The following is a 72089-nucleotide window of genomic DNA, read 5'->3' as shown; positions in this document are numbered from 1 at the left end:
CTTAGAAACAAATATGTTTCAGACTTCAGAAATGTTGAGATTTTTAAAAGTTAACACCTGTATATTGAATATAATACATAAACCAACTCTATCCTACAACATCCTCCAGCAGGGTCTGGGGTGGGACTCCAAGCACTTTATTTATTTTTATTTTATTTTATTTTATTTTTTAATTTATTTTTTAATATTTATTTATTTTTTTGAGACAGAGAGAGACATAGCATGAATGGGGGAGGGCCAGAGAGTGGGAGACACAGAATCTGAAGCAGGCTCCAGGCTCTGCGCTGTCAGCACAGAGCCCGACGCGGGGCTTGAACTCACTGACTGCGAGATCATGACCCGAGCCAAAGTGGGCCACCTAACCGACTGAGCCACCCAGGTGCCCCTCCAAGCACTTTAATATTCTGTAGTCAAACCTATGGATTGTCTTATCAAGTGGGATAAAGAAAGACTATGCGTAGCTTCATGTAGGTTCATGCCAGATCAGATTTTGCCATCAAATGAGTTACCAATAAGATCTCAGCTTTCAGAGCTTTGGACTTCAGACTTGTCTTTGTCTTGATATATAGTATGAGAGATTTGGGTTCAGGAAAGTTTTTAAGTGTTGAAAACTTTAAGAAGGTTTATTTGTACTTGTAAATGGAGTAGTTTGAGAGAGAGAGAGAGAAAGAGAGAGAAGTTCTTTATTTAAAGTGCTTCTTCAATTCAACATTAAATAAACTTAGCAAAGAGGAACTATCAACTCCCAAGATCTTTTCATCTTCTCACAATTGCCTTGCGTTTTCCTTATATAACACCGTTTCTTCTCCACTCTTTTCTAGAATGGTTTTTCTACTCCTCTCTGCCCAATGATGCCTCAGCCTTTTTGAAAATTCTCCCAATGACTCACCTTCTTCATAAAACCACCCCAAATCAACACCTGAGGATCTATGAAGTGTAAACCATTAGAGTCTGCTTTGTTCTTTCTCTTTCATCTAGGTCTCAACCTGGACTCAGTTATGTTGTATCTCCACTTACATACAGCAGCTCCTTCAAAGAGATAATGAAACCGTGAATGTTAACTCATGGGCATGGGGGAAAAGGGGGTTTTGAAGATATGGGGTGTTAGGGGTTTGGGTCAATACAAAACAAAATTCTGGTGCTGGGCAGAAGGTTGTTTACAGCAGATGAGAGGGGCCACCTCCGTTTACCTAAACTAGCCTAGGGGACAAGAAAGACAGAGCATGCTACCTCAGGGTCAACAAGGCACATTTCTTTTGCTAATTAGCTCCCCTCTGGGCAACTTCACCCTGCAGCAGTCTATAGCCCTATTTACCTGTTTACCTAATTTGGTCCTTCCTTCCTGTGAAAACAGTTTTCTGCTATTGTACTAAGTTGGGGGGCACTTCTTCCTGAATACCTAGTCTTGCTTACCTCATTTTTGATGCTTTCATCACGAGGCTTTTCTATTCCTATATCTTTGTCCTTATACTGGGGGCCTTTGCTGGGTTTACCTAATCTTATTTACCTAATCTTGTTTACCCAAACTTGGGTGTGTAAGTCCTTTGGCTTTCTAATTCTTTATGCCTTGTTAACCCATCCGTGCTCAGGGAATTCCTAAGCTTATTCCCCATGAATGTGTATTTATTTTTGAGAGAGAGAGAGAGAAAAAGTGAGAGTGAGGTAGGGGCAGAGAGAGGGAGAAAGAATTCAAAGCAGACTCCAGGCTCTGAGCTGTCAGCACGGAGCCTGACACAAGGCTTTAACTCACAGACCGGGAGATCATGACCTGAGCCCAAGTTGGATGCTCAACCGACTGAGCCAACCGGTGTCTCTTGAGCAGGCTTTCAAATCACAAGTCACAGTTCATCTCAAAAACTAAATTTCCTTTTACTTCACATTCAAAAACAGCTTTCTGAGATTCTAAACAATCAAACAAATCAACAAATTAGTCATGATTTTCCTGCAACCCATAAAATATAGCTGTTAGAATGTTATATTCTACATTTTGCATATGTATCTATATATAATGTATATACATAGTGTCTACAATAACAGCTGCAACCATTGTTTTGGCCATATTTCTTTATATAAAAATGCAAGTGTTAATTTTTTTAATCTAGTCAAAACAGACATTTTGTTAGTGTTTTATTATTGCATAGATTTCTTACTTTGTATCAACCATGGATTTTTAAAACATCAGAAGAAATTTGCTTAATCTACTAAATATTCCATTTCTTTTGTTTAACTTCTTTCATAATATGTTTCATTCTTTACATTATATCACAAATATTTTAGAACTTAGCATCTAGCATACATAGTGTGAAAATTTACCCACCATTCTTCTTTATCTCTTTCTTCTTTCTCCCTTGCCATAGCAGCTTTCGTTTTCCTGCTCCACAGGAAAAATTAAAATGTTGATGATAGGAAGCAGTGTTTTGCCTCTCTCTTACAAAAATAAAAAGTAAAAAAAAAAAATTAAAGTCTTCTAACATTTCCCTCAGAAATCAGATTTGTTGTGCTGTTATTTTCAAACATATCTTTTGGTTTCTTTGATTTTTGCTACAAATAATATTGCATTATTTATTAAGTATTTGAAACCATTATTTTGCAAACAGAGGGATGATAAGATTCTTAAATGTGCCAAATTAGAGGAAGACAATCCAAGCCCAGGGCTGAAAAGGCATATTGATGTTAATTTGTGTAACAGAAAACAACAGATGTTTTCCCAAAGGATATATAGGGAGCTCACAGAATGAGCTTTTAATTGTGTTAATGAAAGAATCAGGAAGTGGAGGCTATATGGACACTCTTATTCTTGTATGTCTTAAAAATCACTTTTTCATTAGAAAACCAATAATCGTGTTTGGTTATTTTGTGAAAGCAGTATGCATCAGTATAATGTATATGTGAAAATAACTGACAACAATGTGAAATTCAAAATGCGTCTCTAGGATGCAGAGCACTGTGTGGTTTTTTGTGAAATTTCTGCCAAGAAGTCATGAGGCCAAATGATTATTTTACTTAGATTTTTCCCAACAACAGGAAGTTTAAAATTTCATTCATTTTCTAGCACAGTCTTATACTCAGAAATCCATTTGACTTTTGAATAGATCTAAGTAGATTCCACAATTCTCACTGTTTTCTAATATTGTGGTAAGCATTAAAATAGGGTAGTCACTCATATTCAAACAACCCAATCACCTGTTGTAGAAAATGGACATTTCCTCCTCTTTAATTGACCTATTCAAATATAGTATTGGAAAAATCCAGAGTTTTAGGAATCTTTGAAGTCTTATCCTGTGACCATGATACTGGTTGTGGCAGAAGAAAATGTTTTATTTGAAATTTATTTGGAGTGGGGAGTTCTAAGACTGGGAGGATCAGTTTCTGATTGGTAATTATCTGTAGACAATAGGAGATAAATGGGAGTGGTGGTAACAGAATTGTAAATGAGCCATGTATATCAATATAATTAATTGGTAAAACCTCTAGGGCATAAGAAATATTGGATGCAAAGTATTGATAAAAAATGAAGAGTTAAAGACAATGTTTAAATAAGTCCTGGTCTGAATTTAACCTTTGTTACTTTCCGCTTGCTCACTCAGCCCCAGTCATATCAACCTGCTTGCCATTATACAAAATCATCAGATACACTCTTGTATCAGTTTCTTTGAATTTGCTATTCCTTCTTCTCTTCTTCCAGACATTTCCATAGCTTATTCTTTTTGTCAGGTGTTTTTTCAAAGGTTATCTTCTCAGTGATGATTTGCTTAATATTGCTTAATATTGTTTAATTATGAAACAATATTAATAATTATTACATATTCTTATTAAATATCATTAATTATTGCAATTTTGTTTAATATTGCAACTATCCCTAACCCCCAACATGATGGTGATCAGGAATCTGATGCAATTATTATAATAATGGGAAAATAGAAGGATTAGTTCTATTTTGAACACATTAAAATTAAAAAAAAATTGTGTTGAAGGCAGTTAGAAAAATTAATCTGTAGCATAGGAAAGATATAAAATTTAATTGCATACTCTTAGAAGTTCTCTAAATAAAGGTAATATGGCTTTTAGGACTGTTGCTTCAGGGCAGGATGAAATATTCACGGCAACTAGAAAATCTAGGCAAATTATAAAAATGCTTTTTTTAAGGTGTCAGAGAGCTGCTGAAGTAAAAAGCCTTAGAACTGAAAATCCAGAAAAAACAGGTAATTTCAGAGTTAGACTGAAGATCTGTAGTTTCCTTTTTCTCTGAGGACATTTGCTGATTCTGGGTATAAACAAAAGCCTTAGAATATGAGTGTGGAGACAGAGAGCTGCTGCTAAGACACAGATAAACAATCACAGTTTTTGAACTTATGTGGGTTAGAGTGACGAAATTAGAGACCCAAGACACCTCAAACACACAGCCAATCCCCATCTCAAGACTTTGCCATGTTCTGAAGATATGTAGAGCAAAAACTTAAAAACCTAATTCAAATAACTCTGAAGAGTGGAAATGCCAGTTTCTTAGTACTAAAAAGACAAAGACGCTAAATTCTCAATTAAGGGCCTATTGAAGGCCATACCACAGGAACAGATACAAATCGTAAGTAGACTGAATCTTACCAAAATGATATCTCAACTGCCAACTCCCAGAGCTTAGTCCCTCATAATTAGATGAAAGTGATCAGTTCTCCACTCTATTTTTTAATTTTTTTATTATTAAGACTTAATTATTTTTAGAGAAGATCAGGTTCACAGCAACACTGAAGGGAAGGAAAGAAAAGAGATTTCCATTCTTGGTATTGTACATTCTATGGGATTGGACAAATTTATACTGACATGTATCCATCATCATGTTATTGGACAGAGTATTTTCACTGTCCTAAAAATCCTCTGTGTTGCATCTGTTCATCTACCCCCTGTGCTCACTCCCAACCATAGGTAATCACTGATCTCTTTCCTGTCTCCATAGTTTGATTTTTTGGGGGGAATGGCATATAATTGGAATCATACAGTATATAGCATTTTCAGATTGGCTTCTTTCACTTAGTAATATACATTTAGGTTTTCTCCATGTTTTTTTCATGGCTTGATAGCTCATTTCTTTTTAGCACTGAATAATATTCCATTGCCTAGATATACCAGTTTATTTTTCCATTTATTTATTCTAATGAAAAACCTCTTGGTTATTTCCAAGCTTGACAATTATGAATAAACCTGCTATAAACATCCACATCCAGCTTTTTGTGTAAACATAAGTTTTTAGTCCCTCTGGGTAAATACCAAGGAGCATGACTGAGATATTTGTGCTAAAAAATGGAAGAATTCATTCCCGGTAAGCTTGCTTTAAAAGAAATGTAAAAGAAACTTTTTTGGCAGAAGGAAATTGAAACAAGTGTACATAGAAAAGAATTAAGAGTATCAGAAAGGATGAATATGTGGATAAATATAAATGAATGTAGACTATACAGAAATGATTCTAGTAATGCCTTGGGAAGTTTAAAATATATGTAGAATTGAATTTGAAGACAATCATTACTCAAAAAGTAGGCAGTGAGATATGAAGCTAAAGTCTTCTGAGGTTCTAACATTAATGTGGAAGTGGTAAAAGTAATATCTTGTATTAGACAAGTATCAAGGATACATCCTAAAATCCCAGAGTGTCAAACATACAAAGAATAGCAAAACAGTGTATAACTAATAAAGAATACAATATGGGAGAATAAAAAAGTTATCTAAGAGATGGCAAGAAATTAAAAAAAACCCATAGAGTAGATTAGCTAAATAAAAAACAAGTTATAAAATAATAGATATGGGCCCAACACTATAAACAACAATATTAAATATAAATGGGCCACATATTACAAGTAAAAGGCTAAGATTATCAGATTGGATTTAAAAAGGCTTACATGCTGTTTATAAGAAACACGTTTTTTAAATAAAAAACACATCTTAGGTACAAAACTCAGTAAAAGGACTGAAAAATATATTTCATACAAACTCTAAGCAAAAGAAAACTGACATATTAATTTCAGACTTAGTGAAGCTCTCCTTGGTGTCTTCAAAATTCAAAGTCTTTCTTCACACTGTCCCTTAGCCTGTAAGAGTCCTCTCCTCAAAGGCTCAATCCAGTTATCACTTCATTCTTTCAGTGTCCTAATCTTCAAGTCATTTCTTCTCTCTCTCTGTTCTCATAGGACTTCACATTTATTTTTATATTAATTTGTTGATGTTTTGCTTTACATTTTACAGTTAGTTGTTTGAGGCTTATAATCTTCTTTGGACTGAATATTTTGATGATAATGAGGGTGCCTGATGTCGAAGTTTTTATATGGCAATATTCAATATTTTTGTTAGATGCCCTCCACTTACAAAAAGAACTTTTAAACAAGCACTCTACTAATTGGTGGGTTTGTTTAGTCATGGTAAGGTAATGAGAACTTCATTTATTGATTTATTAGCTATACACTGAATGTCTACCAAGAATGGAAAAACTGTTAGAATCTGGGGACACAATTTTGAGCAAGTTAGATAAGATCACTACAATGATAACACATGTAGATCAGCAATCATGAATCATTAACTTACATTTATAATTAAACATAACTGACTTGGGATGAGCACTGGGTGTTGTATGTAAATGATGAATCACGGGAATCTACCACCAAAACCAAGAGCACACTGTATACATTGTATGTTAGCCATACATACAATGGCAATAAATTATATTTTAAAAAACTAATAGAATTAAACAATTATAAAAAAATATAACCACTCATTTGATAAAGGTATCTAAAGAATGGATACTTAGTACCATAATTAAGGAAATGCAGGAATCATTTTTTTTTCTTTCTCCTCTCTCTCTCCTTTCTAGAGCATGCTACTTATGCCTTCTGTTTCCTAAGGCTGTTGGCCCCCTCAAGATGGGGTAGTAAGGAGGGAGAAGGGTAAACAACCTTAGCAATCATTTCTAAGGAATTAAAAAAATGATAGTCAAGATAGACATAATCATGCTTCTGAGTTATGCTAAAAGTGGCAGACCAAATCAGGATTTTTTTAAAATTATCTCATAGACCAATAGTTTTCAATGGGAAAGGAGGCAGTTTTACAACCCTCCCCCTGCCCAGGGTACATTTGGCAATGTTTGTAAATATTTTTCATTGTCAACACTGGGTGGGAGAAAGGGAGTGCGTGCTACTACCATCCAGTGAGTAGATGCCAGGGATCCTGCTAAACATCCTATAATGCATGGGACAGCTACCTGCAACAGAGAATTATCTGGCCTAAAATATCAACAGTGCCAATATTGAGAATCCCTGCCCTAGATAATGTTTCTTAAAATGTGAAATCTGATTATCATAAATTGGCAAATTAAGCCCTGCAGCTCTTAATAATACTGCTTTATCTAATAAACTTATCTTTATGGGCATGATCTACTTTGGTATTGAAGTCAAAATATTGAAGCAGATTAAATAAACATACAAATCTGAAACTACATCATCATAAAATTAAATATGAGATTAAACCCAAGGTCACAATGCAAATAAAAAATAAAGGTACATCTGGAATACATATTAAAGTTTTTGGACTGTAGAGAGCTAATGCCAATTTCATATAAACCACGATAATCATTTGTGTTATACTGTGCAGTCTCTCCATGCAGGGGAACTAAATTATAATTAGAAGCAACTTTGTGTGTATGGAATCCAACAAAATATTGTATTAAGTATGTGAATGATTAATATGCATGTTGCTATAAATACCAGTTAAGTAAACCATTTTATTCACCATTAAATCATAATTGTTTTAGTTGTTAACATAGATATTAAACAGATTCCCATCATGTAAATGTCAACTAGCAATTACAAAAGGAAACACTAAAATAATATACACACCTAAACATTCTGTGTTACTTAGGATGATCTTTTTGCAAGTAAAAGAAAAGAAAAAGAGTAATCTCAAAAAGTCATGGACAAGAAGTAGGTTTGCTATTTCACATAAAAAGAAGTCAGGAGGTGGTTTGGGTTTGATACTTAACTAAGTTGTCAAAGATCCAGTGTCCTTCAATCTTTCTGTTTTGTTACTTTCTACCTGTTGGCTCTTGTCCTCATGCTTGTCCTCTCATGGTCATTAAATGACTGCCACAGCACCAAGCACACATACTCATACAATAGTATAAAGTATCAAAAGGACAATTCACTTTCTTATATCCCTTTCAAAGAGAAATAAAATCTCTCCCAGGTATTTTCCCTTCCCTACTTGCATTCTATCTCTCTAAAAAATAAATAAACATTAAAAAAATTTTTTAAAAAATTTACCAGTATTAGAAATTGAAACTGGTAAATTTTTGAAGTGTCTGTTTACTAACTGATTTAAAAATAACAATAAACCCATGATATGGTAACATAAATGACATATTTTTATATAAAAGACTATTTTCATAAATATTTAATGAGAACAGTGGCATATTTTCCATTTTTGTAAGTCTCTAACATTTAGCATAGAAGAAAATTTTAAATCCTCATGTTTCTTTATTCTATCTGTTGTGATATGTTGTTGATTGAATTATATTGAAGAAAATCCAGCCTTACAGAGATACATAGTTAGAAAGGGAGGATTATTTTAATAGCCTTCCAGATAATTGTAGCAATTCATCCTAGATACTACAACAAAACTTGCTAAGTTTTAGTATATTAGAGGTTAGTTGTAATGTGGAATCTGAAGCAACTTCAAGAAATGTTTTTCACTCTGTTACATTAAAATTTATCGGTCTGTTCTCCACTTTGAATGGATCTTTTGTCCATGTATGATTTGGTAATATTTTGAATTGGTCATTTACAAAATATTTGTTCTCTGATTATACACATCTCCCAAGTGTTGACACATTTTCTTATATAATATCAAAATATGACATCGTCACATTTTTAGTATCATCACTGATCTCATCAGAAGAGCCCTTAAGTTTTGGAACCTGTGTGTGCTCACAGGAGGGGATATGCTTTCTAAAATTTGAATTTTCACTTGAAAGTTCAAATGTAATGGCCACAAATGTTAACAACTGATTTCCTTGAAGTCAGTGGCCCAGTTGGTTTATTATTGAGAAAATTTCTACTCAACACTGAAGCCTGATAACACTAGTTTGTGAGTCATCTTTCAGATAAAAATGCTGTCCCATGAAAACATGGCTAATTCAGCTCTCAGCTCAATCACATAAATACTTTTCCTTGAACCAATTATTGCACTTTGGAATGTAGTAGATGGGCTTTATGTGTGTAGCAAAAAACCCATTACATATTAGTTGGTTTATTTTGTCACAAAGAATGTTAAAATGACAGGTATTCAAGAATCAAGATTTAATAACATCAATTGTTATTACCTCATGAAGGAAATTCTTAAGTGAAAAGGCATTTTCTTTTCATTTTTTACTTGACTGTGTGGTGGTGAACAATACAATGACTTCTAATATAGTTGGGCCATTGCCTTGCTTTGTACTGAATTGCTAGCTGTTTTATCCACCAATGCATCATCAGTTCAAATGTCAACACAGTGAAAAAGGTAATTAGTGCATTCATATTTTTATGAAAATGACTTTGCTATTTCTAAAATATTGTCATGTTTTTGATATTTATTTTGATAACATTGAATATTATCTGTTGACATTAGTTGGAGAACCATTGCTTAAGTTATTGAAATTTCATCCATTGGTGCTAGAGAGGAACTAAACCCTCTGAAACCATATGTCTATCCACCTGAATAAACCTGTGGTTCTAATAGTAAGAAGTTTGGCAGAATTGATGAGTGGAAAACTAATGCAGTGTGCTATATGACTTTGTAGTACATTCAAGATGAACTTAGTTTATCAAGTGAAACCGTTCCTGTCAGGTGAACAACAACAAAAAAACCTTTGCATATATGTATGCAAAAATGTGTGATAAAATAGGTAAGAATTAAAATGAAATTTGAGAGGGGAAAATATACATAATATAAAATGTGTCTTACATTTTGTTATATATTTAATAATAATAACCTTATTCCCTTACTGGTTAGACTCATTATAGTATTATTCCTTGCTTTACTTCATAAAGCAATAACTGACTTTACATAAGTTGTTTAGCCTCTTTAGGTCTCAGTTTCACACCTTATAAACTGTTTTACTAGATGGTTTTGGATAAACATAGGTTTTTTTTTTCTTTTCCTAGCAAGGAAATGACTTGGTGCATAAATTATGGTTAAGCCAAAGATTGGAAGAACTATTTCTCTAATCCAGATGGGAAGTCTAATGGGGGCCACAAATAGTTATGTCCACTTATGTGGACATAAGTTCTCTTTGAATTGTACAAAGCATACCTTCTATTTGTATGCTTCTTTTGTACTTACCTATGAGAGTTAAGGATACATTTAACTCCTGGTTAACTTGTGTAATGACTTCCTTTGTAAAGTGGCAGGTTGTGCAGGGAAAGACTTCCATCTTTACTTTGATTTGAAACAGGTGTTTCAGTTTGATTTTTACTGGGAAGAGACAGTTTTTCTTCAAGAGAACAAGAGATGACCTTTAAAATATGATGACAGAAGGACTATGTGTACTTGATGAAATTTCCATAATTTAATATTCAGAGATTAATTCAAGGAAGAATTCTGAAGTTTTTAAACCTTCTTAGTTTGCCTTCGAGAACCCAGGGGTGGATTATTGGGAAGTATATCCCAAGCAAAATACTAAGAGATTTTTATTTATTAACCTTTACAGAATCTAGTAAATTGCCCAAGCTCTTCTATATTCCTTTTATCTGTTCATATCTGTTTCATCCTTTAAAATACCAACTTGAATCTTTTATCTTCTAACTTCTCCAGGCTTCAGGAATTTAATTCCTCTCTGGGTACCTACAGTCTGCACCAAACATTTTAACTTTTAATTCCATTGATTTTTATTGTTTTATGACTTTAATCTTCTCACCTGAATTAGATAAAAAAGCAAAGTCATAATGTATAGTTATTTTATTGTTCAACATTACTTAACATGATGATGAGTACACAGTTGGTTAATATGTGTTGCTTATTTTTTAACTCTTTATTATGGAAAATTTCAAAATAATATAAGGATGCTATGAATCAATCCTTTGCCAGTTTCAACAATTGTAAACTCATTACCAATTTTGTTTCATCATTAACTCTCCACATTTTCTATCTCTAGATCATTTTGCAGTGCATGTATAACAACTTATTATTTTATCTATAAATATTTCATTGTATATCTGTAAACATAAGAATACTTTTGAAAAGAATGACCACTGTAAGATTATTATATCTAAAAATAATTAAATATAATTACACAATGATATACATTTTATCAGTGTTAAAAATTTCCTTGATTGTCTCACTTTATTTTATAGGTTGCTAAAATCAGGATCTATAGAAGATCCATTGATATAGGTCTTTTAAGCCTTTAATAATCTCTAGGTTATCTTCTCCCCATCTGTTTTCTTTTACTTCTTGATTTATTCTTTAAGAAAGGGAATGATTCTTCCCTGCTCATGGATTGGAAGAATAAATATTGTCAAAATGTCAATACTACCTAAAGCTATCTACACATTCAATGCAATCCCAATCAAAATTGCATCAGCATTCTTCTCAAACTAGAACAAGCAATCCTAAAATTCATATGGAACCACAAAAGGCCCCGAATAGCCAAAGTAATTTTGAAGAAGAAGACCAAAGCAGGAGGCATCACAATCCCAGACTTTAGCTTCTACTACAAAGCTGTAATCATCAAGACAGCATGGTATTGGCATAAAAACAGACACATAGACCAATGGAATAGAATAGAAACCCCAGAACTAGACCCACAAACGTATGGCCAACTAATCTTTGACAAAGCAGGAAAGAACATCCAATGGAAAAAAGACAGTCTCTTTAACAAATGGTGCTGGGAGAACTGGACAGCAACATGCAGAAGATTGAAACTAGACCACTTTCTCACACCATTCACAAAAATAAACTCAAAATGGATAAAGGACCTGAATGTGAGACAGGAAACCATCAAAACCTTAGAGGAGAAAGCAGGAAAAGACCTCTCTGACCTCAGCCATAGCAATCTCTTACTCGGCACATCGCCAAAGGCAAGGGAATTAAAAGCAAAAATGAATTACTGGGACCTTATGAAGATAAAAAGCTTCTGCACAGCAAAGGAAACAACCAACAAAACTAAAAGGCAACCAACGGAATGGGAAAAGATATTTGCAAATGACATATAGGACAAAGGGCTAGTATCCAAAATCTATAAAGAGCTCACCAAACTCCACACCCGAAAAACAAATAACCCAGTGAAGAAATGGGCAGAAAACATGAATAGACACTTCCCTAAAGAAGACATCCGGATGGCCAACAGACACATGAAAAGATGTTCAACGTCGCTCCTTATCAGGAGAATACAAATCAAAACCACACTCAGATATCACCCCATGCCAGTCAGAGTGGCCAAAATGAAGAAATCAGGAGACTATAGATGCTGGCAAGGATGTAGAGAAACGGGAACCCTCTTGCACTGTTGGTGGGAATGCAAATTGGTGCAGCCGCTCTGGAAAGCAGTGTGGAGGTTCCTCAGAAAATTAAAAATAGACCTACCCTATGACCCAGCAATAGCACTGCTAGGAATTTATCCAAGGGATACAGGAGTACTGATGCATAGGGGCACCTGTACCCCAATGTTTATAGCGGCACTCTCAACAATAGCCAAATTATGGAAAGAGCCTAAATGTCCATCAACTGATGAATGGATAAAGAAATTGTGGTTTATATACACAATGGAATACTACGTGGCAATGAGAAAAAATGAAATATGGCCCTTTGTAGCAACGTGGATGGAGCTGGAGAGTGTGATGCTAAGTGAAATAAGCCATACAGAGAAAGACAGATACCATATGTGTTCACTCTTATGGGGATCCTGAGAAACGTAACAGAAACCCATGGGGGAGGGGAAGAAAAAAAAAAAAAAAGAGGTTAGAGTGGGAGAGAGCCAAAGCATAAGAGACTGTTAAAAACTGAGAACAAACTGAGGGTTGATGGGGGGTGGGAGGGAGGGGAGGGTGGGTGATGGGTATTGAGGAGGGCACCTTTTGGGATGAGCACTGGGTGTTGTATGGAAACCAATTTGACAGTAAATTTCATATATTAAAAAAATAAATAAGTTAAAAAAATAAAAAAAAATTAAAAAAAGAATATAAAAAAAAAGAAAAAAAAAAAAAAGAAAGGGAATGATTCATCCTGTGGCACTGCCAACATTTGGATTTTGTTCAATGTATTCTTGTGGTGTCATTTAACAAGTTTTTCTTTATATATCCCAAAACATCATAGTTAGATCCAGAAGCTTAATAAGACTTTTTTCCCACTTTCACAAGAATACTTCAAAGATGAAAGATGTATTCTTCAACTTGGAGATAAAAATTAACTAGTTGACAGTTTTGATGATTTTAGCAACATTTGACATTCATTGTGTAAATCCACTCATTCATTAGAGTGGTAACATTCTATATCTATCATTTATCTGTTGAAATACTTCTACAAAATGAACTTCCTGACAACAACCTGCCCCTGCCAAGGAGCCTAATTTCAACTGGGGGAGACCATGTAAATTTTATTTAACAATTATTTTTAAAATACAATAATTACATAGCAATTAAGGGAAGTTAAGGGTGCCATGTGATACCAATAAAGCAAGACCAATCAGAAACTTAATGGGGAGCTCAGGGAAAGAGATAGTCAAGGAAAGCAAGTTAAAACCTTACTCATTTCCTGGTGCTCAGGAAGGCTGTATGTAGTCCCCAGGTTGCACTGCAATAAGAGTGATGTCAGAGACTGCATACTCTGGAGAAAATAAACTTCATCAAATTAGTCAAGTCACTAAAAAATAAACAACCAAACAATATCAACAAACATGGGGGATGGGAATCAGTATTCAGAGTGGCTATAGGATAAACATATTATCAAAAATTTCCAGTTTTTGGCACAAGATTGTAAGATGTGAAAAGAAACAGGGAAGTGTGACCCATATTAAAAACAAAAGCAGGTAATAGAAACTACCTATGAAGGGGTCTAAATATTGGACTTATCAGACAAAGACTTTAAAGAAGCTATAGAAATATGTTTAAAAACTGAAGGGAAACCATGTTTGAAGAATTAAAGAGAGATATAATGACAATGTCACAGCAAATGTAGAAATTATTTTAAAAAGAACCGAATGAAAATTCTAGATTTGGAAAACACAATAACTGAAATTAAAAGATCACTAGAGCTCAAGAGTAGATTTGAACTTATAGAGTGGATTTGAACTTGAGTATAGACTAATAAAGATTATGCATTCTAAAGAACAGAGAGGAAAAATAAAGAGAACCTCAGAGGCTGCCTTTAAGTGCATCAAAATGTGTAACTGGAATACCAGAAGAAGAGAAAGAAAAGGGGGAAGAAAAAGTATTTGAGGAAATAATAGCTACAAACTTCCCAATTTGATATAAAACATCAATCTATATATCCAAAAGGTTCAACAAACCCAATAAACACAAAGACAGGATAAACACAAAGAGATCCAGACCCAGGCACATTATAGTCAAATGTTGGAAACAAATACAAAGAAAAAAATATTTAAAATTACAAGAGAAAATGTCCTATCACATACAAGGGAACACTTGTACGATTAATGGCTAACTTCTTTCCAAAATTATGGTCTGAATTGAGGGGAAGATGGCAAAGTAGGAGAACCCCAAGTTCACTTCATCCCATGGATACAACAGGATAACACCCACATCAGTGTAAATAATCCAGAAAATGACCCCAAAACTGGGAGAACAGACTCTCCACAGTTAAATGTAGAGGAGAGGGAACATCAAGGAGGGTAGGAAGGGCAAAGACCTAATAAGGAACTAAATGGACCCACAAGACTGTCCAGCAGAGCAATAGAGGCCATACACGTGGAGAGGGGAGAAAAATAGACTCTTAGACTATGAAGCCTGCATGGGGAAGTTAAATCCCCATAACATATAGCTTTGAAAACCAGAAGGGCATAATTTCATGACTTCTTACAATCAGTGGGGTTTACCACCTAGAACTTTAAAAATTAGTGGGCTCAGCTCTGAGAGAGCCAGGAGAGTGAAAGAAAACAGAGTCCCTACCCTTAATGGGACAGCACAAAAAAACAGCCCCTCAGAAATACAGCATAGAAGCAGCAGTTAGAAAAATCCCTGGGATATACAGGAGGGAGATTTGCTTAATAATATGTGTGCTGGAGGGACAGAGATCATTTGGTGAATTCTCTAGGAACAAAGGAGCTGGCAGGTGCCATTTCTCTCCCCTTCCCACCCCCCCCCCCCAGCCAAAACATAAACACCTGCAGGAACCAGTGCAGTGGCTACCTAACTTGCTAACAATGCACTCCCCATGTTCTGCAGACACACCCTCTCCAGCTACGCCTCTGATTCATGTCCCCTCCCACAGCAGACCTGCACAAACCTTGCCAACTCTTCATGCCCTGCTCCCATTTTCTCCTGCAGACCTGCTCCAATATGCCCTTAACCACAGCCCATCCAAAGCAGTGTCACAAGCCTGGAAGGTTTCAGGCATCCCTGGCAGGGATCAGCACCACTGCAAAGTGACTCCTACCCCAAAGAAAGGGGAAGATAACCACACACAGTAGTCTGACTGAAGCCCCAGCTGTGGGGAAAGGAGGGCAGATATCTGGTTTGACTTTAGGCCTGACCTACCAATGCAAGCTTTTCAGGAGACAACACAGAGAGAGCACCCAGAATTTCAGTGCTACCACATCTCTGGCAAGCATGTGGTCTGTCTCAACTCAAGCCTAAGGCAGCCCCAGACTGGTCCACTAACAACACAAAGACCAAACCCTGCTCACAACAGTCAAAGAGCCACTGCAGACAACTAGGCTGAAGGCAAACATGGCTCCACCACAATAGTAAGGCACATACAACACACATAGGAGACACCCCTGAAGTGCCAGGTTCTGATAAATAGGAGACATTACAATGCAGGACACTATAGGACTTCTTCTTCTTCTTGAGGCCACTACTTTCAAGAGTAGAAAACATTGCTGACTTTTCTAATACATAGAAACAGACACATAAAGTTAGAAAAAAGGAGGAGACAGAGGAATAAATCCCAAATGAAAGAACATGAAAAATCACAGCAAGAGAGCTAAAAGAACCAGAGATAAGTAATTTCCCTCATAGAGAATTAAAGTAATGGTCATAAAGATACTCAATGAACTTGGGAAAAGAGTGAAAGACCTTATTAAGACGCTTAACAGAGATAGAAAACAAAAAGAATGAATCAGAGATGAAGAGCTCAATAACTCAAATTATAAATACACTGGAGGGAATAAACAGGAGACTAGAGGAAGCAGAATAATTGATCAGTGACCTGGATAGCAGAGTAATGAAAAGTAATCAAGCTGACCAGGAGAGAGAAAAATTAATAATGATAAATGAAAATAGACATAGAGAACCCAGCAAAACCATCAAGCATAATAATATTTGCATTATAGGGATCCCATAAGGAGAAGAGAGAGAAAAGTTAGCAGAAAAATTTATCTGAAGAAATAACTGAAAACTTCCCAGATCTGAGGAAGGAACAAATCCAGATGAAGGAGGCACAGAAAGCCCCCAACAAAATCCATCCAAGGTCCACACCAAGTTACATAGTAATTACAATGGAAAAAAAAAGTGATGATAAAGAGAGAATTTTAAAGACATCAAGAGCAAAGAAAACAGTTATAAACAAGGGAAACTCCATAATGCTATCAGCTGAGTTTTCAGCAGACACTTTGCAGGCTAGAAGGGAGAGTCATGATATATTCAAAGTGCTAAAAGAAAAAACCGTGCAACCAAGAATAGTCTATCCAGTGACTACAATTTAGAATAGGAGAGAGAAAGAGTTTCCCAGATAAACAAAAGTTTAAGAAATTTATGACCACTAAACTGCCCTACAAGAAATCCAAAAAGGAACTCTGCATGGAAAGTAAAGATCATAAGCAGGAGTAAGAACAATAGGAAGCACAAAAACAGTAAAATTATATCTATAAAAATTAGTCAAGGGATTCACACACACACACACACACACACGGATCTAAATAATGATACCATATACCTAAAACATGGTGAGGGGAGACATAAGGAATGGGTTCAAACTTCAGTGACCATCAACTTCATATAGACTGCTGTAGGCATAAGATGCCATATATAAACCTAATGGTAACCACAAATCAAAAACCATTCATAGGTATTCAAAAAATAAAGAGAAAGGAATCCAAGTATATCACCAAAGAAAGCCAGCAAACCCTGAGAGAAGAGAGCAAGAGAAGAAAAGAACAAAGAACTACAAAAGCAACCATACAACAATTAACAAAATGGCAACAAGTACATACCTGTCAATAATTACTTTGAATGTAAATGGACTGGATGCTCCAATAAAAAGACACAGGGTGACAAAGTCAATAAAAAAATAAGACCCATCTATATGCTACCTACAAGAGACTCATTTCAGACCTAAGCACACATGCAGATTGAAAGTGAGGGGATGGAGGCACACCTAGTGGCTCAGTCAGTTGAACATGCAGCTCTTGATTTAGGCACAGGTCATGATACCAGGGTGCCCTGCATTGGATTCCACACTGAGCATAGAGCCTGCTTGATATTCTCTCTGCTCCACATGCTCTCTCTCTCTCACTCTGGCTCTCTCTCTCTCAAGTTTAAAAAAAAAAAAAAAAGAAACAAAACAGAGGGATAGAAAAGCATTTATCATGCAAATGGAAGTGAAAAGAAAGCTGAGGTGGTACTACTTACATTGATAAAATGGACTCTAAAACAAAGACTGTAACAAGAGACAAGGACTCTACATAATCATAAAGGAAACAATCTAACAAGAAGATATAACGATTGTAAATACTTATGCATCCACCATGGGAACACTCAAATATATAAAGCAGTTAATAACAAACATAAAGGAAGTAATCAACAGTAATATAATAATAGTAGGAGACTTTAACACTTCAGTTACATCAATGGGTAGATCATCCAAACAGGTAATCAACAAGGAAACTATTGATTTGAATGACACATTAGACCAGATGGATCTGACAGATATATCAGAATCTTCTATCCTAAAACAGAGGAATACACATTTTTTAATGTGCACCTGGAACATTGTCCTGAATAAATTACATGTTAGGCCACAAAATAAGTCTCAATAAATTAAAAAAGATTGAAGTGATACTATGCATGTTTTCCAACCACAATGCTATAAAACTAGAAATCAACACAAGGAAAAAACTGGAAAGAACACAAATACATGGAGGTTTAATAACATGCTACTAAACAATGAATGGGTAGGTGAAGAAATCAAAATCAAAGAAGAAACCAAAAAGTACATGGAGACAAATGAAAATGAAAACACAATCGTCCAAAATCTTTGGAATACAACAAATGTTGTTCTAAGAGGCCTACCTCAAGAAGCAATATAAGCCTACCTCAAGAAGCAAGCAAATTTGAAATGAACCACCTAACATTATACTGAAAAGAGCTGGAAAAAGAATATCGAACAAAACCCAAAACCAGTAGAAGGAAGAAAATAATAAGGAAGTAGAGCAGAAAGAAATAAAATAGAAACTAAAAAAATAAAACATATCAATGAAACCAGGAACTGGTTCTTTGAAAGATAAACAAACTCAATAAACTTTTAGTCAGACTCATAAAAAGGGGGAGGGGCTCAAATAACCAAAATAAGAAAGTAAAGTAGGGAAATAACAACCAACATTACAGAAATACACAGATTATAAAAGATTTTTATGAAAAATTATATGCCAACAAATTGAACAACCTAGGAGAAATGGGTAAATTCCTAGAAACATATAACCTCCCAAAACTGAAGCAGGAAGAAATAGAAAATTTGAACAGATTTATTGCCAGCAATGAAATTGAATCAATAATCAAAAAACTCTGAACAAACAAAAGTCCAGAATCAGATGGCTTCACAGGTGTATTCTACCAAACATTTAAGAAAGAGTTAATCACTATTCTTCTCCAAATTCATTCTGTGAACTCAGAATTACCCTTTCCTGATACCAAAACCAGATAAAGACACTACAACAAAAAAGAACTACAGGCCAATATCTCTGATAAACAGATGCAAAAATCCTTGACAAAAATTAGCAAATACAATCAACAATACATTAAAAAAATCATTCACCATGATCAAATGGGATTTATTTCTGAAATGTAAGGATGGTTCAATATTTTCAAATTAACCAATGTGACACATCACATCAACAAGAGAAAGGATACAAACCATATGAGCATTTTAATAGATGCAGAAAAAGCATTTGACAAAGTGCAACATCCATTCATGATAAAAAATCCTCAACAAAGCAGGGTTACAGGGAACATACCTCATATATGAAAAACCATGGCTAACATCATACTCAATGGTGAAAAACTGAGAACTTTTCTTTTAAGGTCAGGAATAAGACAAGGATGTCCACTCTAACCACTTTTAATTCAACGTAGTACTGGAAGTCTAGCCACAGCTCTCAGACAAGAAAAAAAAAATAAAAGCCATCCAAATTGGTAAGGAAGATATAAAACTTTTGCTATTTGCTGATGACATGATACAATATATAGAAAATCCTAAAGACTTCACCAGAAACCTGTGATAACTGATAAATGAATCCAGTAACATTACAGGATACAAAGTCACTACATAGAAATCCATTGCATTTCTATATGCTAATAATGAAGCAGCAGAAAGTAAATTAATAAGATAATTCCATTTACAAGTGCACCAATACTAATAAAATACCCAGGAATAAACTTAACCAAGAAAGTGAAAAACTTATAATCTGAAAACTATAAAACACTGATGAAAAAAATTGAAGATGACACAAACAAATGGAAGGATATTCAATGCTCAGGGATTGGGAGAACAAATATTGTTAAAATGTCTTCCAAAGTCATCTACAGATTTAATGCAATCCCTATCAAAACACCAAAAACATTTTTCACAGAACTACAACAGATAATCTTAAAATTTGTAAGGAACCACAAGAGACCCTGAATATCCAAAGCAATCTAGAAAAAGAAGAACAAAACTAGAGGTATCACAATCCCAGATATCAAGATATACTACAAAGCTGTAGTAATCAAAGCAATATGGTACTGGCACAAAAATAGACACATAGATCAATAGAACAGAATAGAGAGCCCAGAAATAAGCCCACAAGTATATGGTCACTTAATACTACACAAAGGAGGCAAGAATATGCAATGGGAAAGGACAAGAATACAACAAATGGTGTTGGGAAAAATGGATGGCTACATGCAAAATGAAACTGGACCATTTTTTCACACCATACACAATAATAAACTCAAAATTCATTAAAGACCTAAATGTGAGACCTGAAACCATAAAAACCCTAGAAGAGAGCACAGGCAGTAATTTCTCTGACATTGGCCATGACAATTTTTTTTCTACATATGTCTCCTGAGGCAAAGGAAGCAAAAACAAAAATAAACTATTGGGACTGCATCAAAATAAATATCTTCTTCACAGCAAAGAAAACAGTCAACAAAACTAAAAGACAACCTACTGAATGGGAAATGATATTTGAAAATGATGTTCCCAATAAAAGGTTAGTATCCAAACTACATAAAAAACTTATGGAAGTCAATACCAAAAAACAAACAAACAAACAAACAAACAACAAAATAACAACAACAAAAAACCCCCAAGTAATCTAGTTAAAAATGGCAGAAGACATGAACAGACATTTCTCCAAAGAAGATGCTGAACATTACTCATGATCAGGAAAATGCAAATCAAAGTCATGATGAGATCACCTCACACCTGTCGGGATGGCTAAAATCAAAATCACAAAAAAACAAGTGTTGGCGAGGATGTGGAGAAATAGCAAAGCTATCTTTGAAAAATGAAAAAAAAAAAAAAGACATTCCAGATAAGCAAAAGCTGAAAGAATTCATTGATGGTAGGACTACCTTATAAAAAACATTAAAGAGAGTTCTCCAGAATGAAAGCAAGTGACCCCTGACAGTAATTTGATCCTCAGGAGAAAACAGAATATCAGTAAATATAAATATGTAGGTAATTAGAAAGACAACATAATTGCATATTTCTTTTCAGTAATTTCTAATTTCAGTAAAATTAAAAAGAAATTGTATTGAACTATATATGTTTTTATTGTTCAGCCTATAACATAAAGAAATATATTTGACCATGATAGCACAAAGGAAGTTGGTGGGAACACAGCTCTATTAGACACTAGATGGTGACTCAAATCCCAGAAACAAATGAAAATAACTAGTAATAGTATATACAAAGGTTAATATAGCAAACCCTATAAATATATACTCTCCCTCCTTTCAGCTACTTGAGAAGACAAAATTACATAATATAATAATTTTGACAGTATATTCTTGGATTTATCACAACATAGATATAAGTATAAAAAATAACCCTGCCCCCCCCACACACACACAGGAGATAGAGCTTCATAGAAATAAAGCTTATATATCTCACTAGAATTAAGTTAGTAAACACCTTTGATAGGTTATGTATTACAAGCCACCAAGCCACTAATATAGAGAGTAATTTTAAAAATATTTTTAAAATATATTTAAAAATTAAATTTAAATTATTTTAAAATAATTGTTTAAAATAATTGTAATTAAGGGATTTTTGTTATACTAGAAAATATTTTCTAAATTCATAAATAGGCAAAAGAAGGAACAGGAGAACAAATAACAGAAATAAAAATATAACAAAAAACAAAATGTCAAACTTGAATCCAACCATATCATTAGTAACTAAATGTGAATGTATTAGTCAAGTCAATTATATGCTTTCTATAGTAGATACTTTAGACTCAAAGGTAAATAGGATGAAAGTAAAAGGATGGGAAAAAATGTAACACGCAAATTGCAATCATAAGAAAGCTGAAGTGACTGTATTAAAATCAGAGAAAATAGACTTTAAAACAAAACTTGTTGCTAGAGCTAAAAAGGGACATTTTATAATGATAAAAGGGTCAATCCATCAAGAAGATAATAACAATTATAAACCTATATATGGTTAACAACAGAGGTCCAAAATACATGAGGCAAAATCACAAAAATTGAGAGAGCTAGACAATTCAACAATAATACTTGGAGATTTTGATAACCCATTGACAATAATAGTACTAGAGAGAAGATCAATAAGGAAATAAAAGACTTGAACAACACTATAAACCAAGTAGACATAACAGACATTCATAGAACACTCCACCTAGCAACAGCAGAACACACATTAATCTCACGTATGTGGAACATTCTCCAGAGTAGACCATATGCTAGGTCATTAAACAAGCCTCAATAAATTTAGAAGGATTGGAATTATAAAAAGTATGCCCTTTAACTATAATAAATTTATATTAGAAATAAATATCAGAAAAAAACTTAGAGCAATTCACAAATATGTGGAAATTAAAATATAATTCTAAGTAACCAAAGAGTTGACAAAGAATTCATCAATGAAATGAGAAAATACTTTTAGGTAAGTAAAGGCAAAGCACAGAAAGCCAAAAATTATGAGATGTACCTAAAGAAGTACTCAGAGGGAAATTTATAGTTGTAAATACTCATGTAAAAAAGAAGAAAGGTAAATAATTTATTTTAAAAATGGTCAGGGGCACCTGGGTGGCTCTGGTCATGATCTCATGGTTTGTGGGTTCAAGCCCCACATTGAGCTCTGTGCTGTCAGTCCAGGGTCGTTTCGGATCCTCTGTCCCCCTCTCTTTCCATCCCTCTCCTGCTTGTACACTGTCTCAAAAATAAACATTAAAAAAATTTAAAAATAAAGCGGCCAAAGGTTCTGAGTAAACTTTTCTCTAAGATACACAAATTATCAATAAGTACATGTAAACATGATCAACATCATTAGTTATTAGAGAAACGTAAACCTAAATCTCAATAAGGTACCATTTCACATTCACTAGGATATCTATAACAAAAAAGACTGACGATAATGTTAGCGAAGATGTAGAAAAATTGGAAGCATTATTCATTGCAGATGGGAATGTAAAATGGTGCACCCATCTTTGGAAACAATTTGATAGTTCCTCCAAATGTTAAATACAGAGTTACACATGTATCAGCAATTCCACTCCTAAGTATATGCTCAAGAGAATTACAAAGATAAGCATATACAAAATCTTGTGCATGAATTTTCAAAGAAGTTCTCTAAATAATTGCCAAAAAGTGAAAGCAATTCAAACGTCCAGCAAGTGATGAATGGACAATAAATATGATATACTCATAAAATATTATTTTATCTAGCAATGAAAAGAATGAAGAACTGATGCATGCTATGACATGGATGAACCTTGAAAACATTACAAGTGAAAACATTACAAGTGAAAGAAGCCAGTCATAAAAGACTACATATTGGATAATTTCATTTTCTATGAAATGTCTAGAAGAGACAAATCTATAGAGATCGAGTAGTAAATTAGTGATTATCTAATCTACAAGAGTTTGAGTTGAGCTGGAGTCTAATGATAAGTGACTGATAATGGGTGCAAAATTTCCTTTTGGAGTGCTAAAATGTTCTATAATTAGAAGGTAGTAAAGGGGTGCCTGGGTGGCTCAGTTGGTTAAGCGACGGACTTTGACTCAGGTCGTGATCTCATGGCTAGTGAGTTTGAGCCCTGTATTGGGCTCTGTGCTGACAGCTTGGAGCCTGGAGCCTGCTTTGGATTCTGTGTCTCCCTCTCTCTCTGCCCCTCCCCCACTCAGATTCTGTTTGTCTCTCTCTCAGAAATAAACATTAATTTTTTTTAACTAAAAAAAAAGAATGTAGCAATAGTGGTTAAACTCTGTGAAAATACCATGAATCATTGAATTTTACAGATTTTAGGTATGTGAATTACATCTCCATAAACAGGTACTATATTTCATTTGATAGATCCATATGCAAGTAGTTTTAAATTTTCTATTCTTTTTCATTGGTTTATTTAATCACAAATACCACATTTTTACTGCATAAATTTTATAATATGTTTTTGGGTCTGGTATGGCTAGTGTGCCTTCATTGTACTTGCTGCTTAGGAGTTTCCCAGCTATGCTTGTTTATTTACTTTTCTTTTTGAATTCTATAATCCATTTGTCTAAATCCAGAAAAAAATCCATTAATGTTGTTTTTATTGGTATTAAATTTGTGGGGAGTAAAAAATTGATTCTAGGGAATGAAAAAGCAGATCTATAAATCTCTCGTCAATTGTAGGCAGTTGGTATGTAAAGAGGAGCTGCTGTAGCACAGTTGAAAAGAGAGGGAAGTTTGGAGAAATCTAGAATTCAGATTGCTTTTTGCCCCATCACTAGATGTGCAAACTTGAACAAGTTGACAAATTTCTCTAGCCTTGCATTTTCCATTTTAGAAAATGGAGATAATACTGAAGATGGGGGTTGCTTTGGGAATTAAACCTTCACAAGTGTGGTTTTTCTTGTTGTTTTTCTTTTTTTCTCTGATGCATTCTTATTACCTGGTATAGTGCCTAGTCCACAGTGGAAGATAGAGAAGTAAACATCTATTGAATAAATCATTGAAATATCTATCAAAGTTAACAGTATATAATGGGCAATCAAATGCTAGTTCCCTTTTTTCTTTATTTTAGAAACAATGCCAACATTAAATTTATAATCTTAAAGTACTTCCTTTGGCTTCTCGTATTACTGAAATATTTTGTATAAAACCCAAGAATGAACATTTTTCTCTATGATATAATTAATTTATAATGAAAGTGTGATGTGGTTGTGATTTTTTAAAGCATATATTTTCAGTTTATATTTTCTTTAAGTTTTATATTTACAATAGCACTAAGTGATTGCTTACTGGAAGTAACTCATATAAATAGTAAATGAAAAGTAGAATTACAGAGGCTCTTGGGTGGCTCAGTTGGTTAAGTTTCGGACTTTGGCTCAGGTCATGATCTCACAGTTCATGAGTTCGAGCTCTGCGTTGGGCTCTTGGGCTCTGCTGACACCCCAGAGCCTGGAGCCTGCTTTGGATTCTGTGTCTCCCTCTCTCTCTTTGTCCCTCCCCTGCTTGTATTCTCTCTCTTTCAAAAGTAAATGGATAAATATTATTTTTTTTTTAAGTAGACTTACAGGAGAAATGAAAAGAAAGGGCAGTAAATCATATCCATAATATCCATATACATTTTAATTCGCAATTAGAAAAAAAACTGAACAGAAAAGTTTTTGATTAAAAAAATTTTTATCAGTTTCATTTGTTCATGAGTGGGGTTATAGTTGTTAAATAGCAAAATTTCTGTAATAAATGACTGCAAAGAAACAAAACAAAACTACTACTTAGTGAATTGGTGGCAAGATTAAAATATAAAATGACTAATGTGAGTAAGATTTTGCTGTCTTTCTCTCAATATATATTCTCTCAATATTCTCTCTCTCTCTCTAAATGTATATTTAGGGTATTATAAATATGTACTTGATTTTTCAAGTACTTGATTTTTCATATTATAAGTATGTAATTGATTTTTCTAAATATATATATTATATTATATATAATATATATAAATTTATATAACATATTATATATTATTATCTTTGAATATATAATATATAATATATTCTAATATATTAATAATTCTAATAATTATATATAACATACAATATAATATATAATACTAATATATTAATTAATTGTTACATGAATTGATTTATATAATAATATCATTATATATAGATAATATATATAATGTATAATATAATATATAATATATGTAATATAATATTATATATAATATATATAATATATAAATTTATATTATATATAATATATAAAATATATTATATTTTATATATAATATATAATATATAATGTAATAAATATATAATATAATATAAATATTTTATAATGTTTAATATTACTTTTAATATATAATATAAAAATATTATATAAATATTTAATATAAATAATATAAATATAAAAATATAACATAAATATATAATAATCATTAATAAATATATAATAATTATTATATAATAAGAAATAAGTTCTAAATATATATAATATTATATATACAGAAAGAGACAGAGAAAGACAAAGACACAGAGATTGTTAAATTACCATGAACCTAGTTCCATCCTCGTACAGATAGGTGCAGGGTAGAAAAATGCATATTGACATATTGATAGAAACTTTGATTTCTGACAATGATTGCTGGTATGATATCTTTAATAATCCAAGAAGGTTGGGGCAGTATGTGTGTATTAATGGAAGCAAGATTGTCTTCCTTTAATTAACTGGAACAGTTCTAATGATATTATGGAGGGATACCTGAGCTAGTTATAAATATAGTTATTTTTTCTTCAAAATGTCCATGTTGTTTAGATAATAACCAACACTAATTGTTTAGACGCAGGCTTCCCTGCAGGCTTTGGCTCTTTTAGCATAAAATTTTCCCTCCAGTGTCTCTTTTTTCATCTTCCTTGTTTTCTTGGAATTATTATTATAATGACACATGCATATGAGTAGGTGCATATTTCTATCAATATTTAATTGTGGCATAGTAGACTGTATAGACTTTGAAATCAAGAAAAAACAAATTCAAATTTTGGCTTTACTATTTATTAACTGAATGACTTCAGCATATCATTTAGTCTCTTTGAACATCAGTTTCTTCATAGGCAAACCAGCAGGTAATTTCTTCAACTACAAATTGATGGTTATAAGTTCTATGTCAACAAGGTTAATGTCTTCTAAATGCCTAACACAGTGCTAGACACAGAGTAAATACTCAATCCAGGGTTATTATTTACATCATCATTATTGCATCTCTATTTGTCATAATCTGGAATAAAGTGACTAGCTTTCCTGGAAGGATATATAGGTAATAGCTGCTATGTGTGTGTCTCCTTCAAGAAGTTGTTTGGTTGATAGGAAACCAGGCTTCTTCCTTCTAATTCATCAAAGACTTTCACATTGTTAAACCCACTGGCTCATTCTCACTTCTCTCCTCCTTAAAACGTTTCTGCACATATCTTCCAGGAGGCTGGCTGATTATTTATCTAGATGCTCCTTCTCAACTTCCTTTGCTTGTTGCTTCTCAGTGACTTGATACCCAAATTATGCAATGCTCCAAGGCTTAGTGCTTTGACTTGCCTTTTTCCTACACTCTTTCCATTGGGATCGTTTTCATTTCCATAACTTTAAGTACCATTTTAATGCTGATCACATCCTATCTGAAGGTTCAGCGCCCCAACCTCACTTCTGAGCCTCCTGCACAAATATCCAACTGCTTACTTATCTCAGCTTTTTCACTCATAAAATGAGTTTGGTATTACTGTTCTGTCTGATTTCTAACTCATTTTTTGATGATGAAAATGAATTTGTGAATGATATTGGAAAACTCCAAAGATGACTCAAATATGAAGTCATAATTATCTTGTAGCATTTTTAATATATGCAATATATTATTTAAACACTGTAATAACCATATTTTTTGATTCAAAACTAGACAACTAACCCACTAACTAGCATTTTTTCAATAGCTTTATATTTAGATGTGTTATAGTCATTAAGCTTTTAGGCACAATTCACAGACTCCTACAAAGATACTGTTTTTGTACATGGTGCACAAATCATGCTAGCATGTTTCTTGCTACTGCATGTATTTACTTTATTTCCCTCACTATAATGTGAGTGAGTAAGGTTCCTTATTGAAAGTTAAGAATGTCAGATTGGATGAAAACAACATGAAAATAGAATTCCCGTTTGGATGAATCATGAAAATGACTTAAAGAAAACAAATGGCATACAGGAAAAAAAAAAAAAAAGAAGTTAGATGCTAACAGAAAAAACAAAAACAAAACCAAAAAACCAAAAAAAAAAAAAAAAAAAAAAACAACCAAAAAAACACCAGGATAGCAAAGGACCTGTACTGCAGAGGAGATTCTCAATAATCAGGTGGACATGAGGACCCATTACATGGATGGGAATCAGTACTTATAAACTGTAATGCTTTCTCAGTGGACTCTAAGTAAAAGATTTACATGAAGATTTTTTATTGCCTTGACAATGGAAATTTCCCTTCACCAAGGCTAATCTGGATAACATCTTTGTAGAGTGCCTAACCTGAAAACAGCAGAGTCTAGTATTGAGACTTCATTATGGTACCATTCCCCCAGGAGTACCAACCTATTGTCTGATACAGGTTGATTGCATTGTACCCCTCTTTCATGGAGAGAACAGGAATTTGGCTTTCTTGGAGTAGATAGTTGCTATACAGATTTGTTTTTTCTATTTGTCATGTTCTTGCCATGAGTACCATCACAGCTAGGATACCAACATTGATATAGTCAACGTTCATTTATAGCCATACCCACCTCTCTTCCATACCTCTATTCCTGTTTCCTGAAATAACCACTAATCTCTTCTGCATTTCTATATTTTCAAAAATGTACTATAAATGAATATCATATGACCTTTTGGGAGTAGGTCTTTTCACTGAGCACAATTCCCGGGCAATTAATCCACATTATTGTATATATCAATAATCCATTCCTTTTTATTGCTGAGTAATATTCTGTGGTATGGATTCATCACAATTTCTTTAACTGTCCACCTATTGAGAGACATCTATATTGCTACCTGTTTGGGACTATGAGCAGTCCTGTATAGGTTGTATGAATGTAAGTTTTTATTTCTCTGGGATAAGTACCTAAGGGTCATATGGGAATTGCATGTTAAATTTTATAGGAAACCACCAGACCATTTTCCAAAGTGGCTGTATCATTTTCCATTTCACCAGAAATATATAAGGGATGTAGTGTTTTCCTGCATTGTCCACAGCATTTGGGGTTATCACTACTTTTTAATTTTAGCCATTCTGACAAATGTATAGTGATATCTCATTGTGGTTTTAATTTGCATTTCCCTAATAGTTAGTGATACTGAGTATATTTTCATTTGCCTATTTACTATATGTGTATCTTCTTGCATAAAATGTCCCTTCATGGCTTTTGGCCATTTTCTAATTGTTTTCTTCTTCTTCTTTTTTTTTGACTATTGGGTTGTGAGAGTTCTTTATGTTTTGAGAGTTGGAGATACTACTCTTGTCATATATATGGTTTACAAATAGTTTCTCCCAGAATATAACTTTTATTTTTATCCCTTTAATAGGGTGTTTCAAAGAACAAAAATGGTTTTAATTTTGATGAGGTCCAGTTGTTCAATTTTTCTTTCTGTGGTTCATGCTTTAGGGGTCAAGTCTAAAAAATCTTTTGCCTAGATTTAGATCCCAAAGGGTTTTTTCCTATGTTATTTTCCTATTTTATAGTTTTTATTGTACATTTAAGTCTTTGATCTATTTTGAGTTAATTTTTGTATGTGGTCTATGAGGTGTCGTTTGGTTTTTTTTTCTTGGCCTATGGATGTCCAATTGTCCCAGTACCATTTGTTGAAAAGGCATTTTTCTTTCTCTGAATTTTGCACTCTTGCACTCTTGTCATATTTATCTATATGTCTTTTCCTCCACCAATATCATAATATTTTAATTACTGTAACTATATAGTAGGGTTTAATAATGGGTAGAGTGATACCTTCTACTTTATTTTTTTTCAAGATTGTTTTAGGTTTAGTTATTCTATGCCTCTGCCTTCTAATATAAATTTTAGATTAACCCACAGATCTTTAAATATTTTATTCAACACCATGGTATCTCACACTTTAACAAAGGATTTACTGTCTTGCCACTCACTTTATCATACAGCAGTGGATGACATGATAGCATGGGGGAATGGTTGATTAAAGACTCAACTATGCAGTGAGTTGGGTAACAAAACCTTTGAGGATGGGTCCCTGTCCTACAAGATGTAGATAGTAATATAACTAGTTACCAGTATATGGTGCTGTTTCTTTCTTACCAGAAATCATGTATCTAGAACCAAGGTGGGGGGGGGGGGGTAGAAGTCATTATGGCCTTCGCACTATTATCATTATCAATTTCTTACAGAATTTCTGCTTCTAGTCCTATAATTTTAAATTATATTGATTTAGAGGGGTTAACAGATAATATAGGCTTTCATGAGGAAACATAATATTTCCACTGAACTGGGTGTTAAGACTGCCATCTGGCCATTTGGAATTTCTAGTCCCTCTTTACCTACAGGCAAAAAAGGTGTTTACTGTATTAGGTGGGGATATTTATTCTGATGATCAAAGAGAAATAGTGTTTGTTTCACAATGGGAGTAAGGAGAGCTAGTTCTAGAAACTAGCATTCTTGGAGTGCTTTGAGATCATCCATACTACAGAGAAAACAACTAAGAAATAAGTTCCTTTATCAGTAAAGATCTGAATCATAAAGAGAGATGTCCTTTTGTGGGGTGGCAGAGAGAAAAGACAACATGGAATAGGTACTAAAAACCAAGGCTATAATTGCCAACTACAACCTCATAATCAAATGGAAAAATGAGGATTAGAGTAACAATGCATATATTTTCCTTGCTTTATTATGCTGACATTTGTGTATATTAACTAATCTTTCTCATCTCTTCTTTCCCTACTATTTAATTTAAAGTGTATTGGGGGTTGTGAATGTAATAATCTTTAAGTTGAAGGATATCAAAGGGGAATTGTGGTTTTACTGGAGGAGGAATGAGCATTACTTCGAGATAGAAAGAGTGACTTGTGGGAGTTGGGGTCTTCCCTTTTTATGAGATGATGAATCTGATACAAGAGATAGTTGTATTAGGAAGGTGGAAACATGTTGTTTCTGTTTCAGTTTGTAAGTTTCAATATGGCTGATGAGTATATGTGAACATTGCATGGCTACCAAGCAACTGGCACTCATTTTGGGTGCTCTCTTTTCTTATTTTTGTTTGTTTGTTTGTTTGTTTATCCTGAGAGATTCTTTCTGATCAGTGAAATGGAAAGAGATAAAGAAAGTTCTGGCATTTGATCTTATTTCCTGCCTACCTAGCTCATTGAAACCCTACCTGCTCATGATCTCGCCACAGACACATTGCAGTCCATTTAAGCCTTCTCCAGAACCTAGAGTTCAGCCAGTAGCTCATTTCTCTGCTTGCTCACTTGCCAACACATAGAACTACAATGGCAGCATAAGCCTGAGCCAGTCCATGGAAGGTTAGGGCTGGGACCCATCCCAGTGAAAGCTCTCAGGTTTGTAGGTTACAGGAGACCTATTAAAAAGAAGTTGATTGGGATGCATGAGTGGCTCAGACAGTGCTCTGACTTCTGCTCAGGTCATGATCTCACAATTTGTGGGTTCCAGTCCTGCATAGGGCTCTGTGCTAACAGTTCAGAGCCTGAAGCTTGCTTTGGATTCTGTGTCTCCATCTCTCTCTGCTCCTTCCCTGCTCATACTCTGTTTCTCTCTTAAATGAATGAATGAGTGAATGAATGAATGAATAAATAAGTAAATAAATAACAATTTTTAAAAATTAAAAATATTTTTTTTAAAAGACCAAGAAGTTGATCAGAGGGCTCTATGTATTTAGGGAATTCACTTCAGTGTGTTCTTTAACTACCAGTGACTTGGTATCTGATTCTTTATCTGACAGCCTTAGGGAAACTGACTCATGAGCAGGTAGAAAAGAAGGAAGCTGGTACAGTTGACAAACAGGTGGCATATCTTGTAGGTTGCTGCTGTATGATAATGCAGTGAAATGTAATTGTGCAGCATTCTGTTTTTTCCCTTTGCCTTCACCTGGTGGTCCTCTTCATGTGAGCTCATAGATGGGAGCCTCAATGTCCTGGAAAGAGTACAAAATTAGAAACTAAAAGAAGCCACATTATTGGCTTAGAATATCAAAATGAATAGTCCAGGAAAGATTTGAATGAAGATGGGATCTGGCAAAACTGTTTTTTTCCCTTGTATCTCAAATATATGAATGTCCTCTGAGCTGGGAAGGTGTGGGCTGCCCCATCCTCCTCCTTGGGACTAAAATAAAGAGTAATAACAATGCATGGATCTGGGCATTAAAGGGATAAGCGTTCTGGTTCCTCCTTGTTTTCCTTTTACTGCGTGGGTAATAGAGTAGAACTGGCTGTATGAAAGCATAGATGGAGGTCTGAGTACAGCCTCAGAGAGTCCACATCCACTAAAGAAGTAGTTGAATATCCAAATATTTTCTGGGGAGACCAAAGGTGGCCTACATTTGGCAGTTAGCACTGGAAGGTAAAAAGGATTCTGGGAGGTGGTAGATGGACTGTCACCTGGCACGTGGACTGTGAGCTGCAGGCCAGGTGGTAGATGTTGCTTCTTCATGGATCCCATTGTGGGGAAATTTAAGACACATTTCATATGTGTACCTGTCACCCATTAATTTCAAACCACTGAATACACTTTCAGCAGAGAATCAGCCTCAGGAAAAATCCTCCATGACTGAGTTTCAGATTTAAATGACTAAGAGAACAGTAAATTTGAATAGTTTATTATAAGCAACTACATTAGTCTTTCTACCTTCAGGTAGAGATGGGGACTCAAAATAGAAATCAAGTCCATATAGAGAGAAGCAAAATTAAATATCTGCACACCTGATAGATACATCAGTCAATATATGGTGTGCTTATGACAGTTGTATCCTGTTCCAGTCCTTCCTGTGGACATCTTCTTGTTTTAGAGAGAAATGGCAGAAGTTAGTTTTCTTATTTTCAACTAATGTAAAAGTTACTTTAGTGATAATAGGATTGGAAGAGTAGTGATTTTAAATCTTTTGAATGGACTTTCCCCCAAATACTAGAATAACATGCATTTGTAATGAAGTAATATGACTATTTCAAAACAGGTTTTGTAACTAGCCCTTTGTAATACTTCACATATTTTATAGCACATGTATTATTTTGGAGAGATTTTTGCTTCATAATTTGTTTACCAGAATTCTTCAATTTCTCCAAAAGGAGTTTATAAAAATGCTAGCATTAATCCCAATCAAGATTGCACCAGCATTCTCGAAGCTAGAACAAGCAATCCTAAAATTTGTATGGAATCACAAAAGACCCGAATAGCCAAAGTAATACTGAAGAAGAAGACCAAAGTGGGAGGTATCACAATCCCAGACTTTAGCGTATACTACAAAGCTGTAATCATCAAGACAGTATGGTGTTGGCACAAAAGCAGACACATAGACCAATGGAATAGAACAGAGACTCCAGAATTGGACCCACAAAAGTATGGCCAACTAATCTTTGCCAAAGCAGGAAAGAATATCCAATGGAAAAAAGACAGTCTCTTTAATAATTTGTGCTGGGAGAGCTGGACAGCAACATGCAGAAGAATGAAACTAGACCACTTTCTTACACCATTCACAAAAATAAACTCAAAATGGATGAAGGACCTGAATGTGAGACAGGAAACCATCAAAACCCTAGAGGAGAAAGCAGGAAAAAACCTCTCTGACCTCAGCCGCAGCAATTTGTTACTCTACACATCTCCAAAGGCAAGAAAATTAAAAGCAAAAATGAACTATTGGCACCTCATCAAGATAAAAAGCTTCTGCACTGCAAAGGAAACAGTCAACAAAACTAAAAGGCAACCGACGGAATGGGAAAAGATATTTGCAAGTGACATATCAGACAAAGGGCTAGTATCCAAAATCTATAAAGAACTGACCAAACTCCACACCCGAAAAACAAATAATCCAGTGAAGAAATGGGCAGAAAACATGAATAGATGCTTCTCTAAAGAAGACATCCAGATAGCCAACAGGCACATGAAAAGATGCTCAACATCACTCCTCATCAGGGAAATACAAATCAAAACCACACTGAGATATCACCTCATGCCAGTCAGAGTGGCTAAAATAAACAAATCAGGAGACTATAGATGCTGGAGAGAATGTGGAGAAACGGGAACCCTCTTGCACTGTTGGTGGGATTGCAAACTGGTGCAGCCACTCTGGAAGACAGTGTGGAGGTTCCTCAAAAAATTAAAAATAGATCTACCCTATGACCCAGCAGTAGCACTACTAGGAATTTACCTAAGGGATACAGGAGTGCTGATGCATAGGGGCCCATGTACCCCAATGTTTACAGCAGCACTTTCAACCATAGCCAAATTATGGAAAGAGCCTAAATGTCCATCAACTGATGAATGGATAAAGAAGATGTGGTTTATATATACAATGGAATACTACTTGGCAATGAGAAAGAATGAAATCTGGCCATTTGTAGCAACATGGATGGAACCAGAGAGTATTATGCTAAGTGAAATAAGCCATACAGAGAAAGACAGATATCATATGTTTTCACTCATATGTGGATCCTGAGAAACTTAACAGAAGGCCATGGGGGAGGGGAAGGGGAGAAAGAAAAAGTTACAGAGAGGGAGGAGGCAAACCATAAGAGACTCTTAGATACTGAGAACAAACTGAGGGTTGATGGGGGGGTGGGGGAGAGGGGAAAGTGGGTGATGGGCATTGAGGAGGACACCTGTTGCATTGAGCACTGGGTGTTGTATGGAAACCAATTTGACAATAAACTATATTTAATATAAAAAAAAGGAGAATAGCACTGGAAACTAAAAAAAATAAATAAATAATAAAAAAAATAAATTAAATGCTAGCATTAATTATGATACATACATTAGTTAACTTGATGTTTTTAGAGAAGAAAGTTACTTTTTTGTTTTATAAATCATATATTATTATTTATACTATCATAATTGTTAGTATTCTCCTGACTTTCTATTTCAAGAGAGTATGAGGTGATTAGAGAGTTCAGATTCTTTCTTTGAAAAGAAATTTTTATGAAAAAAATATGGTGAATTTAACAAAATAAAACAGTAACTAAAAACAATAACCAGCATTTTCCCAAGTGATGTGTAGAGCAGGAATTTCCCTTCAGGTGCTGTTTCCACAGATGACTTAAAAGTAGTTGGTTTTATTCAGTTTCTATTTCTTTTCATAAATAAAATCATGCAAAAATTTTGTTATGTTCTTTTAACTCATTTCTTCACTAAACATCTCCTTAGGCTTTTTTCCTTCAAAGAATATGTGATTCTAAAATGCCCTAAAGAGGCTCAGATCCTTCATTATTGTTTGTTTATAAACTGTTAGCTGAAAAGACTTCACAGCACTTTTTCTGGAAGAGGAAAGTTTGCCTGCAATGCGACTTGTAGTTGCCAGAAACCACATCTGTACCTACAATGTAGATTTCAGTCTGACATTCCAAAATTACAGTCCTTTGGGACCATATTTACTTTACTAGGGAAATACTTTTTTTTACTTTAACTCACATTAAAGCCTCATTCTAAGTCAGAAAGACAATTATAATAATGGACAGCATCTCGTCTGCCCCTTGATCATTTCAGTAGTATATGTAAGCACATACACTACACTAACTCTTGATTAGTCTGCCCACAGATGAGGTTCTTTCCCATTTTTCAATCATTTAGAGACATAAATTGCACATAACACTCAGTACAGAGGAAGAAGATGAGCTGTGTTAGGTCCATTTTTTAACCATTAAGGAAGGTTATTTATAAAATGGTGGCTCATGAGGAAGAATAAGTGATCTTTATTAAAATGAAGGAAATTGCATGCTTCTAAAAAAATCTTAAAATAAATAATTCCAACAGTGAAGGAAGCAAAATCACTCCTTGGCAAATCTTGATAGATTATTTATGTTTTTGGAATAGAGTCATTCAGGCATATGACCATCCTTGATTAATAATGAATGTGGTTTCAGGACGATCACAGCACTGTATTGTGTTACAAAGCCAGCACTAGTCATTTGGAATAGAAGCAGCAAGTGTGATTAGTTATAATCAGACTAGATCAGCCAATGATGGCTCATCAGATGAAAGTGTATAATATAACCATAATTTTATAAATTGGATTTATGCAATAAAACATAAAATACAACCACATTAGGTTCTGTTCAGTGGTTCACAGATAACCTTAATGTCATCTTCTCAAAAAAGTACCATGTTGGAGAAACTCCAAAGGGGGCAAGTGACTGAGGGAATGAGGAGGTGAACTCAACAGAATCAGAGTCAGAGTGGATATTTTGAACCTAAGTTGGATTGCATTCTTCTCCTCTTTGTTCCCCTGAAGAATGCTATTCCTGGTCTATAACATCTTGCATCCTTTATCAGTGGTTATCACAGAGAATATATAAAACTGACCTTAGTGTTTGAGTTTGCATTTATCTTCTTTTCTGTTCACATGAACAATTCATATGTCACAGACAGCACCATCTCTCATATCTTGTGCTCTCTGCAGGTCCTCTGTGGCAGAGGTATGTTTAGATAGAGCTGGAATTTTTGACATTTTTACATGATATGTATAACCCTGGTGGATCCCCATTTATTGAAGTGGGTCAAGTTCAGAGGGGTGGGATCACTTCTCCTGGTACCCATGCACTAAGAGCTCAACTGCACCTTGATGGAAAGAAAGAGTACATATGTACATTAGTCAGTTCATATTAAGGGGCCATAAGATTGAAGAGATTCTTTGGGGGAAAAAAAGACCACTGAACTTCAGGAAAATGTTGAATTATCAAGTTTCTTCCATCCATCTTTTCTTACAATGGCTCTGCAACTATTCTAGATGGAGGTTTTAATCTTGGCTCTCCTAAATACTGGAGACCTTGCCTTGGGAGAATCTCTAACCTCTCTGTGCTTCCACTTCCTTCTCTACAAAATAGAGATAATAATAAATTTTATCTCCAATATTTACTGACAGGATGATTTTAACTAGTATAGGTAAACAGTAGCACTAGGCACTTATTAAGCATTTATTAACATTAAGTGTAGATCTCACAGCCAACAGTCCAGTTTTATTCTAACCATGTTTTCTTTTGGCAACTGATTTCAATACTTTCATCTATGAATGCATGTAAACCTTTTTGAAACACTATCCATTTTCCCTTTGTACCACTGATAAAAAAAGTACATGCCTTAGTTTCACTACGCTCAACTGTTTATTTGTAGTGCCTTCCAAAATCATGGTTCTCCCCTTTTTCTTAGTAGTAAGTACTTAGTCTACCATTTGTTAAGTATCTATCTGATGGTCTAATGTCCTAGTCATTTCTTTCCATGTCCTCAAATGGGAAATTCCATACTGCTTACTTGTGGATTTTGTGGATTTACCCTTCTTCATGCCATGTCTGTTTATATTTTAATGTCTCTCTCTCTCTGTATATATATATATATATATATATATATATATATATATGTATATATATATATGTATATATATATATATACATATATATATATAATTTATTGTCAAGTTAGCTAATATACAGTGTATATAGTGTGCTCTTGGCTTCGGGAGTAGATTTCCATGATTCATCCCTTACATACAACACTCAGTGCTCATCCCAACAAGTGCCCTCCTCAATGCCCATCATCCATTTTACCCATCCCCCTACCCCCATCAACCCTCAGTTTCTTCTCTGTATTTAAGATCACTTATGATTTGCCTCCCTTTCTCTTTGTAACTATTTTTTTTTCTTTCTCTTCTCCCATGGTCTTCTGTTAAGTTTCTCAACTTCAACATACGAGTGAAAACATGTAATATCTGTCTTTCTCTGATTGGCTTATTTCACTTAGCATAATACCCTCCATTTCCATCCACATTGTTACAAATGGCAGGATTTCATTCTTTTTTCATTGCTGAGTAGTATTCCATTGTATATATATCACATCCTCTTTATCCATTCATCAGTTGATGGGTATTTGGGCTCTTTCCATAATTTGGCTATTGTTGATAGTGCTGCTATAAACACTGGAGTACATATGCCCCTATGAATCAGCACTCCTGTATCCTTTGGATAAATTCCCAGTATGTTATTGCTGGGTCATATGGTCTATTTTTAATTTTTTGAGGAACCTCCACACTGTTTTCCAGAGTATGCATGTCTGTTTGATTCCATTAACTGTGAAATTCACTTTCAGCAAATAGCATATGATTCCATATATTAATGCCCCATGCCTGGGGGAATTGATTTTAAGTTCTGAAAAATAAAATAATTAAGATCCAATTCTAATCTCAAGGGAATGGAATTGAGTATTATTGCTTTTTCTTATAGAATGTGCAGATATCTTTCAGGAACACACAACAAATGTCTGAGAATATCAGAACATTGAAAAGCATAATAACTGAGTTTCTTTCCTCTCTTTTCTTTAATGTACAGCTAAGGTGTTATTTTTCAGTTGATTAAGTCTCTAGTGTCTACTGAACTTAGAGCCATCCAGAGAGAACATTCTTAAAAATCTTCTGGAAATATCCTACATTTGATATTGACTTTATTTCTAGGGTTTTCTCAAATCCACAAATTAAAGTTTGGGGATTTTTTTTCTTTTTAAAGTACAGGTTAAAAAAAAAGCTTTTTTTGCCTATGCAAAAGATACTTGTGCCATGTAGATCAGCAACAAACCAAAGAATACAGCATCTGTATCCAGTCAATGGACAAGAAAACATGTCCTTATAGATGCTATATACAATATAATATGTCGTAATTGAACTTTTCAATAGTTGTGTCACATTATGGACTAAGTATCTATTGGCTGTTTATTTTGTAATATGTTGATGTTGCTTATATTGAGGTAATGTGTTTTATAAAGCATGGAAAAATATTCCACAACATTTTATTTCTTAATCATGTTAGAGGGTAAGTAGTAGAATGCAGAAATTCAAGCAAATTGAGGTTTTTAAAAAGCTCATTCATTCTTTTTATTAGAAAACCGTAAAATGGCATAAAAAATTACAACCAGGGGCGCCTGGGTGGCTCAGTCAGTTAAATAGCCGACTTTGGCTCTGTTAATGATCTCACAGTTCCTGAGTTTGAGCTCCGTGTCATGCTCTGTGCTGATAGCTCAGAGCCTGGAGCCTGCTTTGGATTCTGTGTCTTCTTCTCTCTCTGTACCTCCCCTACTCATCTCCTCTCTCTCTCTCTCTCTCTCTCTCTCCCCCCACCTTTCTCTCTCTCAAAAATAAATAAACATTAAAAAATCTTTTAAAAAAGTACAACCAGCCCTCCAAGAATGTAAACTCTTCTGGAGGACATAGAATACCTATGGAAATAAGATGTAAGACAGGAGATGTAAGTATCAGAAGAGACAGTTACCTAAATGGTAGGGAAATTCAAATTGGGGAGAGATTATGGGCAGCTTTTTTGATAAAGAAATAGTGGAAGACTCCATGAGGGGGGAGAGAGCCATGATGTGGATTTGTAGAAGCAGGCAAACGGCCCTGAACACAGTGGAGTAGCATACCCAAAGTCAAGGAGAACCTGTAGTTATTTTTGAGAAGAGCGGTAGCCAATAACTGTCATCATGTGTTGAGGGTCCTGAATACCAAAGGGAGGAGCTTGAGCATGATCCTCTAATCAGTGGGAAGCGTTTAGAGACCTTTGATAAGAAGCTTGATGTGAGAAGATGGGTGATTAGTTCAGCCGTGGTATTTGGAATGGATTGAATAAGCAAGGGGCAGGAGGAAAAGAGCATTTACGATGACTAAAGAAAGGAAAGGTAGCTGTTATTATTTATGCTTGCTACTTTCACATCATCTTGTTTACTGTTTTACACAATGTATCTGCTACATGGGACATAGCAACATCAGCACAATTTTGTACATGAAGAAATTAAACCTCGAACCTGAAAAGTAGTTTGACAAAGTGTGAGGCTTTGTGTAATGTTAGAAACAGCAGATTGTGAAATCTGAGGAAGCTGAGTTCACAATGTGGCTTAGTCCAGTTTACTTAGGTTGGTGAAATTGTGGGATTTCTCAGTGCGTCAGTGACCTCCTTTTCCCCTGTCCCCCACCCCCTCTCACTAATCTGGAAAAACCTGTCTTATGGAATTGTTGTGAGAATTAAATGAGAAAAGATGAATCAAAGCCACCAATATGTTGTAGAGGCTCAACAAATAACTTGTACAAGGTCACACAATTGGAATGCAGTGGAGCCAGAAGTCAGACCTACATATTTTGCTATAAACCAAGATCTCTTTTCATTTTACCACTCTGGTGAAGGTCTGGTGGGTAAGAGGTGAGAAAGTAGAGCAGGGGAGGTGGGGTTGCAAAGAGGACAGACACCCTGATATTAGAAAAGTAGGATCACAAGGAATTGACAGTGGACCCAGTGAGATTGTAATGTGTGTTCTACATGGACCTTTCGGAGAAACATGTTCTAGAATTTGTAATGGACATAATATTGATGCCAGGCCACCCTGGCACACTGTGAGCACTGTGTATCCACATCAGAAAGTTCAATGATGACCTCCAGGCCCCGGGGACTATTTGGTTTCATTTCTAGTTCAGTCTTCTGTGTTGCTTTGTGTAACTATGGAACTTTATCTTCCATTCATGACAAAACTTGGAAGGATACAGTTTAGATGGTGGGGTGACTACTTTCCTGCAGATTCCTCCCTGCTAGGAATCTGCAGTGTCTCCTGTACTCCATATGAAAGTCAAATGAAGAAAAATTACATTTTTCTAACAGTACGTGGCATCTGGCTATATTAAAATAGATCATGAAGAACTGATATTTTATATGAAGAACACTACAGAAAAATTGACAATATCATAGCTCATGATGTCAAGGACAATCACTTTCTTTCCTCCTACCCTATCCCCTCCTTTTTTAAGCACCGAAGTGTGCTTTTGTTATTAAGGGGAATTATCTTTGCACATCAAATTAATGAATTCTTCAGCCACTTTCCTTTGCCCAAAGGAGTCAAGACGCAGCATATTATGTGGTAATTTGGTGTACTTGGGCAATATGTCAGCGTTCCCTCCCTTGTTGCCTCTCCTTTGTACAAGCAGTGCTGCTCTCACTGTCCCAAGGAAGCGGATCCCCCCATGTTTCCCACCACTGAGGTGGCCAGTGAAGGTTCCAGCCCCACTGTGCAGGCTGACAAGGGCTAGAATAAACAGGTCTAGAATAAGTCAGAATGGGCTGAAATCCTCCCCTCCTTCACATGAATGTCTCCAAAAGCAAGCCTTAGCCTGACTATTAAGAGAGTTTAATTATATGTCTACTGCATCCTGTTTTGCACTACGGGAATAGTTAAGAAAGAAAGGAAAAGGGAGAGAAAGAGAGGAAGAGGGGAAGGAAGGAAAGAAGGAAGGAAGGAAGAAGGAAGGAAGAAAAGAAGGGAGGGAGGAAAGGAAAAAAGAAAAAGAGAGAAAGAAAAAGAAAATGGACAACCAGATCACAGACCAACATTCCACGTAAACTTGATTAAAGAAATTGAATTTCCTACCCTGAGACAAGTCTCTCCATTAGCAGAATAGTACAATTTTATTTAACACAATTTGAAGGGTTTTTTTTTTTTTTGATATTCACAATGACTGACATTTTACATAGTATTCTTCCTTGAGAGAAACAAAGGCTGATGACATATTTTTCGACTAAAAATTATCCCAGGAATATAGATGTTGTAGCAAGTTTTCTTATAACCAACCAAACTCACCTTTCATGAAGGAACTTTTAATTCAGTGGCTTTGTAAATTACGTTTGTAAGGCAAAACATGAGTTTCAGGTGTTCTAATAACAGGGACACATTTTAATAGTTTTCAGTTATGAGGCTAATAACATTATTCACAATAGCCAAGATAATGGAAATAATATGTGTCCACTGGCAGATGAGTACATTAAAAAAGACATGAAATATATATCACATATGTAAATAATGGAATATTATTCAGCCATAAAAAGAAAATCCTGCCATTTGCAACAACACAGATGAACCTAGTGGACATTGGGATAAGTGAAATAAGCCAGAGAAAGACAAATGGACTATATGAATCCACTTGCACATGGATTATTAAAATAAGAGTCAAACTCATAAACAGAGACTTGAATGATGGTTGCCAGGAGCTAGGGTTGGGAGGAAATGGGACAATATTGGTCAAAAGGTACACACTCCCAATTATGAGAAGAGAAAGTTCTGAGGATGTCATGTCATGTATAGCATGATGACTAGAGTTGATAATACTGTATTATATTTTTCAAAGTTACTAAGAGAGCATATCTTAAGCATTCTCATCACACACACACACACACACACACACACACACACACACACACACAGATACTGTGTAAAATGCTGGCAGTATTAATAAACTTGACTCTGGTAACCATTTCACAGTGTATGTGTACATCAAATCATCATATGCACTATAAATATATACAATTTTATTTGACAATCTTACCTCACTACAGCTGGAAAAAATATAGGCTGGTGAAAATTCCCTTCAGTCTTTTTTAAACTCTGGAAATCTTTATTTTTTTTTATAATTTTTTTTAACGTTTATTTATTTTTGAGACAGAGAGAGACAGAGCATGAACGGGGGAGGGTCAGAGAGAGGGAGACACAGAATCTGAAACAGGCTCCAGGCTCTGAGCCGTCAGCACAGAGCCAGATGCGGGGCTCGAACCCACGGACAGTGAGATCCTGACCTGAGCCGAAGTCGGACGCTCAGCCGACTGAGCCACCCAGGCGCCCCTAACTCTGGAAATCTTTAAAAATGTACCTAGCATCTTGTCATCCCAAGTGATCTGAAGCAGATACCATAAGTACAGCCTCTCCCATATCTAGGAATAAGTTCTTTGAAAATTAATTAAAGGCAGAAATGGAGTACATTTAACTAACGTGACCAGCAATGCACCATTTTTAGTGGGCTTATTTCTTGATTATCATTAGGCTGGTTTTGTTTTCAGGTAGGCCTCAGATTTTTGAGAATGTTTAATTTCCATGTTTTCTTTACAGCAAACAGATTCATAATTTACTTCTTACGTAGTGGCTAGTGTACTTGACATCATGTATTGTTGTAATAAATATGAGTCCCCTGTGATTATAAGACGTCTGTGGCATACTCAGGGAAGTAATTTCAGAAGTATCCCTAGGTCATATAGTATTTAATTTGCTTATTTAAGTAGGAAAAAGCCACTGACATCTGTCTGCTTTTCTGCAATAAAAAACGTTTCTAAAATTCAGGGCTTAAAAAAATACAAAAGTAAATAAATATGAGTCCCCTGTGATAGTTTTGTGTGTATACACACACACACACACACACACCAAACACATATACATTTACATATGTATACATATATTTACATATATTTTTTTTTTCTTGGAGGCTTAGTTATTCTGGCTGGATATTTGAGCTTGAAAACCCGTATAATAGACTGAAAAGAATCCCTATTTCACCTTTTTAAATCAAGGCCCCTTCATCTTTTGTTTCTAGAAGATAGTGCAATTATACTATGTTGTACACCTGATGTAATATTGTGTCTCTATTATGCTTCAATTAAAAAAAAAGATAGCACTATTGAGATAATTTGACTAAGACTCTTAAAAAATCAAAAGATGTATTATTTAACAAATAAGACACTAAAGCTTGTAAATGATTGCAGCTAATAAATTATCCGCTGTAAATGTGAAATCTGTGCTGTGTAATTTTTGCTGTTTTAAAAGAAATAGTTTCCATAGTAGAAAGTTCCCTTTAAAAGAGACTTTCAAAGGGGGGAAATCTAGTAATTTAGGCATTTAGCATCACGGAAAAGTATTTCCCGAAATTCAAGGAGAGAATGAATAACATTTTCTTAGACTTTGTGCACAGTTCTGGTTACCATGGACATACCAATTCAAGGTTATTTAAAAATAAACAACATGAAAAGTCAACACAAAGCAATGAAGAATATAAATGGTTCTAGAAATACTTTGTAAGTCTGGCATCCTTTAGTGAAGACCTATTGTAATCTCTGACTTTGTTTTGACCTCTTTGTACATATGTATGTATGTATGGGGGAAACTTCTACAGCGTTTGTTAAATTGCTGTCTCAACAAAAGATCATGAAAACTCCTAACCTCTTGTTTGTAAAATTCCTCATCAATTTGTTTAAATATAAATAATAATAAGATAAAGAGGTAATACTATCACAATCATGGTGGTAACTTTTACATGAATTAATGTCTTTTTATTCAGTTAGCTAATACACACTAGTACCTAGCACGTGGTAAGTGCCTTTTAAATATTAAATCTTCAAATATAAGTAAGGCATGTTGCATAATCTTCAGAAGCTGGTCTAGTGGAGGAAAAGGATATATGAGATATAACTGATGTGATATAATGAATGGTATGAGAGATCTGCACAAAGAGCTGTGGAACACATACACTGACTTGATTTGGGCAAGGGAGGGAGGAAGGAGTGGGTAGAACATGGTAGGCTTCCCAGAGGATGTGCTATTTGACCGGAGTAGGTAACATCAAAGAAGCATCAGAAAAAATAAATTGGTTATGGTTAGACTGTCAGGTGTTTTTTGTACCACACTAAAGAGTATGTGTTTGGTCTTGTCCATAAGCATAAGGTAGTGTATATTTAAAAGAGAAACATTGATACAGTTATGTTTTAGAAAGGCAAACAGAATATGTGTGGATTAAAAGTGTAAGATACTGCCGGGCAACTGGGTGCAGTTGGTTAAGCATCTGACTTGAATTTGGCTCAGGTCATGATCTCACAATTATGAGATTGAGCCCTGAGTCGGGCTCCACAGTGACAATGTGGAAAGAATTGTTTGGGATTAGCTCTCTCCCTCTCTCTCTGCTCTTTCCCTCTCCCTCTCTCTCTGCTCTTCCCCTACTTGTGCTCTCTCTCTCTCTCTCTCTCTCTCTCTCTCAGAATAAATAAAAAAATAAACTTAAAAAAATAAAAGTGTAAGACACTGAAAGCAGGGAAACTAGTCAGGAGTGACAAATTCAGGTGAGGGATGGTGAGAGCTGGAGCTAGGTACTATAGGTTCATAGAAAGCAGAAGAGAAATCATAGAGCCTTCCTGGTGACTAACTGAATGTGATAAGGAGAGAGGCAGTCATAAATGAACATGGTTTCTAACACCATATAGGTAGGTACAAAGTGTTCATGGTACAGTCTGTAATTTTTGTCATAGAGTGTTAAATGGATAATCGGGAAAAACAATTATTGACTAATGAAATTTTGTTGGGTATGGAAATAGCTCATGTAAAGCAGATGTTATATAGATTTTAACTTTAACCAAAATTTTGTTAGACCAAAATACTTTTTTTTTTAAAAATGGCAACATGAAAGTCTATCCTTGTTTGAATAGTTCCAAGTTGCAGAGTAATTTAGAGGCTGAGTAAAATGGTGATGATGTTGATTCTGGGGACAGTCATTTGGAGACTCCTATAGGATGCCCAAATAAATTGTAAAATATACAGCCAAGCATCAGGGTCTTACCAGAAGGAATTCCATAAGAGAATGAAATGAGAAAACTTAGCTATATATCAAAAACTATAAGCGAGAAAGGATAGATGTGGCAAAATCCCACCATTACACTTTATAATGCACTGAAATTAATTCTAGAGAGAGGTTTTGTGAATATTGTAATATGAAAAACTTTAACTGCAAAAATTCTGTTTCAATATAAAAAAAAAATCCAGTTTCAGGAGATGTCTTCTAAATGTAGTATCACTCCCCAAACTAATGCCATTGCCTATGTTTCTACTTCTCTAAGTTTTCAATTAGTGCCATCTTCCTACCAGCTCCATTTCATCCCAGTTTCTGTGTTGAGCCAGTGATTGGTGAGGCATTCTTAACCACCTCAGTCTTTCCATCTCCAGTCTGGTGAGGGTCAGCATTTCTTAACCCAGTGGTAGGAAAGTCTCATTAGTGACCGCTCCCCCATGTCTCTGCTGCTGATTAGATTCAGAATCAGAACCAAGTGCCTCAGCAATGATAACTTCTGTTGCTCCCTGCACTGCCACTCTTCCTGGACTTTCCTTACCTCTTATTTTCCAGACATGAACTTCTTACCTGTCCCCAAATTTTTGTCATTTTCTCTTCCCTGGAATGCAATTCTTCTTCTTCACAGCCTGGGGCTGTGTCCCTGAACCAATTTTGGTGCCTAGAAATCTAATTTTCTGTGGATAGATACTTGGACAATAACTGGCAGCTTCTGCCCCAAGATTACCCCACCCTGGGCTCTGCCCATCTGTTAGGACCCTTAACCCCCTACTAGGTGCTACCTGCTTTCTTGACTTGTGCTCAGTATATTTGTGCTCTCTCTTCACCATGCCTTGCCTCTCCAGCTGTTCGACCATTGCTAAACTTTGCACCAGTGCATCTTTACCCTCTGCCTGACCTGATCCAGCTGATCAGAGATCAGATCCAGTCCTGGCCCCAGTTCTCTCTTTCTCTTTGCCTTCCCTGGTTTGTGATAAAGAGTCTTCAGGCCTTATTCTACAGTCAAAAAGATGAAAGAGGCAAAGACTAAAGAGGAGAGAGACAGAGAGAGAGAAAAGTAGACATGTCACTGGTAATAAATTGTAAGCATACGATCACCCTTCTTACCCCCATTCTGCAGCCCTAGGTCTGCAGTGATGGATGCCAGAGCCGTCCCCCACCCCCACCATCATGAATGTTTTGGCATTATTCCAGACCCAGAGGGAAATATGGAGGCTGAATAGGGAGCATTTGTGAGCCTGGCCTCCACTCTTATCAGATGGATAGGAACTCTGGTCCTACCCTCATGACATGGTGGGGAGTGTGGGCAGAAAGAGCTCCATGGAAACACACCAGGAAGCCATCTTCTAAGCACACTTCTGGTTCTCTTTCATGAGGGAACAGTCCTTTCTACTTTAATCTAATTATACGTTCTTGAATCTTGTTTCAGGCCAAGCATGGAAAAAGATCAACATGAGGTTGGTGGTGAGAACAGATGAAGCCCACCTATCAGATAAGGAGATGAGGACTTGATAGCTGAATATTGACATACCTAGTTATCAAGAAAATAATTCACATAGTTTTGATATTTTCTGAGACAAGTAAAGATGACTAGGGACCATTGGAGTACATTTTGCATTTTTCTTTCTTATTCAATTAACAGATAACTGTCTATGACTGGTCTACTAATAGAATGCTCTCTTGGATTAATCTTTATCTAAATGTGAAAAATTATAATTATCAACAAAGCTGAAAGTTCTATTCACTCTTTTAAAATTACTTTTTAATTATACATAAAAGCATGAATATGTTATCTATGTGAAAAACTAAAACATAGATAAGGTTAAAATACCATTTAATTATCTCTATCCTATTTACTTTTGAAACTATAAAATTTCTTTGAGTTATTTCTTTGCATTGTCTCTTCACAATTATTTTATTATCCATTTAGTACATTACACAAAGTGGTTCTCAAGGACATTTGGAGAATTAAATGTTTGCCTTTTTAAGATTATTTTAGGTTTGCCTTAGGTAACCTGATTTTGACTGTTCTGTGATCCTGTCCGGTAATTTGCTTGCATTGCAACTCTGTGGGGGGAAATGTCAGAAAGGCAGAGGGAGATGAGATGACAGCTCACAGCTGGATATTGTGTTTGGGCTCCTCTCCAGAAGTAAAAGAATTCATGGAGATGGTATCTTTTTTTAAAATTTTTTTTATGTTTATTTATTGTTGAGAGAGAGAGAGAGACAGAGTGTGAGCAGGCAAGGGGCAGAGAGAGAGGGAGACACAGAATCGAAGCAGGCTCCGGGCTCTGAGGTGTCAGCACAGAGCCCGATGCAGGGCTCGAACCCACGAACTGTGAGATCATGACCTGAGCCTAAGTCAGACACTTAACCGACTGAGCCACCTAGGTGCCCCTGGAGATAGTATCTTTGCTAAGAAAGGTGTGCAAAGACATTCTTTAGTTGACAAAAGTCTTAACTTGACTACTGTATTAGTCTCCTAGGGCTGTCTTACCAAGGTACTGTTAAGTGGCTTGAAACAACAGAAGCTTATTGTCTCAACAGTTCTGGATTCTGCAAGTCCACAATCAGAGGATCGGCAGAGCTGTTCTTTGTCTGAAACCTGTAGGGAATCTTTTCTTGTCTATTCCTAGCTTCTGGTAGTTTGTTGGTAATCTTTGGCATTCCTTGGTTTGTAGATTTATTACTTCAATCCTCTGTCTTCACATGACATTTTTCTTGTGTCACTTCACATTATCTTCCCAGTGCATGTCTGTGTTTGTGCCCAACTTTCCTCTTTTCACAAGGGTGCTAGTCATGTAGATTTAGGGCTCACCTTAACAACCTCATCTTAACTTGTCTACATCTGCAAAGACACTATTTTGGAATAAGGTCACTTTCTGAGATACTTGGTGTTAGGACTTCAACATATCTTTTTGAGAGTATGTAATTCAACCCATAGTAACCAGTAAAACAAAAATAGTTCATTAGATTATCAGAGAATATTCTTATAAGAGGAACTGAAGGCAAGTGGGTTTTAAATTAATAACAAAGGATTATTTCCCAAAGGAAGAAAAACAATCATGTTTAAAGCCTGCATAAAGTTGATTAAGACTTTAATGGAATTCTGATTTCTTGAAAACTATATTCAGCATTTAAAAAATTCACACCTGAGAAGATTCAACACATTACAGAAAATGGAAAACCGTTAAACTAATACCTCTTTTAGAACTCATTACACTGCAAAATCATTATGAAGAGATATTATTCCATTACTCAGGTACAAGTAACTTGTTAAAAGTTCAAACATACCCTTGCTATAACAAATGGTAGTTTAGGTTCCTGAAAAACTAGATCAAGTTAAATGATGCTATTTTATTTTAGCAGCTTGGAAGAAATTATAAAATATGTAACTTAGTCCATAAACTGGTTTCTGACAAATTTGTGTTTCAACACAACTGGACAACAAGATGGATACATTCATATAAGCCTTTTCAGAAGAGCCACAGATATGAATGATTGATTCTGTGCATTGTCAGTAAGTCCATTTTATATCAACTAGCAGTATGGCACAGCACCCAGGTATAATGGCTAGCTTCCATATTACATTTGTATATTGAGTTTGTTATGAAGCAATCCTAACTGATACACAAGCATTTACGGTGGACCCCATCAATCTCACACTTTTCAACAATGCTTTGTTCATATTCCCTATCCAAGGAGTTTGATCACCCTGAATCCACACACTGATACTATACTGGCCTCTAGTTTTCAAGAAGCAGACTGAAAATAAGTTCTCTTCTTGAACACATGGGATTTTCACACCTTGGCATATCACATGTCTAAATCCAGAATTCTAGGTTCTTACCAAACTTACCCTACTTTCTATGAACCCAGGCCTGTCCTATCATACAAACTCTGAGCTTTTATTAAGTGAAATCATCCCTACTGTCTAAATCTGGAATTGTGTTCCATGTTCCATAAGTTTTTAATCCCATTGCTCTCTTATACCTCTTGTGTTTCCATCTAGATTACAAATCCATCCCCTTAATCTCCTCCTTAGACCCTGAATACTCCCTCTGTATTGAGTCACAACAATTAGGGAGTTCACTCTAGTTAAACATTTCTTCCCATTTCTGTGGGAAGGTGTATGCTGAGTTCTAAACAACCAATTTACCAATGGATTTAGAATCACAATCCATGGTTATGTTTTAAGTTTTTGAGGCTTTGGAAAGCCATTCAATATGTACAAATGAGACATGCTTAGGTAAAGAAAGCTTAGTATTATAACAAGTAAACTTGAAATTGATCTATCATTAATTATTTTAATTGTGTTTTGTTCTATAGTAACTGAAGATAAATTGCAAACAGCTAACTTAAATGGCTAAAAGGCTTTTACTTTGCCAAAACAACTTGGCCACATAATCTTCCAAAAAGAAGAAAATTAAACAAAAGAAAGCTATTCTGAAGTATCTCTGAAGATTTCTGGATACCCTTTCCTCTTCCAAAATTCATGTCTTTGAGCTCTCTCTCCAAGGGTTCCACTTAAGGAAGGCCTTCTTGGACAGGGAAAGAGGGACAAAAATCATGGCTCTCAGATACCTTCTTCTCTAAGTGGATAAGATGGGTGGTGGGAGATTCTGTAGAATAGAAGGCTATTCTGATGTCCAAAGGCAAAATCTTGGGTATTTAGCCCATGACTACCCACTAATACACTCCCTTTACTTTTCAAAGAGTATCCCTAGTCCCTGAAATATCAGCAATGAAAATATCTTTTGTTTACCAAATACCCTTGAAAGCCATTTCTGAACTATAGACTAGTTTGTACATCTTTCTTTCTTAACCTAGTTAAGATGCACTGCAGAAATTACAGTTTTTGTGATATTTGAATGTGGAGATGAGGAAAGATTAGGGATGAGAAAAAATAGTTTTTAGAGCATTGGCTATTTCAGGAGTAGTCAAGGTAGATCCGCGTCCTTTGTAGCAAAGGCTGGAGGGGTGCAAGTGGGCCACATGAGGTACTAGATTCAAGTGAGACCCAATTTAAGCATCGTGTAGTGCTCTCTGTTCTGCATCCCCTCACATGAGAATTCCATGCTATTACCATTTGAGGAGAGGCAAATGAAAGTCTGGCCAGTCCAAGAAGGGGTATTTCCTGTCTCTTCCTTCACAACAGAACTGGAGCCTGCAACTAGAGGCTCGAGCAGAATCTAGCTCAAGCATAAAAATTATGCCCTTGTTCTCCAGGTGTATTTCTTCATATATATATATATGAAATTTATTGTCAAATTGGTTTCCATACAACACCCAGTGCTCATCCCAACAGGTGCCCTCCTCAATGCCCATCACCCACCCTCCCCTCCCTCCCACCCCCCATCAACCCTCAGTTTGTTCTCAGTTTTTAACAGTCTCTTATGCTTTGGCTCTCTCCCGCTCTAACCTCTTTTTTTTTTTTTCCTTCCCCTCCCCCATGGGTTTCTGTTAAGTTTCTCAGGATCCACATAAGAGTGAAACCATATGGTATCTGTCTTTCTCTGTATGGCTTATTTCACTTAGCATTAACACTCTCCAGTTCCATCCACGTTGCTACAAAGGGCCATATTTCATTCTTTCTCATTGCCACATAGTACAACATTGTGTATATAAACCACAATTTCTTTATTCAGGTGTATTTCTTGATTTCTAATATCTCTTACTGGAGTTTGCTGCCACGCTGACATACCCCCCTTAAGAAATGAACAGAACCAGGAGACTATTTTGTAGGAAATGACCTGTGGGTGCTGAAAGGGACCATATAGGACTGTTCATTTTCTAGAGCCCTATAAGCTGCTTGTTGCTTGTACAAGCCTGCTTAGTTTAGTCAACCATGGAAGTAAACACAGTGATAAGAAAAGTTAAACCTGCTTGACATCAGTTCAGGTGTGCTAGGAAAAAGAAAGCAAAACTTTTTTCATTGTCTTCAAATCTACAAATTTAATTTTGAGTCTCTCTCTCCCTGAGTGGTATATTGTTCAAGTTTGGGCTATTTAGTGTCTAGGTCTCATGCGAGACCAAAATACTGGGGAGGCCTTACCAGCCACTGATATGCTTTCCACACATTTTATCACCAGGATACCTTTTATGCCAGCCTTCCTGGTCCCTTCAATGAAGTCCCATTATTTCAATGCTTCTAAGCTATGCTTGGAGCATAAAAATTAATGGCTCAATAAATAATTATTCCATATTTTTGGCTTTTATAGTTTAGGTCTTAATATTTACTGTTAGGTAAATATGAAATACTATGTAGCATTCAAAATATTATCCTAGGCTCTTTCTATAAATTCCAATAGAGCTAATTAGAAAAAAATTAATTTAATAGGGTTTTTAGTTTCTCACTGACTTTACTGGCAATCTTTCTGGAAGAACATGGCCACAAATTAGTTACTCTTACATTTGATTTTAAGCCTCCTAAATGCTAGAAAATGTTTAACATTTCTCTCTCCTCAAATCTACAGTCTAATGAGCATGATATTAAGTTGAGATAACCTGACACAGGCACTGGAGAAAGGTAGAAGATGTGGCTTAGACTGATAGTAAACCCAGAACAGAACTCTGTAGAAACTACACCCAACCACCCCAATCCATGTGCCATAAGGACAATACCCTTGTAAACAGTTGCTCTGGAGCCTGTAACCCACCCCCCCTAAAATTATATGTAGAGCGCTGTGGGTTTTTTGCATTGCCCTGGGGAATGTGTCTATGACTTTCCTTAATATCTCAAAATTTCCATGGGAACCCAACATAATTGCAGCCTCCCTTCAAGGGTTCTTTGTGCTTAGTGAATTATCATGCTTGATTATGTTACTCAGCCCTCTCAAGTGTGAATTCAGTATCATAAAGTGATCCTTGTGAAACTGATGATGAAATTGGACAAAGGAGCTTTATTTTCACGAGCAGAATCTAGATGTCAGAAATCCAGCTTGCAGTTCTTGCAGTTACTGACATGGATTCTTTTGGATTCTGAGGTGATACAGTGTTTTTGTCTAGAAAGTTGGAATCATACATTGTTCCTCTCTTTAAGTCATAAAAATGAATTGTGATGCATGAAGTTATTGAAATTCTGTGGAAAGAAATATTTGACTGCAAAGTATTCCCATTATCAAGGACTAGAATCACATCTCTGTTATTTAGCTTTTATTTCAAGGAAGAACAGGTTGTTAAATGTGATCTTGTCCACATATTGCATTCCCACTGGCTCAAGAGGATGCTGCCTGCAATGAATGTAGAACAATTTAGTGGAAATGTTAAAAGCTGGCTGAAAGGGAATTTTAAAATGCACGGGGTAATTTGACAAAATTGAAATCTTTTATAATAGCACTGCAAAGATTAAAATAATTATAGCACAAGATAGTTCTGTCACACTTTATCATTCCGTTCTTAACATCTGGAGATATTATGAAGTAGATTTGGTATTCTACTATAATTTCTACCAGCATGTGCTATTATTTCTTTCAATCAACCATGCAAGGCAACGCTCACTCAAGCACATTAAGTCATTCTCCAGTGCATGATTTCTTTCAGTTATTTTAGAGCAGGTAATTTAATGGTGCTGTAGCACTCTCCTGTGACCAGCTAAGCATAACACCTTCAGGTACTCCATATTTTATTCTTATAAGTGGACTTAATGGCATTAATTTGAAAAGGAATCTAAAAGGCTCTCTAATCTGTCTCTCTCCTCTTTACTCATGCTTTCATATGCACATACACCCACATCTGACTGAGTTGTAAAGTGCTTGCTAGTTGAAAGCAAAACATTTCCCTTTCATATGACACTGAAGTGATGCTTAATTACTGCACTGTTGGTCATTAAACCAGTGAGTCTATAGGGAAATACAGGGATAAGTGAATGAAAACCTTCTAAGGCTTTTAATAAAAATATTTTAAATGTGCATTAGCACTTGTCATAATAAAAGTGTTATTGAATTGCTTATATATTTTAAGGATAGCCACTATAATTGTGGCCTGTTTTAGAGTGGCATAGCAGAATTGAAAGATGAGGAAATTAACTTTTATTATTTATAATTATTCTCAAAATTCCCCAGGTGTGGAAACATGAAGCTTTACATTTTAAAAGAATTGAATATTCTCAGACATTATACAAATACTCAAAGAAACTGAAACATTTTTAGAACATTACAAATGATATTCATTCAAATGATTTTACATTAGAAAATGACTTAGATTAATGTATGTCTCAAAATTTCATCAGCTTTCCAAATCAAAAAAACTTGAAAATGTAAAAATTGTATACATATTTAATTATCAAATTATTCTATGCCTCGGGGCTGGCTCAGTCAGTTAAGCGTCTCTCAATTTTGGGTTAGGTCATCATATCACGGTTGGTGAGATAGAGTCTTGCATCGGGCTTTGTGCTGACAGCAATGATCCTGGTTGGGATTCTCTCCCTCCCTCTCTCTCTCTCTGCCCCTCCCCTGCTTGTGCTCTTTCTCTGTCTCAAAAAGAAATAAACATTAAAAAAAATTATTCTATGCCTCTTATTTCGTCCTTAGGTAGCAATGGGAGTGCCAGAAAGAAAAAATAAATGAACAAGTTTGTTCTTTTATTATTTATTGGGGTCCTTATAAAAATGACTAATTTAAATGAGGCTGCTGAATGATTTCTTGTCAAAACTATCAGTGGATGTAGAAAAAATAGGCAAGTTGTTTCTTTCCCATTTCTATCCATTTCTGCCAGCTGTCTTTCATTAGTTTATGTCTGTGTCGACTCCCCTCCTTTTAAGATATCCCTCTCTCATGTGTCCCCTCTTCAACTCCTCTTTTATCACTGTGTCACTTAGCAACAGAACACCTGTAATGACTGCCTGTGATCTAAAGGATCATTTGATCAGAGAATGCCCAAGATCTGTACATGTCTTGGGCATTCTGGGTTTACAAATAACTTTTCAGCAGTGTCTACCTTGACCGTCTTTCTCAAATCCTCCAGCCCATCAGAACGTATGGCCTGGCCAACTGCACATTCATTCTTGATCCATGCAATGTTACTCATCAGCTCATCTCACCTAGACTGGCATTTCTCTGCTTATCTCCTCTTAGCGCTGTCTTATCTCTCTGGCTGAGCAGATTCCCTCCTCTTTCACAGTCTTAGATCAACATTTCAATCCAGAGTGATTTTTCAATACTGAATATCATAGCACTATTTTTTCTCTATTTTCCTTTTTTACATAATCAATCATATTCTGCATTATGATATTTAACAGAATGGGGAATTTTATTCACCTGAATTTCAGAAGAGCTGTTCTTTTTATGATAAGCAATCAGAGCATGGAACTGAAAGCATATTCCTGGGGGCTCTGCTCAGTGGGGAGGGTCATGTGCTGTAAGTATGAGTTACAGATGGTGGGGGAGAGAGAACAAGAAGTAGTTGGAGGGAAGTGTGGCAGTGAGAGGACTTTGTGGACAGCAAGAGAAGAGCTGCCACAAAAAGTGAAATCCTAGAGGGAATCTGAAATATCAGAAGACGATCTTTAGCAAATTTTGTAGTGTACTATGTTATCTAATTTCCTGCGCTATTTCCACAAGAAAACCCATTGAAAGCATAGCATTATTTTTCAAGGCTATCAGAATGAGATGTGTGTTTCTTTGAATGCACTGAAATAAGGCATAAGGAGACGAAGGTTTTATAAGGCTTATAAAAATTGCTAGGGCGCCTGGGTGGCTCAGTTGGTTGAGCATCTGACTTCGGCTCAGGTCATGATCTCACATTTCATGAGTTCAAGCCTCACATCAGGCTCTCTGCTGCTCACATAGAGCCTGCTTTGGATCCTCTGTGCCCTTCTCTCTCTCTGTCCTCTCTCTCTGCTCCACCTCCACCCCTGCTCATGCTCTCTCTCTCCCCCCCCCCCACCTTTAATGTTTTTATAAACATTAAAGAAAAGGTTGCTAATAATTTTGCACTTTTTGTGATGGGCACTGGACATTGTATGTAAGTGATGAATCACTAAATTCTACACATTACACTATAAGTTAACTAACTGGCATTTAAATAAAAACTTGAAAAAGAAAAACCTACACTGTGTAAAAAAATTGCACCTTTTTTCACTTACTCAAATATTTAACTCTTTGAATGGGATTATGATGTCTTCTTTATTCTCATGAAAAAAGGAAATGTATCTTACTTATAATCTTAATATTATCTACTTATAATAAGTAGTCTGAAGAACAGGATTAATCACATGATAAATGCTTCTTAAATGCTTCTGTGGAGAGTCCAGAAAAAATTTTTTCAATAAAAGATTTCTCAAGTCATACTTACTTTAGCAACAGAGTTACATTGTACAAAACTTTAAAACATATTTAATGACTCAAGGAGATGTCAACCAACCACGTTTAAATAAGTGGGTTTTTTTCCTGAACTTGAAACCTCGAGGGACATTGTAGCTAACATATCCAGACAAATTTTTAATTCATGGCAAGAAGGAATGAGGAGTGCTTAATCTATTTCAGAAGAAGAATAAAAAGAAAAAAACAGGCAACAGTTGATTGTTGACATCAATTCTCTTTTGAGTTACTTAGGACATTTTTAGTTTAGTTCCCTTATTCAAATACGAGTGCTGCAGGAATCTATTCTGGGCATATTGTGCCTAGAAAGAAAGAACGTTCCCAAAAAATGCAACTAGAGCATCAAGACCCATTTTTACTCCTAAAAGCCACACAGTGGGGGCACAGTGGATAGTTTCTTAGGGTGGATAATTTTATGTAAGAAAAATTAAAAGTTTTCCATCTCCTTTTGTTACTGAAACAGTGAATCATGGTCTGGGCATCTGAGGAAGAGAAAGGAATGGGAGGCACCAGAATCTTTTTCTGGACCTACCCCTCATTCATGCGGTATATTTGGACAAATCTTTAAATACCTCTCTGTCTCAGCATCATTAGAACATTGATTTATTGGGATGCCTGTGTGGCTCAGTCAGTTAACCTCCAACTTTGGCTCAGATCATGATCTTGTAGTCCATGAGTTCAAGTACCATGTTGGGCTCTGTGCTGACAGCTCAGAGCCTGGAGCCTGTTTCAGATTCTGTGTCTCCCTCTCTCTTCCCTTCCCCTGCTCCTGCTCTGTCTCACTGTGTCTCTCAAGAATAAATAAATGTTTAAAATTTTTTTAAAAAGAATACTGATTCATTAATTCAATTATTCATTCATGAAACATTTTTGAGTAAACATAAGGTGCCCACATATAAAGATGAAAAGGGATCATTTCCAGAAATCCACAGTCTGGGAAGAGAGAGGAATGTATAAATAAGTCATTACAACTTAGTATGATAGGAATATGGCATATGTGTTCACGGTACAGTGGTAGTACGAAGGATTATGTAGGGTAGGAAGGGCCAGGGAAGGGTTCCAAGAGGAAGAAATTCTTGTGTGGGTCTTGAGCAAGAGGTGGGAATTTATGAGAAGGGGTTGGAAAAAGAGGATTCTAAGTACAGGGAACAGTATGTGCAAATGAATGGAAACATGAAAGAACGTTTTGCAGAGAGGTTACTGTAAATATGGTGCTGTCAATAGTCTAATATGATGAGCATGAGGTGTGTTGTATAGCAGAGGAAGCAACAGAGCATGAAATTAGGAAGAGAAAAAATGGCCAAATAGTGGAAGACCCTGTATACTATGCAAATAGTTTAGTTGAATGTTTTAATCAGGGTAACAATATGATCTTATTTCTCTTTTTCCAGAAAATTACTATGCCGATCATGTGACAAATAGATTGCAAGGTACAGAGACTAAAATATAAGCAAACCATTTAGAAGGAAATTGCAATAATCCAGGGAGATAAGGAGAGACTGCACCAAAACTATGAGAATGAAGAGGCTGGGGTAGATATTAACCATATTAAGGAAGTAAGATGGACAAGAGGTCTATGGAATCATTAGAAATGGGACTAATCTGGAGTTAATTAATCTACAATGCCTCCTAGATTTCTTGTTAAGTTGATAGGTTACTGGCTCATTTCATTAACTTATTATTGGGAGAAGATAATGGATTAATGATTGTCTGTGTTGAGTTTTAGATGATAAGAAAAAACTCTTGGGAAATTTCAATTTTCTTCCTTAACTGAGTTTTCTAAAGATTAACCCACACTTTTTCTCTAGTCTGGAGATGATCCCAATGAACTTTATAGTTCTGGACTTTTCTTGTACAGGAAGGCTTAACCAGTACTCCCTTTATAAAACTTTCCTTTGTTCACTTTTCTCCTTTTATCTTAATTTTAGCCTCACAGCAGATGACCCTTCAGCAGTCTAGAATTACTACTGGAAAATTTGGAGGATAATATCTACAAATAACTTCATAGGAAACCACTCTGGCCTTTCATATTGCCACTAACTGTTGTTGGTTTTTTTTTAAAGTAGTTTTATGTTTGTTGATATACTACAATAGGCATTTACACACTATTTGCTCATGAACTTTCTAACATTTATTTAAAAAAGCCCTTCCAGACTGTGGATGGGTTAACCATTTTCAAAATGACATGGTATGTGACTGCTCTTTATGTTTTTCATATTTTACCAAAAAATCAATTAAAGAAAACTGTACAAAGGATCTGTAAAGAAAAGAAGAGAAGGAAGGAAGGAGAAAGAGAAATAAAGAAAACCTATCTAAACCAGATATGAAAATTGAATGGTAGGCTTGTATTCTAATATAAAGCTATTTTTTTCTGAGTTTCTTCAAATTTCTTATTTATTGTCTGGAATAAAAGTTCTGATTTAACATTTCCTCTCTGAATGTATTTTGTCAGTAGTCAAGTTGATTTGAGTTGATTGTCCTGAATAAACTATATTCTGTTAATTTGGAATTAATTGCAAGAAGACCTAAGATGCCATGAAACAGTTCCCTTCTTTAATAGAACCAGAAGAAAGAAAGCAAATCACAGATAATTCAATCCATAATAGGCTGACTAAATGCCTTAAAGGGCAATGTATTTATGTACTCCAGTGTGTATTACATATACTAAACTTTTAAATCAGAAATAGTTGTGTTTTTAGGAAAAAATTAAAGCTAAAAATAAGTATCTATTTAAGAACTTCCACAGATAATGTCTTTTTGTATTTTACAATTCAACATTCTTAAAAATTCAGTTTTTTAAAATTTCTCCATCATTACATCAGTTTTCAAATGCAGTCAAACTTCCATTACTTAAGTCCGGATTGGCAAATTATATTACTCCTGTTCTTTGTTCTCTCCTCCATCTAACTCCTCATGAACATCACTATCACTTGATGAAAAAGGAGAGGAATATAATGGCAAACATTAGTCATTCTAGTCTGCAATTTTAACAGTCCTGGAAAAATATTGATTTCAGTTGGGTTAGGGTTAACTCAATTAGTGACTAAAGTTAAAAAAATAGGGGTGCCTGGGTGGCTCAGTCGGTTGAGCGTCCTACTTCAGCTCAGGTCATGATCTCGCGGTTTGTGGGTTCAAGCCCTGCATGGGGCTCTGTGCTGACAGTTCAGGGCCTGGAACCTGCTTTGGATTCTGTGTCTCCCTCACTCTCTGCTCCTCCCCTACTTGTGCTCTCTCCCTAAAATAAATTAATAAACATTTTTTTAAAATCCTCATAATCATTTAAAAAATAAATAAATAAAACAGTATGGAATTGTTGAATCACTGGAATTAAAATTAAAACTTAATAAAAATGTAAATTAAATAATTAGTTGAAACTGCAACATCAAATAAAACAAAGCCCTCAGGATATTTTTTTTTTTTTTTGAGAGAGAGCGAGCAGGGGAGAGAGGCAGAGGGAGACAGAAGAAGAGAGAGTGAGGAGAGAGAGAATCTTAAGAAAGCTCCTCAGCCAGCATGGAGCCCGGCTATGGGGCTTAATCTCATAACTGTGACATCACGACCTGAGCTGAAATCAAGAATCAGATGCTTAACTGACTGAGCCACTCAGGCGTGCTCCTACTTGTGTCTTAAATACGAACTTTAATTATATTTTGCCAACATATACCAACAGCATAAATAATTGAGAGTTAGCTTTAAATTCAATATGAGATGAAAAAGTGTGGTTTTAATATGAGACTTTCTATTCAGTAGAAGTTATTGTCCTTTAATTTAACTATTCTTTTAACTTAACACATAAATACAAATTCGTTATGAAAATTATACACTGACCAAATAATGTAACTATTTAAAAATCTAGTAAATTATTCAGTTACTATTTGTTTATTCTCTCTATTCCACCTCTTTCTCTTCAATTCTTTTCCTCCTTCCTGTCCATTTGCTTTACTTCTTTAAAAAAAGATGTAAAGGAGATTATTGTGCTTTAGTAAACTAATTAGTTAATGAATGTTTCCTTTACTTCCAGTGGATAAAGTTTATTGCATTTTAAGAATACAGTAAAATACTACTCGATATTGTGAGCAATGTGAGTAAATTATGCTGTTGGGGCAATTTCCAATTGTAACTAACCTAGACCTGTCATATTTTGGTGGGTTTCATTGAATGTAAATGTATTGAAGCTTAGAGTTTTTATAACAATATATTACATATTTTAATAGATTATAAACTAGAAGTTTTAATGTATGATTTAGTTTTACCATGCATTTTAGTTCACTGCAACCAAAATGATTTTTTTTCTTTTATCAGCTTGTTACCAAGATGCATTTGAACCTCTCTTAAGTATAATTTTCCTGAATATTTATATTTTAGTTTACTACGTTTTATATGTTATTATGTGCCTATTGTACATTATTTACAACAGAACTTTTTCTAAAATTAATCAATTCAAATTACATAAAACTATCTGGCATAAGTGATAAAGACCATATGGTATTAGCTAGTTCAACATTATCAAGTGAAGAAAAGGGTGATAAAAGGTAATAGCTTTTCTCAGAAAAGATTAATGAGAAAATGAGGTCACTCTGACAAAAGGATTTGGATTTTCTCACACCTTTTCAAAAACCACACATTTCATCAATTTTATGTGAGCATGTGTAATTTATAAAAAGAAACTAATTATGGGGAGAATGGGTGGCTCAGGTGGTTGAGAGTCCGACTCGATTACGGCTCAGGTCATGATCCCAGGGTGGTGGGATCAAGCCCCGCGTCGGGTTCCACACTGAACGTGGAGCCCGCGTGAGATTCTCTTTCTCCCTACCCGCCCCCCCCCCATCTCTCTCTGCCCCTGCCGCACCCATTCTCTCTCTCTCTCTCTCTCAAATAATAATAAAAAAAGAAACTAATTACATGAGATATCCAAAATAATATCATTAATGCTTTTCGTATGATTGAAGTTGTATGGACATGTTTATGATATAACCATCTATTTCCAAAGAATTAAACCCTGGAATGATAAAGTTGTATTTAGGCCTGAAATCTGGCAAACTAATTCAAGTTGAGGAGTATATGTAAGAAAACTTAAAAATGTGACAGTTTCTCATAGATGTTGGAGAGAGAAGAATATTAACTACAAAAAGCCCTCAATTGCAGCGGGACTTGGATATTGAACTGTGTTGAACAAGAACACTTAATTAGGTGGCAAGATTTGGGTTCATCTTAGTCAAGGTACTTCCCTTGCTATGGAACTTGGTTTCTCCATTATAAAATGATAGAATGCATGAAATGATCTTAAATTCTTTCTAACTATAATATTTGGGGCTCTTTACCACATGCTTATTGGTATAGGGGTAGCAAAAACCATGGATAAAATTTCTGGAAAAAAATAAAACACCAGCCCCTTTCTAAGATTTGAGTGCAATGATGAGGAAAAATACAAATAGAGGAAAGTCCATGTCATCAGTAGAAGCTTAGAGCTGTGTATCATCTACCTGCTACCAACTTTCAAGGATATCTGCTGTATTTGATGTAGGGGGAGCCAGGTAATTGAAGTTCAGAAAACAGTATATGTCCTGGGGAACTAGAGAGGGGATCTTCACTGAAAATGTGTGAGTTTTCCTAATTTGAGTCATAAGGTAGGTACAGGCCAAGAGATAGATCAGAGATACTAACCCCTAGGTGGGGAGCACCACAAAGCAAATAAAAACCCTGTGGGTGGCAGGTTTTTGTCTCAAGCATCTTCTCACTAAGCTGTGACTGGTTACTTCTCTCTGACACTGCGGGCATCAGTACCCAGTAGCACGAGAGACGGCAGAGCTGCTCCCTGCACGTGCTGGTGGAGAACACCAGACAGAAAGGGGCTTTTCTGCTTGTGTCTTCACCCAGTTCAAGGGGGGGAGGGGGGGAAGGAGTTTGTTTATTTATTTATTTATTTTTATTTATTTATTTTTTAGGAAAAGTTTGTTTAAAAGAGTCCTGAGACAAATCAACCAATGACAATTATGTGGACTTTGTTTGGCTCTTGACTCTAATAAATAAATTGTAAGATATTAAGCTATGAAATTCTCGAAACAATTGGCCATTGCTAAGGAGATGACATCTAAATTGAGAGCTGAAATATGAGTAAAAGTGGGGAGTTTTGGTTTTTGAGATAAAAAGCCCTATTTTTGCACTACTTTAGTCAGAATATCTACCAATTTATGGCTGAAAACATTCCAGCTGATTGGACTTTAAAAAAAGCCTTTTTCAAATAAATGTATTCATACTTACAGAAAACATAGAATAAATTGTCAAAAACATGCTGTATAGCTTCACTCAGGTTCAAATATTACCATGTTACCATACTTGCTTTTCTATTCTCTTTCATCTCTCTGTATGTTTGTGTGTGTGTGTATTTATATACATATATACATATATATAAAACACATTTCTGTCCCTTTTGAGAGTATATTGTACACACAATGCCTCTTTTCCTATAAATAAGAATATATCTTAAATAACCTCAACACAATTCTCCAAAGTCAGGAAATTATTATTGACAGAATACTATTATCTAATCCACAGACATTATTCAGGTTTCATGATTGTTTCATGCATGCATTTATTAGCAAAATAAAAAAAAATTCTGTGGCCTATATCCCATCCAGGTTCACAGATTTCCATGTCTCTTTAGTCTCCTTCAGTCTGGAACAGTCTGTCTCTCTCAGTCTTTGTCTTTCATGACATTGGCACCTTTGGAGAATAAAGGGCAAGTATTTTGTAGACTATTCTTTAATTTGAGTTTGTCTAATGTTGACTTATGATTGTAGTCAGGTTATATATCTTTGAAAGAATACCAGAAAAATACTATTTTTTCCTCTATACATAGTATTATAGAAATGTATATACTATACTATATATTATACTATACATTTCAGGAGAAATGTTTTATTTCTGGTAATGTAAACATTGCTCAATTGATTAAGGTGGTGTCTCCCAAGTTTCTCTGCTGTACTTGCTATTTTTCTACTTGTAATTTATGAAGGGATATTTTGTGATCATGTAAATATATTGTTTGTCTTCAACTTTGTCCGTACTAGCTTAACATGCGATGATGATTCTTGCTTAAATCAATTATTACCATGATGTTTGACAAATACCTTTCTAATTCTATCATTATTTTTACATTTATTAGTTGACATTCAGCTGTGTGTAAGAGCTTTTCCTTTTCCCTGATATATATATTTATGTGTTTGTTTATATATGTATGGACTCATAGATTCCTATGTTATTAAATAATAATTATGAGTATAATTTTTATAATCATTTTTTGTTCAACTTGTCCCATACTAGACAGTGGGATCCCCTTTAAACAGGCTCCTCTGTCTTTTTGACATGTTGTCATTATTATTAGTAGTATTACCTTACTTTCTGGCACAAAACATGTTTCCAGGCTTATCTTATATTTTATCATTATCCATGCTGGACTCAACCATTTCTTCAAGGAGTGGTTCCTTTTAGTGGAGAATGGTATTCAGAAACTAGATGTGGGCATTAAGTTATCTCATTACTACTGGAATGGCATTGCACCTAGGTCCTTTCAGTAGAGTAGAAAACACACACACACACACACACACACATCTATGTTTATTTGTCTATATCTATATATCTATAATATTATAAAATACCCATACATATAGCTCAAATTCTAATTCAACCCAAAAAAGTTTATTCCAATCTTCCCCCTTTCCCCTGGCAATAAGAAACCTTAATCCCATTGTATACAATATGTTTATTTCCTCGATCTGACTTACAATACATATTAAGTAATTTAATTTACTTTTTAAAATGTTTATTTACTTTTGAGACAGAGAGAGAGAGACAGACAGAGCATGAGCAGGGAAGGGGCAGAAAGGAGACACAGAATCTGAAGCAGGCTCCAGGCTCTGAGCGGTCAGCACAGAGCGTGATGTGGGGCTTGAACTCACAGACCAGACCACAAGATCATGACCTGAGTCAAAGTCACTCAATCTACTGAGCCACCCAGGCGTCCCACATTAAGTAATTTCAGAACTGTTAACTTGTAACACTGTGAAAAACAAACCTAGTAATTAGAATTCAATATTAGGTTATAGTTCTTTTTATCTTTAGTTTGAAGTTAATCAAATTACTGTTTCCAAATATGATTTAAGTTGACTCTTTTCCCACTTGCCTCACTTCAGTGTGGTTATGTTTATTCATGTGAAATAGAGTTAGATTTACTTGTTCTACTTGTATTCTGTATTTGAGGTTTTCTCATTTTTTTCCTTTTTTTTAGTTTGCAAAACAGTGTTCTAAAAGTTACATTCATCAAAGTGTCACTACCCCATCACTTCTACCCCATTCTTTCCTCCATTCTTTTTTCCTAATTTTTAAATGTTTATTCATTTTTTAAGAGACAGAGTGCAAGTGGGGGAAGGGCAGAGAGAAGACAGAGAATCCGAAGCAGGCCCCAGGCTCTGAGCTGTCAGCACAGAGCTTGACACGAGTCTCAAACCCACCAACCGTGAAATCATGCCCTGAGCCAAAGTCACACACTTAACCCACTGAGCCACCCAGGTGCCCCTTTCCTCCATTCTTTTTTTTTTTTTTTTTTTTTATTTTTTAATATATGAAACTTACTGTCAAATTGGTTTCCATACAACACCCAGTGCTCATCCCAAAAGGTGCCCTCCTCAATACCCATCACCCACCCTGCCCTCCCTCCCACCCCCCATCAACCCTCAGTTTGTTCTCAGTTTTTAACAGTCTCTTATGCTTTGGCTCTCTCCCACTCTAACCTCTTTTTTTTTTTTTTTTTTCCCTTCCCCTCCCCCATGGGTTTCTGTTATGTTTCTCAGGATCCACATAAGAGTGAAACCATATGGTATCTGTCTTTCTCTGTATGGCTTATTTCACTTAGCATCACACTCTCCAGTTCCATCCATGTTGCTACAAAAGGCCATATTTCATTTTTTTCTCATTGCCACGTAGTATTCCATTGTGTATATAAACCACAATTTCTTTATCCATTCATCAGTTGATGGACATTTAGGCTCTTTCCATAATTTGGCTATTGTTGAGAGTGCCGCTATAAACATTGGGGTACAGGTGCCCCTATGCATCAGTACTCCTGTATCCCTTGGATAAATTCCTAGCAGTGCTATTGCTGGGTCATAGGGTAGGTCTATTTTTAATTTTCTGAGGAACCTCCACACTGCTTTCCAGAGCGGCTGCACCAATTTGCATTTCCACCAACAGTGCAAGAGGGTTCCTGTTTCTCCACATCCTCTCCAGCATCTATAGTCTCCTGATTTCTTCATTTTGGCCACTCTGACTGGTGTGAGGTGATATCTGAGTGTGGTTTTGATTTGTATTTCCCTGATAAGGAGCGACGTTGAACATCTTTTCATGTGCCTGTTGGCCATCCGGATGTCTTCTTTAGAGAAGTGTCTATTCATGTTTTCTGCCCATTTCTTCACTGGGTTATTTGTTTTTCGGGTGTGGAGTTTGATGAGCTCTTTATAGATTTTGGATACTAGCCCTTTGTCCGATGTGTCATTTGCAAATATCTTTTCCCATTCCGTTGGTTGCCTTTTAGTTTTGTTGGTTGTTTCCTTTGCTGTGCAGAAGCTTTTTATCTTCATAAGGTCCCAGTAATTCACTTTTGCTTTTAATTCCCTTGCCTTTGGGGATGTGCCGAGTAAGAGATTGCTACGGCTGAGGTCAGAGAGGTCTTTTCCTGCTTTCTCCTCTAAGGTTTTGATGGTTTCCTGTCTCACATTCAGGTCCTTTATCCATTTTGAGTTTATTTTTGTGAATGGTGTGAGAAAGTGGTCTAGTTTCAACCTTCTGCATGTTGCTGTCCAGTTCTCCCAGCACCATTTGTTAAAGAGACTCTTTTTTCCATTGGATGTTCTTTCCTGCTTTCTCAAAGATGAGTTGGCCATACGTTTGTGGGTCTAGTTCTGGGGTTTCTATTCTATTCCATTGGTCTATGTGTCTGTTTTTATGCCAATACCATGCTGTCTTGATGATGACAGCTTTGTAGTAGAGGCTAAAGTCTGGGATTGTGATGCCTCCTGCTTTGGTCTTCTTCTTCAAAATTACTTTGGCTATTCGGGGCCTTTTGTGGTTCCATATGAATTTTAGGATTGCTTGTTCTAGTTTCGAGAAGAATGCTGGTGCAATTTTGATTGGGATTGCACTGAATGTGTAGATAGCTTTGGGTAGTATTGACATTTTGACAATATTTATTCTTCCAATCCATGAGCAGGGAATGTCTTTCCATTTCTTTATATCTTCTTCAATTACCTGCATAAGCTTTCTATAGTTTTCAGCATACAGATCTTTTACATCTTTGGTTAGATTTATTCCTAGGTATTTTATGCTTCTTGGTGCAATTGTGAATGGGATCAGTTTCTTCATTTGTCTTTCTGTTGCTTCATTGTTAGTGTATAAGAATGCAACTGATTTCTGCACATTGATTTTGTATCCTGCAACTTTGCTGAATTCATGTATCAGTTCTAGCAGACTTTTGGTGGAGTCTATCGGATTTTCCATGTATAATATCATGTCATCTGCAAAAAGCGAAAGCTTGACTTCATCTTTGCCAATTTTGATGCCTTTGATTTCCTTTTGTTGTCTGATTGCTGATGCTAGAACTTCCAGCACTATATTAAACAGCAGCGGTGACAGTGGGCATCCCTGTCGTGTTCCTGATCTCAGGGAAAAAGCTCTCAGTTTTTCCCCGTTGAGGATGATGTTAGCTGTGGGCTTTTCATAAATGGCCTTTATGATCTTTAAGTATGTTCCTTCTATCCCGACTTTCTCAAGGGTTTTTATTAAGAAAGGGTGCTGGATTTTGTCAAAGGCCTTTTCTGCATCGATTGACAGGATCATATGGTTCTTCTCTTTTTTTTTGTTAATGTGATGTATCACGTTGATCGATTTGCGAATGTTGAACCAGCCCTGCATCCCAGGAATGAATCCCACTTGATCATGGTGAATAATTCTTTTTATGTGCTGTTGAATTCGATTTGCTAGTATCTTATTAAGAATTTTTGCATCCATATTCATCAGGGATATTGGCCTGTAGTTCTCTTTTTTTACTGGGTCTCTGTCTGGTTTAGGAATCAAAGTAATACTGGCTTCATAGAATGAGTCTGGAAGTTTTCCTTCCCTTTCTATTTCTTGGAATAGCTTGAGAAGGATAGGTATTATCTCTGCTTTAAATGTCTGGTAGAACTCCCCTGGGAAGCCATCTGGTCCTGGACTCTTATTTGTTGGGAGATTTTTGATAACCGATTCAATTTCTTCGCTGGTTATGGGTCTGTTCAAGCTTTCTATTTCCTCCTGATTGAGTTTTGGAAGAGTGTGGGTGTTTAGAAATTTGTCCATTTCTTCCAGGTTGTCCAATTTGCTGGCATATAATTTTTCATAGTATTCCCTGATAATTGTTTGTATCTCTGAGGGATTGGTTGTAATCATTCCATTTTCATTCATGATTTTATCTATTTGGGTCATCTCCCTTTTCTTTTTGAGAAGCCTGGCTAGAGGTTTGTCAATTTTGTTTATTTTTTCAAAAAACCAACTCTTGGTTTCGTTGATCTGCTCTACAGTTTTTTTAGATTCTATATTGTTTATTTCTGCTCTGATCTTTATGATTTCTCTTCTTCTGCTGGGTTTAGGCTGCCTTTGCTGTTCTGCTTCTATTTCCTTTAGGTGTGCTGTTAGATTTTGTATTTGGGATTTTTCTTGTTTCTTGAGATAGGCCTGGATTGCAATGTATTTTCCTCTCAGGACTGCCTTCGCTGCATCCCAAAGCGTTTGGATTGTTATTTTCATTTTCGTTTGTTTCCATATATATTTTAATTTCTTCTCTAATTGCCTGGTTGACCCATTCATTCTTTAGTAGGGTGTTCTTTAACCTCCATGCTTTTGGAGGTTTTCCAGACTTTTTCCTGTGGTTGATTTCAAGCTTCATAGCATTGTGGTCTGAAAGTATGCATGGTATATTTTCAATTCTTGTAAACTTATGAAGGGCTGTTTTGTGACCCAGTATATGATCAATCTTGGAGAATGTTCCATGTGCACTCGAGAAGAAAGTACATTCTGTTGCTTTGGGATGCAGAGTTCTAAATATATCTGTCAAGTCCATCTGATCCAATGTATCATTCAGGGCCCTTGTTTCTTTATTGACTGTGTGTCTAGATGATCTATCCATTTCTGTAAGTGGGGTGTTAAAGTCCCCTGCAATGACCACATTCTTATCAATAAGGTTGCTTATGTTTATGAGTAATTGTTTTATATATCTGGGGGCTCGGGTATTTGGCGCATAGACATTTATAATAGTTAGCTCTTCCTGGTGGATAGACCCTGTGATTATTATACAATGCCCTTCTTCATCTCTTGTTACAGCCTTTAATTTAAAGTCTAGTTTGTCTGATATAAGTATGGCTACTCCAGCTTTCTTTTGGCTTCCAGGAGCATGATAAATAGTTCTCCATCCCCTCACTCTCAATCTAAAGGTGTCCTCAGATCTAAAATGAGTCTCTTGTAGACAGCAAATAGATGGGTCTTGTTTTTTTATCCATTCTGATACCCTATGTCTTTTAGTTGGCGCATTTAATCTATTTACATTCAGTGTTATTATAGAAAGATATGGGTTTAGAGTCATTGTGATGTCTGTATGTTTTATGCTTGTAGTGATGTCTCTGGTACTTTGTCTCACAGGATCCCCCTTAGGATCTCTTGTAGGGCTGGTTTCGTGGTGATAAATTCCTTCAGTTTTTGTTTGTTTGGGAAGACCTTTATCTCTCCTTCTATTCTAAATGACAGACTTGCTGGATAAAGGATTCTCGGCTGCATATTTTTTCTGTTTAGCACACTGAAGATATCGTGCCAAGCCTTTCTGGCCTGCCAAGTTTCAAAGGAGAGATCAGTCATGAGTCTTATAGGTCTCCCTTTATATGTGAGGGCACGTTTATCCCTTGCTGCTTTCAGAATTTTCTCTTTATCCTTGTATTTTGCCAGTTTCACTATGATATGTCGTGCAGAAGATCGATTCAAGTTACGTCTGAAGGGAGTTCTCTGTGCCTCTTGGATTTCAATGCCTTTTTCCTTCCCCAGTTCAGGGAAGTTCTCAGCTATAATTTGTTCAAGTACCCCTTCAGCACCTTTCCCTCTCTCTTCCTCCTCTGGGATACCAATTATGCGTATATTATTTCTTTTTAGTGTATCACTTAGTTCTCTAATTTTCCCCTCATACTCCTGGATTTTTTTATCTCTCTTTCTTTCAGCTTCCTCTTTCTCCATAACTTTATCTTCTAGTTCACCTATTCTCTCCTCTGCCTCTTCAAGCCGAGCCATCGTGGTTTCCATTTTGTTTTGCATTTCGTTTAAAGCGTTTTTCAGCTCCTCGTGACTGTTCCTTAGTCCCTCGATCTTTGTGGCAAGAGATTCTCTGCTGTCCTGTATACTGTTTTCAAGCCCAGCGATTAATTTTATGACTATTATTCTAAATTCACTTTCTGTTATATTATTTAAATCCTTTTTGATCAGTTCATTAGCTGTTGTTATTTCCTGGAGATTCTTCTGAGGGGAATTCTTCCGTTTGGTCATTTTGGAGAGTCCCTGGCATGGTGAGGACCTGCAGGGCACTTCCCCTGCGCTGTGGTGTATAACTGGAGTTAGTGGGCGGGGCCGCAGTCCGACCCGATGTCTGCCCCCAGCCCACTGCTGGGGCCACAGTCAGACTGGTGTGTGCCTTCTCTTCCCCTCTCCTAGGGGCAGGATTCACTGTGGGGTGGCGTGTCCCGTCTGGGCTACTTGCACACTGCCAGGCTTGTGTTGCTGGGGATCTGGCGTATTAGCTGGGGTGGGTAGGCAAGGTGCATGGGGGCTGGAGGGGCAGGCTTAGCTCGCTTCTCCTTAGGTGATCCACTTCAGGAGGAGCCCTGTGGCAGCGGGAGGGAGTCAGATCCGCTGCTGGAGGTTTGGCTCCGCAGAAGCACAGAGTTGTGTGTTTGCGCGGAGCGAGCAAGTTCCCTGGCAGGAACTGGTTCCCTTTGGGATTTTGGCTGGGGGATGGGCGGGGGAGATGGCGCTGGCGCCTTTGTTCCCCGCCAAGCTGAGCTCTGCCATCCGGGGGCTCAGCAGCTCTCCCTCCCTTTGTCCTCCAGCCTTCCCGCTTTCCGAGCAGAGCTGTTAACTTATGACCTCCCAGACGCTAAGTCGCGCTTGCTGTCGGAACACAGTCCCTCCGGCCCCTCCGCTTTTGCCAGCCAGACTCGGGGGCTCTGCTTGGCCGGCGAGCCGCCCCTCCGCCCCGGCTCCCTCCCGCCAGTCCGTGGAGCGCTCACCGCCTCGCCGCCCTTCCTACCCTCTTCCGTGGGCCTCTAGTCTGCGCTTGACTCCGGAGACTCCCTTCTGCTAATCCTCTGGCGGTTTTCTGGGTTCTTTAGGCAGGTGTAGGTGGAATCTAAGTGATCGGCAGGACGCGCTGTGAGCCCCGCGTCCTCCTACGCCGCCATCTTCCGGAACCTCCCCAGTCCCTACATTGTTTTTTTCTCCTCCATTCTTAATACTCTTTCTCACTTATATCCTGTAGATAATCAACCTCACTAGTTTTCTTGATTATTCTCCCTGTGTTTCTTTTTGAGCAAATGAGTATATGTGTGTATATTCTTATTTCTCAGTCTTTAAAAAGGTAGCAACTATAGGTACTCATACTTTGCATATTTTTAGTTAGTATTTCTGGAAATCATTCTAAGTCAGTTCAATAGATATCTTCCTCATTCTTTTTTTATAGTTTTGTAGTATGCCATTGTATGATTACACCATGGTTCATTCAACAACAGTTCTATGTATGGCAGTCAGATTCTTTCTTTCACGATTACAAAATAGTGCCACAGTGGGTAACTTTATGCATATATTTGTTCTTATTGCCAAAGTGTGCATCCTTAGGGTAAATTCCTAGAAGAAATTTCTGGATCGAAACATGAGTGTATATGTAGTTTTGTTAGATATTGTCAAGTTCCCTTCCAAAAAGTTTGTACCTATTTAATTCTGCCAGCGGTGAATGAGAGTACCTACAGCCTTGCAAACAGAAGCATTATCCTACATTTTTTTTTTTTAACGTTTATTTATTTTTGAGACAGAGAGAGACAGAGCATGAACGGGGGAGGGGCAGAGAGAGAGGGAGACACAGAATCGGAAGCAGGCTCCAGGCTCTGAGCCATTGGTCCAGAGCCCAACGCGGGGCTCGAACTCACAGACCGTGAGATGGTGACCTGAGCTGAAGTCGGACGCTCAACCGACTGAGCCACCCAGGCGCCCCGCATTATCCTACATTTTAATTTTTGCCAGTGTGATAGCCAAAAATGGTAATTGAAAAACAGTGGAGCTTTATTTTGCATTTTTCTAATGCTAAGTGAGGTTGATCATTTTTTCATATTTTTAAGGGCTATATTATTATTTTTGCAAATTTTTGATTCATGTTTCTATTTTTCTTAGTCTTTCTATAAAAGGTACAAAAATGTACAAAAAGTATATATTAGAAAATACATTTATATTTTAAGCACACCACATTTCTATCTTACACACTAACTTGAAATAATAAGTTTTATGTAATTGGCAGCTATATAAAATTTGTCTTCTTCTATCAGTGTTTTTAAAAAATCACCTTTATTGAGTTATAACTTAGATATAATAAAGTCTGTATATCCAGTGTTTAACATATGTATGTAACATATGTATATAACTTATATAAGTAACATCACATGAAATTTATATCACCAAACCTTCTCTAATTTCCCTTGTGACTTCCTTGTGCTATTTGGAAGCATGTGGTCATATTTGAAGATTTTTAAGATATATTTTTCTTGATGGCTAAATTAAATTCATTATGATCAGAGAACATACCCTATAATTCAAATTCTTCAAAAGTATTTATGACTTATGTTATGGATCAATATATACTCAATCTAGGTGAGTATTAGTTTGATGTGTATTTGAAGGAAATCTGTGTTCTGCTCTGTTTGAGTACACTATTTTATATGTTTCAATTAGGTCAACTTTTTTGATACAATTATTCATCTTTTCTCTATCCTTACTGATTTTCTATCTACTTGCTTTATAAGTTAAAAAAGAATATTGAATGTCTATTTCTCCTTTTTCCTTTCAGTTTTATGTCATTAAATAAGATTTTAGAGTCTCTACACTCCCATATGTACCATTACCTCCTTCTAAATTTACTCTTACATATTTTACAGGATTTTCCCCCCACTGGGGTAGAAGGAATGTGTGATTTCCCTCCATCTGTTGATTACTCATGTGAGGAAAAGCAGTTGCTTTCTGTAATGTTTCTGGTTTCTAGCCACTTTATTTGATTCTTTTATTCTGATTCTTTTATTCTGTTTTATTTTTATTTATATTCTCATGAATTTTCTAGGTAAATCCATCATAGTACCTCAGCAAACGGGTGAATTTTATATTATCTTT

This window comes from Panthera onca, chromosome C2 (assembly GCF_046562875.1).
Source record: "Panthera onca isolate mPanOnc1 chromosome C2, mPanOnc1 haplotype 2, whole genome shotgun sequence".
Taxonomy (NCBI): domain Eukaryota; kingdom Metazoa; phylum Chordata; class Mammalia; order Carnivora; family Felidae; genus Panthera; species Panthera onca.
This window is presented reverse-complemented; position numbering follows the sequence as displayed.